General features: G+C 35.6%; 1 protein-coding gene across 3 annotated transcripts; it reads left to right on the forward strand.

The window, feature by feature from the left end:
- The first annotated feature begins 24,578 nt into the window (after positions 1–24,578).
- Positions 24,579–60,470, forward strand: LOC149534255 (uncharacterized). Of its 3 annotated transcripts, none has more exons than XM_089803797.1 (2): positions 24,579–26,000; positions 59,840–60,470. In XM_089803797.1, the coding sequence occupies exons 1-2, from the start codon at positions 24,697–24,699 to the stop codon at positions 59,844–59,846; spliced, it is 1,311 nt and encodes a 436-aa protein (XP_089659923.1). In that variant the 5' UTR covers positions 24,579–24,696; the 3' UTR covers positions 59,847–60,470. The 3 variants fall into 3 exon arrangements, with proteins under 3 accessions (XP_089659923.1, XP_089659925.1, XP_089659924.1); XM_089803799.1 differs by having other exon boundaries at positions 59,904–60,470; XM_089803798.1 differs by lacking the exon at positions 59,840–60,470 and having other exon boundaries at positions 24,579–26,004.
- The last annotated feature ends 8,972 nt before the right edge of the window (positions 60,471–69,442 follow it).

The following is a 69,442-nucleotide window of genomic DNA, read 5'->3' on the forward strand; positions in this document are numbered from 1 at the left end:
GAGAGAGAGAGAGATCAATTGAAGATGTTCATGGAAAAAAAATTTAGAGTTTATATCCAGACATCATTGAGAAGGTTTTTAAAGTGTCAAAAACTCTAGAATGAGTGAATCTGACAAAGAAAAAATCACACTATGGAATGAGGTAAAGCTTGGTTACATCAAGTTTTCAAATGAATATTGGAAAATCATTGAAGAGAATACAGTGGTGCAAAGTACAAGGACCTCCAATCCAATGAACTTCCATAATTGTTAAAAATATTTTCCTAACAAACTACAAGGTTGATTCAATAGTTTCAATATTATCTCTATGTTTCTTTGTAGTTGCAGAAGATGAATTACATGTAATTCAATTACATGTCCTTCATGACATGTAATTCATTACATGTCCTTCGTGACATGTAATACATTTGCATGTCCTTCGTGATATGTAATTTGATTGCATGTCCTTCATGACATGTAATCCAATCATTCTTCTTACCTAGTTTGACTAGGTCAAGGTGGTTGAGTTCCTTCTACCATTTTCTCCTTCTTTCTCTCACTTCTTTCTCCTATATAAGAAGTACCCCCCTCATTATAAAAAATTATCTTTTGTTGTACATAAGAAAGCTCTGCTAAACTTGTGCAAGCATAACTTTAATTGTTTAGTACCAATTTGGTAGAAAAGTGAATACAAATAAATAATTGGAACTAAAACTTTGATATAGCTTAAATTACAAGCTTTGATAGTTCTTATTGTATGTTAAATAATAGAGTGTAGTGAGTTAAGAAGAAATTGGAACCAAATCTTTATCTAGGAGTGATTGTGGTAATACATAGACTAGAAACTTTGACTCTAGCTTGTGTTATCATCTCAAATTCATGAAAATAGTTAGAATTTCCCTACTTATTGAAGCCTTTGTGCCCTAATGGTAGAGGTTTTTCTTATAGAATAGACTAAAAAAAGACTTAGATCCAAGTTGATATGCCTTTAATCAACATTTGAGTTTGTTGAGATAATGGGTGTTGCACACATTGCATAATATTGTTATATTTTATTATCATGTAATGTTCCACCTAGATGGACGTGCAACATGTAAAGATTCCCATAGAATATTCTTGATAAGTTGTATTGTAACATTGTGATAATATTTCATGTAATTATTTAATATTGGGGAAAAGAATTAAATGCCCAATATTAAATGTGGGGTTAGTGGGTTAGGTAGCACATGGTTTATGTAATACCACTTGGTGGTTTTGTGGGACTTGCTACTATATAAGCAGCCACAAGGGTAGTTGTTGTAGAGAGAGTAAGAGTGACAAAGAGAAGACAAAAGGCAAGAGTCGAGCGGGACAAGGCTTGACAGGTTAGCCAAGGGAGCATTTGTGAAGGTTGAAAGCATGGCATGGGATGTGTGGATTCATGCTTATTCACATAGTTTGCTCGGTTGTGGCTATGGCCATGAAGGCTTCCATGGTTGTATGGCAATGGTATTTTTTGTTGAATAATACATGGTGATGGATGCTTTTGGAGGTTGGGTTTTTCCCTCAATGAGGGTTTCCCAAGGTATATCTTGTGTCACATTTTGTGGGTATGTTGTCTATTCTCTTGCATGTGGATTTTAATTCTGTGTTTATTTCAGATCTATTATCGGTTATGTGAAAACAGTTATATTCTTTGTTGCCAAGTTTCCTTACAAGTGGTATCAGAGCTATGGTTTTATTATTGTAACCCTAGATTGAATCCATGAGAATGCATGAGAGGATAAAAGAAAGGGCAAGATATATGAATGATTTATTGCAGATCTGAGGGTTTTGGATTTCCTGTTATGATGGGATGTTAAAAGATTTGGGCATGTGAAATTGTTGGAGAAAAGGATTTTTTCGGATGTTTCATTTAAATGAGGGTTTTGAGGGGTAGCTTGCATAAATGACCTCCTGGGTAAAAACAGACCTCACCATTGGATTCGGGTCGACATTTCCATAAATTTTGATATATAATATGCCCTAGTTTGGCCATGTTCAGAGGAAATGAAAGAGTTTTTTGGTTTCAACCCATGATGGCCGTCAAATTTAATCCCTTCAGAATTTTCGTCACTGAAAAAATAAAAAATAAAAAATTGTACTGAAAATGGTAAAAAGATTGTCTTAGTAAAACGGCCATAACTTTCTCTCAGAATATCAGATTTCAGAGTTCTTATAGGTGTTGGAAAGCTAATTCAGAGCACTACAACATGGTGTAGGTTTGGCTCTATAATTTCAAATTTTTTTTAGGTTTTAAGAGCCCTAAAGTTAGATGTTGTTTATTTTTAGCATGAATTGGGGCATAACTTGGGCATACAGAGTCGGATTTTGGACTTCGAGTAGTCAACGAAAAGCTCTTGGAGAGCTCTACAAATTGGTTCAAATTCGGTGCAGGTTTGACATGATTTATTTGTTGATATATTGATCTGAACAGTTTATTGATATATTTTGACTATGGTAACATTGTGAGTTTATGGCATTGGAGATTTAAGATTTGATGTCATTGTATACTCAGTTCATATTGGTCTCATGATGATATGGTTATCAGTTTTTGGTTTGGATATGTATGATGACTTGTTGGGTCTACAAGTTGTGCAGTGTTGTAAGTGGTCTATACTTACAGGTTGCATTTATAGCTTGGTTATGTGTTGTCTTTGCCCATTGATATTTCATTATTGATGCATGTTCAGATTGGTGGCTTGGATTTGGGTTGTCTATGCCTTAAGTCACATGATTTACTATTTTCTTCATGTAGAAGGGATGAGATGTTGTTACCAAGGACAATCATGGTGGAGGATTGTGGTTGACTATTTTATACTGACAGGTTAGACATATTGAGAGCTAGATGCTCGATTCATGGATGTGATCATGGTGTCATGGATTTTGACATGACATGATTGGATATATAGGTACATCCTTGATGTTCATTAGCTTGGATTTTTGATTCAGTTATGGTGGTGTATCTTCTTGTTTGAGGATCATGGTTATTTGATTTCTTTTGAGGAGCTCATGATGTGCATTTTTGAGCTCTTTGATGGTTTGATGCCTTGGTTGATTCTCATGGTTAGAGGATGGTTTTTCATCATGATGTCATGGATAGCTTAGATACACAGTTTAGTGGGAGCTTGTGATAGTGATGGGGTGACAGTGCAAGATTAGTTCCTGGTTTAGTTTGGATCTTCATATAGGAGATGGATTTTATGATGCCATAGGTGACTTGGTACCACAGTTGAGTGGGAGTTGTTGGCATTGATATATTTATTGAGTATTTGCAGATGTTGGAGGTTTGTCTTAGATCCTATTGCTACATAAGCATCTTTGACATTTGCATGGTGCACTTGTTATCTTCATCGTGTGTGAAGATGGTTAGATCTTGAGGACTCATGGAGTTCTTGGTTATCTTCACGGTGTGTGGAGATGGTTCTTCCTGGTATGTGGAGATGGTTTTTCTTCATGGTGTGTGGAGATGGTTGCATCTTGAGGACTTACAGGGTTCTTGGAAAAGGTGTGGTCTATATTTTTTATTTGGCATGTTATCCTTGGTATGAGGATGGTTTCATTATTATGTCATGGTATACTCTTGATACGCGTTTAGAGTTGTGACATGTTATGGTGTGTTCATGTGGAGCATGTTATCTCTTTAGTTGAGATTGTAAGATCATGTTGTCATGTTTATGTTCCTAAGGCCATGGTTGGAACTTTTGACATTGATCTTGGTTTAGTTTCTTGGTATTGAGTACACTGATCATAAGCTAGATACTTCATGATATTGCTATGTTGCATTTGGAGTTGGCATGGATTGATTGGTTACAGGTGCTCATGGATACTTAGAGACGGTGGTGATGTTGTTTTCTCTTGGATTAGAGAAGTATTTGTTGGGATGATTGATGGTTTTAGCAGGAAGTCTGAGGGGCAGTCACCTGATATGGACTTGAGAGGAGATTATTCTTAGATGAGTCTTGGTTGGAGACTTGGGTATCTTGATGAGCATTCTCATTCCCCACTCTTGGTCTACTCGGCGGTTTGCTACTTGAGAGGTATAGTCCATTGTTTCTCTCAGTTGCATTATATTTATGCTTGTCTTTCATGGATATGGATCTTGAGCTATGGTACATGAGTTAGTTCTGGAGGGTTCATTTGAGAGATGGTTTAGCATTGGTTATCTCCATGTGCATATGTTGTTATGCTGGTTGAGTTTGGGAGATAGTTTTATATTGGGCATATTCCTTGGATTAGGAATGGTTATTTCTTGGTTTAGGAATGGTTTATTGAGTTTGATCTTCTTGTGAGAGGCTTACATCCATGATTAGTTATATGGTATGGTTTGGGTGTTGTTGAGGCTTCTTGTTGGGGTTTTATGGAGGAGATCATACTTGCACAGTTTACATCTAGAGGTGTGTGTAGAAGGACATGATAGAGGTTATGATTTGCATGGTTTCTCTGGTCTTGGTTATCTTCCTAGATGTTTAGTTTTTCTTACATTGGATTTGAGATTGGTTGGAGATTGTGATCACTGATTTGTGCTCATGCATGTCATGTGAAAGATGACATGGTTATTCCTTTATCTCTTTCCTCTGTTGGTTGTGGTGAACTTGGGAGAGCATTGGAGACTTGTTATGAGAGTTGTTCTTGTAGGATATCAATTTATGTATTGTGGATGTCCTTGATACTACATGGATTCACTTCTTTGAGATGTGTTGAGTGGATTGGTTATAGATTTGACATTATCTTTTGTAGTGGGAGCTTCTTGGTATATATGTGGCAGGTATTGCTCTTGAGGCTTGTGATTGCAGGTTATAGATTGGATATGTCAGTGATATGAGATTCACTTGTTATACCTTTGAGGTATGGATAGTTGGATGGGTTTGGCACTTTTTTGTGGGGTGCTATTTCAGCTATGGATATTTTTGACAACTACGGATACATGTGATTACCTTTGGATCAGGTTATTTGTGCTTGGAATTTTCAGTTGGTACAGGATTTTATGATCTTCTAATGTGACAGGTTGGGTGGCTTTCTCTTTGGATGGCTTCTATGTATGTCCAGTGGGAGTGGCATAATAGGAGGTGAGATCATTCATGTTCGAGATGCTAGATACTTTGATTTTGTTGCGAGTACCAGGATGGAGCACTTGGTGTATTTTTTGATCCATGATGGTGGATGTGCTGGGAGGGATTGTTCCCTTGTTCATTTATGTGACTACGGATTGACCCTATGCAATGTATACAACAAGTGGGAGATTGTTGAGATAATGGGTGTTACACACATTGCATAATATTGTTATATTTTATTATCATGTAATGTTCCACCTAGATGGATGTGCAACATGTAAAGATTCCCATAGAATATTCTTGATAAGTTGTATTGTAACATTGTGATAATATTTCATGTAATTATTTAATATTGGGGAAAAGAATTAAATGCCCAATATTAAATGTGGGGTTAGTGGGTTAGGTAGCACATGGTTTATGTAATACCACTTGGTGGTTTGTGGGACTTGTTACTATATAAGCAGCCACAAGGGTAGTTGTTGTAGAGAGAGTAAGAGTGACAAGGAGAAGACAAAAGGCAAGAGTCGAGCGGGACAAGGCTTGACAGGTTAGCCAAGGGAGCATTTGTGAAGGTTGAAAGCATGGCATGGGATAGCAAAGCAAAGAACAAAACTTTGAAGCAAATAAAATGAAAGTAAAAATCCTAATGGACATAAGCTACAGGAAACAACACATCTGCAAGTTAAGCTTTCAAAGAAATCGGTGGGTAACCAATGAAAATAGGAGCAACACTTCCTCGATTCCACTGATGCAATCGTCAATGGGAAACTTTAATAATCGTATCATATTTCACTCTTCGTAAAATCACAAGGCCACAAAAAGTGCGCTCATCCAAGACAAGGAGTTATGCAGACACAATTCAATGATTTCTTCTTGAACTAGATACGTCACCAGAATTCTTTAAAATTGTAGCAAACACCAAATTTAAAAGAGATCGCAGAACTAGAAACAAAGCAATAAACTTTTGGCTCAATCACAATTCTATGAACATACATTCACAAAAATATGACACACTTAGACAAGAATCACTACACTCCAAATGTGAGCACTAAAAGCATTATATTATTGCAAAATAACTGCAGCCTCAATTACATATTACAATGGAGTATTTATAAGAAATTGTCTCCTCAATTTGTGTTGAGAGTGAGAGATACCTTCATGCAATAATATGCTTTTAATTTAATAAAACAAACTAATTATATACAAACTAAGAATCTAACTGGTGCTTAGTAGGACTCCATCCATTTTATATTCATTAATTGGATGCATGAGCCTTTACATGTCATAGAACAAAGAATTTATGAGAGAAAAAGAATAAGAAAGCTTTCAGTCAAAGTAGAAGTGTTTGGAAGCATCAAAAATAGAAGTTGATCCTTCACTAGGTGTCTGTCAGAGTTAAACTGTTGTCAGAATACGTTTCCAATGCATGGAAAGCTCTATTTTTGGAACTAACAATTAATTGTTGGTGCACCTCTGGAAAAGCGTACTAGCTCACCTACACACATGTGTACTAGCACACCTGCTCACCTCAAAAGGTCCCAAATCACAAAATTTTACTAAGTGTCAAAACTAAAATTTTGGCTTCTAGGTTTTATTGCCCTTCATACCAGAGCTATGTCTAGATGTTTACCTTTGAATTTGTCAATAATCTTAATAATATTAGTCGTATTCGGTATATCTAAAGCATCATATTTATCTTTAACCTTTTGTCTGTAGTTGTCTACTTCAATATAGGTATTAGCAAAATCCTTGTGTTTTGTAGCCAACTCTAGCAAGGCTTCCTCTGTTATGAATGCCTACCAAATGTCATCATCACTAGAAGTTTCTTCAAAAATCTTCCAGAACTTCTCTACCACTACCTCTATGGGCATTAATTTCTTCCGCTCTTCATCCTCAAAAATGTCTAGACACGCATCACTATAATGCTTCTCTGCCTCCAAAATTTTCTCTCGGGCTTGGTCCTTGAGTCAATGGATCTCTGTGTGTAATGTTTCCATTACTTTATTACTATATACTATTTTCTCAATTCAATCATCAATTAAATCTAATTGTTCCACTGTGTATACATCTACCAAAATCTTGTACCTCTTCCCTTTAATAGCCTATAATACTTGTAAATCCTCACTCCAAGCACGTACTTCATCCATAATACTGAAATCTTGCTTCAAAATTCCTACCATCTTGTCTACATTTTCTTGGGTAGCATGTAATAGCTTAAGATTTCCTTAGATGATTAAGATGCCCTTTTCCTCAAAACTTTCTTGCCACTGTTGACAAGCGTTCAAAAATAGATTCAATTGCACTCCTCCCCCATCTCTTCTCTCTAATGCAATGTTAAGAGTCTCCTCAGGGTGTTTTGGATCTAAGGGACCAACAACTTTGGCTAGATATCCTTTTAGGATTTCATTTTACCTATGAAGTGTTCTAAGTTCTGCCCCTTCTTGCTCCAAGGTTCTGAAAACCTCTTTTATCCCCATCATGACCATCAACCTGGAAGTATCCAATGTGGCCTTCCCAAGCATAACCTCTCTGATCTAATAATCTTGTGGGCCTAAATCTTCTACATCTACATCAAGAGGAGGGATAGCCACTTGTGCAAATAAATCTTGATTCTGGTAATTGTTGATATAAGTCAATGGTCCTGCTGCTCTTGAAGGGGATTTGGGTTTGGTCAGAAATTCCATCAATTCAAACATGTCCTCTTCACTGGCAGTGAACTGTGACTTTTTACTTCTTATCATTTCCTTTTGCAACCACCTTGGGACTCGTTCCACCTAGGGCCTGCCTCTCAAGGATGAAGGAGTTTGTTCTGCCACTGCTTTCCCCTTATCACTCCTCTCTAGGGTTCTTTCTCTTTGTGAAGGCTCTCCTTCTGTGGTTTTTGTCTCAATGGAGCCTATAGTTTGTACCTCAGTGTCTTGGGAGGTTTGTTGAGGGTATTTAACCATACGTCTCTCTTCAAACACTTCATCGATTATTGTTTGTTGCGGCCCTTCCTCCTGTGAAGGCTCCTTTTGAACATGCTCTTCTTTAGTACTCAAAGGTAAGGGAGTAGTCGAGCCTTTGTCCACCACTGTGACTTGTAAAGAGGATGGTGGAGCAAGATCAAGACCCTATGATTCTGGTGGCATCTATGTCCAGTCCTCCTGTTGAGGCTCATTCATTGGGGCATCCTTGATCTTGTCCCTAATCAACTCCATTCCCATGGGCATGAAGTCAAAATCTAACATTTTGAATACATCATCACCCCCTACTTCCTACACATCAACCCATTCTTGTACTTCATCCTTCGAAGCAGTTATTCCCAAAGGTTCTTCCAAGGCTGATAGCGGTGTCACAGTGGAACTTCTCCTCCTTTCCTACTTTATGGCTCTTGCTAGCCATGTTCTTCTTTGCAATGGCACATCCTCCTCCTCATCTTCCTCTTCTTCTACTCCCTATTCTGGAATGGGTTCCGAGACAGATGGGAAATGAACCATCCTTCTGATCGCCCTTTGCCTTTTCTTAATGGGAGTCTTGATCTTTCTTCATTTCTTTGAGGTCGAAGGGGATGCTTTTTTTGCCTATGAAGGAGGAGAGACTCCCTGGATTTCACCCAGTGTCTTTACTTGGCTGGGTGCAGTTGGCAGCAATTGAGGGTCTATTTGGACTTGGGAAGCTCTAGTATCTTCCGATCCTTGCACGTTTTCTTCTTGCTACTGTGGAGGTGTTGGGATTTCACCCTCCTCCGATTCAACTCTTTGAGGAGAACTCCTTTTTCTTTTTCCCTTTCATTTCTTCTTTAGAGGGTGATAGTATCCAACCGATCAATCAAGTTGGTATACTAGTTCCAGCCGTATTGGTGACTGGGCTGCAAAGGTAGGAATAGTGACCTTCTTCCCTCTACCTTTAGTTGGGTAGGCTTGTGCATGAAAGACCACTGTCTTAGGTATTAAATCAAGTTTAAATGGTTTCCTGATCCAATCCTGTGTCATTTTGATGATGTGCCTTACCCAATGATTAATATCATCATTTTCTTCCCTATCAACTTTTGCATTTATTATAGGCCTTTCTCTAATTTTATCTGCACTAAAAAGAGGGTCAAGCAACTCCCTTGAGTCTTGTTACAGTATTTACAATGGAATCTAAACCTTCAGAGCCTTTTTTCCCAAATACAAAGTCATCCTACAATAATCCCTGATATGGACATTGTAGTCATTTGTTGCATTCATCTAGTGGTCTTTGATGGCTTCTTCATGCTAAAATTCCTTGCCTACCAAACTTTGGACTCTCCCAATGTTGTCAAAGCATAGCCTCGGGGAATTGTATTCTTCTGGGGGATATTGATCCCATTCTCATTCAAAGGAAGAAATATCCTGCTTCCTCTTTACTTGATAAGGCCTTATGATCTAAGGCCATGTCCAATACGGTCTACATTGTTTCCTCACTCTATCATATGCTGACTCGATTTGTCGAGCAATCTCCAACAAAACAAGTATGTCACTAGGATATCTTGGGAGCTTCTCCGAGTTGATAGTGGCACCAGCTACCCTAAGATATGTAAATGTTTTTAATTGAATATAATAAGCCCCAAGTGTTGTTATTTGCACCACTACATCATCAAATAATCTTTTTACATAATCTCGCTCTATGAATCAGATGATAGCATAAATGAATGCATCATTCATGATTCTATATTCCTTGCTTTGCTCCAAGAGCTTCTTCCCTACCAATTGGGGGTAGACAATATATGGCCAAGCATTTGGATCCTGCATGTTGCCTCTTTTATACATACCAAGATAGTCTGTCGCCCTTGTAGCTAATAGATAGACCAAATATGAAGTCATATAGAACTTCCTTTTATCCCTTACTACTCCCAATTTCTCACATAGAGTTTCACTTAACATAGTGGCCCAGTCAAGTGGTAGCTTTGCCATCTTAATAGCCTCGATGAAATGTATCATGAAGACATTTAGGTGTTTGGCTGCAGGCAGACCCATCACTCTACTCAAAAGTATGATTGAGTATCCAATATCTTTTTTCATGTATCCCCTTGTCATACCCACCTTACGAGTTACCTTACCCAAAGGAGTCTTCTCTATCAGATAAGAGGATCGAATGATCTCAAAAGCCTCTTTCAAGTGCTCGTTGTACCACCTTTCTGGCTGGTTCATAGGTCAACCTAATAAAATGATCCGCCCTTAGGAGATGGAATACTCTCTCGATGTTGTTAGGTCGGAGGTCAAGGACAATCTCTCCTGTAACACTCTTCACCACCCTTTCCTTCGGAGCAAAGTGTTGTGCAAGTGTCATTATGAGCTTTGAGGATTGCACTAACATCGGGTGTGAAGTTGTGCTTACTAGTCCTGATTAGATTAATGCGAAAACTATAGCTGACATCTTAGTGGGTCTATTACAAATCCTTAGGAACTCCCCCAAATCTATATCCTTAATCTCAGAGTAGTCATCTTGGAATCTTGATTTTGATGGCACGCCTTGGAATTTGAACACAATGGGTTTTGGTGCCATTTTCTTGCCTGATGAAGATGCCATTATATCTGCACAAAAAAGGAAGAACATCCATTAGTTTGGAATGAATTAAGTAAATCCTAAAGCTAATATGGAGAAAGTCCAAAAAAATTATATGCTCTAAAAATTAAAAATAAACTGTTTAGCCCCCTTAAAATCACCTCTTTCAAATCAAAACCCCTTTAAAAAAAAAATGGTGCACACTAGCGCACCAAATTAGGTGCGCTAGTGTGCACCATATTTTGGATTTTGGATTTGTTTTAGGTTGGTGCGCACCTGCGCACTATGTTAGGTGCGCAGATGTGCACCAAACTTTAGATGTTTTCTTTTAGTTTTTATATTTTTGCAGATGTGGGGGTGCAGAGTAGCACACCAAATCAGGTGCAAAGTTTAAGGGTTTTTTTGTGCTCGTCATGTGTTGAGGGTGCAGAGCAACACACCAAATAGGGTGGATTATTGCGCACCCTCACAGGGTTTTGTTTGTTTTAAGTTTTAATGTTTGCATTTGATAGATTCAGTGTGCACTAGTGCACCATGTTAGGTGCGTTAGTGCGCACCATGCAATGTGGTGTGTTTGCATTGGGTGACTAGGGAGGATATTACACCTCAGTTGGTGCAAAGCCACAGAAACGAAGAGGTGCGCAGTAGCAGATGTAGAGTGCAAGGTGTTGTGGAGAGAAGCAAGTGCAGAATGAGGGAAGGGAGGGGGGTGGTGGTTTATATAGCCTCACCCTTGGGGTGCTACGTTGTGAGCAGCTACACAGATGTGCATCTATGCATCAAAACTTTCTTTTACCCTCCACTTGGAGCATTGGCATACCTTATAAGGTGTGTTGGTGTGCACTTTTTTGTTTTTTTTGTAAGATTGACTTGTTTCTACTCCAACTTGATCTTTGATAACTGATTTTCCTAGTTAGGACCTGGGATGTGAACTAAGGGGTTAAGTAAGACCTTAAAATGACTTTGAGACCCTGGACTAGGGCCTCGAATAAAAGACCCAAAAAAGTAAGGGGGTCCCCATTTCTAACTAAAATGAGGCGTGTGTTGTGTAACCACGACACTTTTTACATTGTAGAATCTAATCAGGATACCATGAAAAGATCTTCTAATGCTAAAGGAAGGTGACAAATAGTTTGCTAGTATGTTGTTTGGTGTTGCAGAGGTCCAACATTGTTAGAGTGTGTTGAATGTTATAAGAGTACTATTGGTCAAATCTTTGTACCAACAATTTAAAATATTGGATGGGCAAGGTAAGTTGAGTGAACCACTCCATAGCCTAACCATTGAGACTTGAGGAAAGAGTCTCATCAAGCATGTTTGTTTGTGCATGAAATCCATACTAAGGGCACATAAATCTCTTGCATGATACTAAGGGTCCCTATCCTTGTCATACTTATCATATTTAGGCATTTCAACTTTTGAAGGAAATGGACGCATATTAAGATTTCTATAAAAAAGGAAACGACATATAGCCTCAAGTGAGTCTTCATTTTGGGTTGTTTGTTTTCCCTTTTTAGTTGCATTAATTGTTTACATATGTCTTCTAATTATTTTCTCAATATAGATAAGGAAGAGAGATCCTCTTTTTGAATCAGCCCATGTACATCAAAATTAGGCAGGAACTTAACTCTGATAGATGCGACATACATTAAACATTTCTCCTTTTCTTGGTTGAAAGTAATGTTCATTAGTTTTTCTTGTTGAAATCAATTTTTTTAATGTATAAATAGGTTCTTCATCACTATAAGAGGAAGAACCAACAAGTTGAGACATTTTTTGTTTAAGGCTCGTTCTTGTTCCTATCTTCTTTGATGTAGTTGATGTTGTCTCATCTTTGTGAAAAGGTCATTTATGGTGTTGTAAGTGTTAGGGTCTATTGATATACCAAAAGGCACAATTGAGTTTGAATTGGAGAGAGACTTAGTTAGGGATTCACTCTCCAAGATACATGGATACCAATAGAAAGATTCACTGTAGTTTTATATTTGTCTTCTTGGTTCTTATGACATATATTGTATTGGCATGAAAGTCTTCAATTACCAAAGGCTTACACACATTTAGCATTATGTGACTTCACTATCTGGAAGGTAAGTTACATATTTGTATTTGAAAAGAAAAATCAATATGACTCGCTATAAGATGTCAAAGTTGAGGCTTGAATGCTTGATATTAACACTTATGAACAAGCAAGAGGTTGATATATATTTGATGAAAAGAGATAAAAAGACAAGTGGTGCACGTCACTAAGAAAGACGAGCAATCAGTAGACAAAAATTTCTTTACAACAAAGGGAGACTTCACATCTTCTACAACAAACTAGAAGACAAATTGATATAAGAGTTAAGGTTGTTGTAATCAAGACTGAAAGATGTTGTTATAAGTTTTGGGACTTATTGACAATAGTTGACTGAGAGTTATGTCATGCAATACAACTTTGTGTTGGGTGTGGTAGAGTTTAATTAGTGTGATGATACTTAGAACAAAATGTGATGAAGTTATGTTAGACGATGAAATGTTAATACTAGGCATGATTAAACAACATATTAGGTGCAATAAAATGTTGGGTATGGGTGTGATACAACAAAGGAACTTATTGCATAGTACAATAAGATACCTCAAATGAGTGTGATGAGATGCAAATTACTTGTTGTATTGTATGATGAGATGCTTAAGTACGGTACATTTCATAAAATTCATCTAAAAGACCAAGTTTATTTGCTATTTAAAATGTTTTAGATCAGTGTTATATAGTTGTTAACAAGATTTGCAGAAATTAGAGGTAGTTTTGAAAACATACACCAAGAAAAATAGTTCATTCATTTCATTCTAGGATCATGCTTGCAAGTTTGGATATGTTTGTTGTACTCATTTTGTTTTGACTCTTAAACTATAGGCTAAAATACTCAAAGTAGATAGTAGTGAAAAAAAAAAAAAAAAAAAAAAATCCTACCAAGAACAAGGCAACTTGGCAAGATGAGTGTGACAAGGGTATATGAAAAAAGAAAATAAACATGCATGTTTTATCCTTAGGGAATGACTTGGTAGTTAAAATCCTTTCCCACACTAAGTATCTCATGAGAACTGACAAGTTTGGGGTTTCTTAGTGATGTCTTATGCTCAATCACATAGATCCACTGAAACCCCATTGATATTTGCATTCTATGGAGTACACACGGTGAGTGTAAAGTCTTCAAGTAATTCAAAAAACTTGTTGGATCGATCCCCACACAAATATTATGACATATTCAGAGGTGAAACAAGTGGTATACTATCTATCAAGATGTTTAGTAAGGATTTTCATTCAATGTGAACCCTCACGTAATCTCATAAATAAGATCAAAACCTCTCAACCCTACTCACATTTGAAAGCATGTAATCTCATAATGCAAGATTGGGGCATCTTTGTCCCACACATCAACCATCATTTTCATGGATCGATCATGTTAATGATAACATGAATAAAGCTTGCATGTCTTTTGAGACTTTAATTGCAAGGAAGAATATTGATTACAGTAAGGTGGAAAAGCTAGCATCTACTTGTTCTCGTGTGGGTCATTCCTGAGAGAATTTTTCCTTGGTCGACAGACCCGCTAAGGATTATAAAGCATAGAAGCAGGATAGACAAAAAAATTCTCTAGCTTTCTAATTCCCATGAGAAAGAGAAGAGCACACTCTCTTATCAAGTCGCTTCACCTCAAACACAAAATATTCTCATTAATCCAACTTCCTAGCAATACACTTGATCTGATCACCTTATAGGTTTTTGATTCTCTTGCTTGGAGAGAAAAGCCTAATCCCTCAAATCGCATATGCAAGATAATCACCTAAAACACCTAATTAATATAGGTTCCTAAAAAAGCTTAATGAAGACAAAAAATTTAGTTTAAAATATCAAGTCAACTTGTAAAACCACATTTATTAGTTTGATGTTTGTACCAAGGAAACCTTTAATTAGTAGTTCCAAAGAAAAGTCTGTGGTGAAGTTGTCTTGCAAGTGAGACATTAGATAAAAAACCAATCAAGAACTCTACACAAAATTGAGTTAGCTATTAGAAAGATAATATAGATGCCCAAGAATCACAATACAAATGAAAACTTTGAAAATATTGCATCTACAAGGTCAAATTCATGCATTATTTTTGGTGCAATAAAACATAGACACATATACCCTTCACCATATTATTTCATGACATATTGCAAAGAATGATATGATGAAATACTCTAGTGCAATACAAGTCTACAGTATAGTGCGATAAAATTTAACAAAGGGCACAATGAAGTAAAAAACATCAATATGAAGGAAGTTTATTGCATGCAATAGAATTTTATATATCACACATATGGTAAACATTGATTTAATAATTTGAAAGGTGAATCAAGAAACTTGTTGTGAGCGCCGTAGTGAGTACCGAAAATATGTTATGAAATGTGGTTATTAGTTTTTATCACCTAGACTTCTAAAGATTATTATGTTTAAGAGTAAATAGATTCTAGCAAGCTAATGATAAAACCATCAAAGCAAATCTATAGCTTCCTATCTAAAGCATGCAAGGTCTATGTAGTAATGCTCTTAGATTTGTAACAAAGAGACCTTACAATTACACTCTAGAACAAAAGGTTCAAGAGAAGATATGCAACAAGGATGCAAACTCTCCAGATCTTATTACAATATTAATACAAGGCTTGATTAAATTATAAAGATTAATATAAAGATGCATGCAAGAACAAAATCTAACAAAGGTTAGATAATAAACTATGAAAGTAAATGCTTAAGTTATAAATGTAAATTGACAAAATAATGATACACAAATTTGAAATCTTTTGAGCTAAAATAGAGGCTTCATTTTATAGATTCACAGAAGTTGAATGAGTGGTTGTGATGCAAAGTTGAGCAATGATGGAGATGTTTCCTTGTTTGATCCATATGCTTTGATTTTTAGAAACTTCCAAAATGACATGCACTTTCACTACAATTATTTCTTTCAATTTAATTATAGAAAATCATAAACTTTTAAAACAATGTGCACTTTCACTTTAGTTATTTCCTTTTATTTGATTTTAGAAAATTAGAAACTTCAAAAATGATGTACACTTTCACTTTAAATATTAGTCCTTGCCTTATATACAAGGCAAGCTACCTTGTTAGAGGGGAGGGACCCGATAGTTGTAGGGGGTTATAGCCATTTATCAAACAAGGTTCTACCCCCTATTCCTACTATTTATAAAGGATAAGGGCCCCAACACCCTACTATTCTAAGGGTAGGGAACTTATGTTTCTAGTTGCTCATATTAGTTAATTTGTTGAATGCTAAAATTCAAGAACTATAAGATTTGGGGTGTTTAGATTTAAGAAATAGTTTCTTTGCAAGAATTCTATTTTTCTTATTAGTCAATGATATTTTTGCTAGGTTTTAGGGAGTTAAAAAAATTGAAAAAATTGAAAAAAAATTAGAACAAAAGGATAAACACGTATTAAATGTATGATTGTTTTTTAATTCAAATATATTCTGGAAAGTTTCAATGAGTTTGACTATGGCACTCAAAAATAGTTGTTGAATTCTTGGCTAAGTAAAATTAGCAGGGAAACATGGCATTGCACAAGGTGGCGAGTGTAAGGCACACATAGGTAGTGGAAATTTTATTGCAACAAGAGATTGAGCTAGCAAGATTCACCAATAAAGTGATTGAAACAATGAAATTTAAAGCCTTCTTGTTAGGTCATTTGGGCACCATGAAAATGTTTAAAAATTTGTTAGGTGAGATGTTACTTGAGATGTACAAAAGAAAATGCGATGGTCAAATGCCTCTACACTTTTCCATCTTCAACAAACATATAGGTAACTATGAAAATCTCATATGCAAAAGGAATATTTCATTGAATTTAGTCAGGTAAAATCTCAAATTTGCAAGCAATCTTTTGTTGAATTCAACAAATGATCAAGCAATTTTGAAAATCTCAAATTCAAAAGCAATTGTATGTGAAATCCAACACATGATTTGATAACTTTGTTATCTCATTATCTATTGAATCCAACTAAGAACAAGGTATCTATGAACATCTCAAATATGAATGCAATCTTCAGTTGAATTGAACAAACATTCAACAACTGTAAGAATCTTCAATTTCAATATATTCGTCTATTGAATTCAACAAACAATTAGACAATTATGAAATGTCAAATTTCAAATCAATCTTCTATCAAATTTAATAAACACTTAGGTAATGGAATTTTTTTAAATTTGAAAACAATTGTTTGTTGAATTTAACAAACAAGCAGTTAACTCTCAATTCTGATATCAATCATGGAAAAAATAGTTGAAAGAAGATAAAAACAAGTTTTAATTACAAAATAATATTAGTGAGTCATAATTGTGTTCATTATTATTACAAATTTTCTATAACAAGCTAAATTGTGACATTGTTGTACTTTTTATTTCATTAACCTGGCAAAAATTTGCCCCCTCATTTCAATAATTGTATGCTCATAGTTTTAAAAGATCATCCACCTTCTCCATTTCTATTTTAATTTTCATATAATTTTGAAAACCTTTTGATCTTTGAAACTAAGTTAATTTTTTTTTTTTAGGAATGTTTTGAAATGTTTAAATAGTTAGTAAAATTGTATCTAGCAACTTTTATAATCTTTTGTAATTATTATTGAAACCTATCTTTTTAGTTAGAAGGAACTTTGAAATATTTAAAAATTCAACATACGAGACAAGACTCCTGCTCATTAGAGTTCTTGTTCTTTTAATTTGATCTGGAAAATGATTTTTTCTAGGTATATAAGAAGGATTTTTTTATTTAAATTAAAAGGTGAGTTTTCTTTTTCTTTAATGAGCTAGAAAATGTTGTAGACCTAAGAGGTCCAAACTTAGGATAACAAAAGATTTTTAGATTAAATGATGAAATAATTATAAAAAGTGGATTTTATGCATTAAAAAGTCTAAAATAAGATCAAAATTGCTTATCTAAGAGTCGAAGAACATAATTTGCCAGAGCAAAATTAGATTATCACACTTCTGCCAATTATGTACATCTTCTTCTTTCTCTATTCCCTCCTCCCCACTCTTTTATATTTCATTTAGCTATTTCTCCCCTCTCCATCTCTTCTCTATCTCCCTCCCCACTATTTTTGCCTTTACCTATATCCATCTATTTACCCGTGTCTTGTGCTCTCAATCTATTTCTAGCTTCTTCTCTCCCCTTTCCACTTGTTGGTAGAAACTTGACCAAACATGGGTGACATGTTGTGGTGTGGGGATCTTATAGTTCAAAATATAAAGTTTTTGGATAAAATGGTTGCATTGCATATTCAAAAGTATTCTATATTTTAGAATTATAATTTATTTTAAACAAACAATATTTATACCACTAAGATCTTATTTTAGAGTCTCTCCATAAAACAATTTCACCTTTATTAGTTCCTGCCATGGACAGAAATACTTATGCATTCATGTTAGTGCTAATATGACATTAACTTGACCGATCAAATCAAAGAACTTAAAAGTTTACACGCAACTTACAATGTGTATATCTATTTTTCATTTTTCCTTATTTTATAAATGACATTTTGTGCTCATTCTATTGGTCCATACTATTTTTGGTAGGAAGAAAAATCAATTTTTCTTAACAAAAATTCACATATTTTTTCCAACAACAATGATGTCATGCATTAATGATAGCTTTATCTTTTTCACAATTGTGACAAATTGATTAGAGTTTCCAAAAAGTAATTATTTTATCTTCCACCTCACTACCTAATACATAACAACAATAATAACTAAATAATTTTTCTTACCAAAGATTGTAAATATATCAATCTAGCTAGTTTTAACATCTTGTGAGTTTAAGTTTACTTAAAAACTAATTATCATATCATTTTAAAATACATTTATTTAAATTTTTCTTCACAATAATTTAAAATTATTTTTATTCTAATTTTAAAATTAATTTTTTATTCTAAATTATTATTAAATTAATAAATAACAAAAATATATTTCTAAGAATATGATTATTTGATAAATTTTTACTAAAAATATTTATAAATTTTGTTACAAAAAAAATTTAAATTTAGTTTTTAATGTTTTATATTTTCTATTTTAAATATATTTATTAGTTTTACATTGTCCCTTACTTTTTTCAATCGTAAAATGCTAACTTTTTTCACACTATGCTTAACTAGCTATTTTTTCCAATCTTGTTTTAATTCTTTTTTACATTTTAACTCTTTTGTTGGTTTTGATCAAGTAGTCAACAATTTATTTTTTAAAATTTAATATTTAAATTTATATTGGAAAAGGCAGAAATGAATACTTTATTGATTTAACTTAATTTTATAATTGTTATTTAAATATTTCTTAAAATAACATAATTTAAAAAAAAAAATTATCTTCCAACTATCTCTATTTAGTGTCCTTATAATAACATGTCATTCTCTCTTTTAAATCTCTTCATATCCTTTGTATCCTTCATTTCCATTTATAAATCTCTATTATCATTATTTCTCTTTTCAATCTGTCTTCATATATATATATATATATATATATATATATATATATATATATATATATATATATATATATATATATATATATATATATATATATATATATATATATATATATATATATATATATATATATATCTCCATTTTCCTTCTTTTCATTAGAACGAATATATCTCTTTTAACTCTCTTTTAATATATTTTACTCCATTTTCCTCAACGAATATATCTCTTTTAACTTTCTTTTCATATATTTGACCTCTCTTCATATATTTAACTTTCTAATTTCCTTCTTTCCTAACTATTGACAGGAAATGTCTCTTGTTGTTTTACACAACTATTACTAAATAGTAAATTTTATGTGACTCATTTCACTTCATCTTAATTGTAGATCAATTTTTTTGAATTTATTATATGATTATTACGCTGAGAGGCGTTCTATACAGCCATAGCACGACAGTTACAATGTCAATAAAAAAAAAAATGCCAGCTGTGGGCTGCGGAGTAAGGCAGCAAGACCGCCTGTCAGCGGAAGTTACTGCCGCCCCGGACATGCATGTCAGAGGTGGCAGTAACTGCCGTTGACAGGCAGTCTTGCAGCCACATAAAACAATGCCACATGGGGTGGCGGAGGTGATGGCCTGTCACCCCATTTTATTTTATTTTATTTTATTTTATTTTCAACGAAACAGATAACGTGGCGGGTTAATGTATTTTTTTTTTAATTTTAATTTTTTGAAAAAAATAGATAACGACATGTAGACACACTTTTTTTTAAAATTTCGTTGTGTAATATTGTCTTATTGGCATTTTTTAGTAATTAATTTGAATTTTGTAGAGGAGTGGAGGAGTGGAGATGTGGAATTTGAAGAGTTCCTTTAGTGAAAATTGAATAGTTTTTTCTTGGGAGATGAAGAGTTTTTTCTCTGATTATAAAACACTCATATCCTCTCATTTTTGCTCTTCATTCGTAGAAGAACATATTTGCAGAAGACAGGGTTTGAGTAAAGCTTTCATTGCTCTTGAGAGGTAGAGCAAACTTTTTTGGGAAGAAGAAAGGGAGATACATCATTTAGAAAAACATTTTACATTTGAAGATCAACAAGGAGATCCAAAAAGCAAAGTAAGCTTTTTGTTAAATTTTTTTTCCCTATTAAGTTTTATTTTGCATTTTGATTATTATCTCCATTTAGAATAGTAGTTACACTATTTACATTTAGATGTAATTTGTTATATGACATTTCTTAATTTTTACATTGTTCTATACAAAATTACATTTGCATGTTTCATGCATTATTGTTTTTCATATTTTTCAATGTATTTTTTAGATTAATCTTGTATTTATTTTTCATAATATTTCATATGGATGGCAATGCCGCCATATCAATATATTTTATTTTTAAAAAAAGTGATTATAAATTTAATGATTACTATTTTCATTTGCAAAAGTAGTTTGATTTATAATAGTTTTTTTATTAAGATTAGTATATTAATATTCTGAATTAGATTACTATTTTGCTTAAAATAGTTTTGTACTTTACATTTAGATTATAATTAATCATAACATATTAATATTTGAAAAGTGAATGGCAATGTCGCCATTTTATAAATATTTTATTAAAATGCCAGTTTATTTATTTTTAAATATAAAAACTTAATTTTATAATTTTAATTTTGTTACTTGAAAATTAGAGTAGCCATATATTTTATTTTAATTTATGCTTATTTTTTTCATGCAATTTTTAAATAATAAATATTAACTTTTAGGCATCAATCTTTAAAGAATGGAAGGCAATGCCGCCATTTTTTAAATATTATAATAGTAAGCAATTTATTATAATGTTAACTATATCTCAACATATTTCTAATGTTTTCATTAAGAGTAGTATATTGATTTAGAGTATCATTCTAAATTAGATTACTATTTCAATTATAACAGTTTTGTAATTTACATTTAGATTAAAATTAATCTTTACATATTAACATTTGAAAAGTGGATGGCAATGCCGCCATTTTCCAAATATTTTATTAAAATACCAATTTATTTATTTTTAAATAAGAAAAACGAGACTTATACTTTTAATTTTGTTGCATAACCATATATTTATTTTAATTTATGTTTCTTTTTTATATGCAATTTTAAAAGAACAAATATTAAATTTTCCATCATTTTTTCAGGCATGGAAGCCTCTAATACACAATCAAGCATTGTCGACACTAGCCCAACTTCTTCTGTACAGTCAAATGATTTTTTTGAGACAGAGTTTCAGAAGTGTGCACGCATAATTAAACAGTGTTGTACAACTATGGTAGAAGCACTTTAGAATGCAACTTTATCTATTGATCATGTACAAGAGATAGAGATAATGGAGATGGAAGATGTTGCCAAATATGTACGCAACACATCTACAAAAGTAGATGCGTTTCCATCCATGATGAAAGAGGTCTATGATGATCATATTACAAACAAAGGTCGTAATACAATTTTAATATCTGAAGAATATGTGATGTACTTACATCATTATGGAGAGTTATACACATGGTCCATATGATGATTTCACATTTTTCAAATCTTCACTTATTACTTTATCCAGATAATTGTACTAGGAGATATTATTCTCCTTCCATCTATGTATCGAAATAATAAATAAACGATTTAACTTTTTATCTCAAATTCTTCTCAACTATACTTCCAAATATTTGAAATGCTTTTTGTTGACCTTTGTTTTTGTATTATTAAAGATTTTACATGAGATATATCATTAATATGTTGATCATTAAATTATGTATAAAATTGATGTGTTATTTCTAACTATTAATCCACTCTAAAGCATAATATTCATTTTATACTCATTTTAAGTGTAATCATTACCTCAATAATGTTTAGTACTCCTTCATTGTACACTATTCATGCTAAGCATAATTAACATTAATTAATTGTATATTTATAAATGTAACTAATAAAGTTATAAAACTACATAAGGAACATTTTAATCCTTATATTGTTCTATTATGCTAATAGGCATGTGTAAGGAGAACGAGCTACCCTCCTAAATGTAATTATAAACACAACAATAACTGTAACTTTGACCGTGGTCCTACTTCTCCCCTAACTCTAATCCTAACCATAATTCTAATGCTTTGTCTACCCCTAACTCAAACTATAACCCTAACTCAGATTCTAACCATAAACCTAATCCTAACCCTAACCCCTACCCTAACCTTTTATGTACCCTTATCTCTAACCCTAATTGTAATGCTAAACTTAACCTTGACCCTATCTCTAACCCTAACCCTAACCCTAACCCCAATCCTAACCCTAACCTTAACCCTAACTCTAATCCTAACACTAACACTAACCCTACCCCTACCCCTAACTCTAACTCTAAATATAACTCTACCATAATTATAATATAACCCTAACCCTAACCCTAACTTTAATGCTGACTGAAACCCTAACCCTAACCCTAACCTTAATTCTAAACTTAACCTTGACTCAAACTCGTATCTTAACCTCAACCCTGACGTAACTCTATACATATCCCTAACTCAATATGTAAAACTAACACTAACCATAACCCTAAATCTAATCCTTTCTCTACCCCTTTCTCTAACTCCAACCATAATCATAACCATAACCGAAACCCTACCATACCCCAAACTCTAACCGCGAATCTAACTCTACCATGATTGTACTTTAATATTAGCCCTAGCCCTAACCCTAAATCTATCCTTAAAGTTGACTCAAAACTCTAACGTTAACCCTAACTTTAACATTAACCCTAATCATAATATTTAATCTTTTTGAAACTCTAACCCTAACCCTAACCCTGACTGTAACCCTCCCCCTACCTCTAATTGTAGCCCTAAATCTAACTCTACCATAATTGGACTTTAATTCTAACCCTAGCAATTATTTTAACCCTAATCATAATATTAAATGTCTTTGTAACTCCAACCCTAACCCTAACCCTAACTATAAGCCTACCTCTACCTCTAATTGTGGTCCTAAATCTAACTCTACCATAATTGGACTTTAACTCTACCCCTAAAAAATATTTTAACCCTAAAGCTAACTCTAACCCTAACCCTTTCTATACACCTATCTCCAACCTTGACCCTAACTCTAATTCCAACCCTAACACTAACACTGACCCTAATCCTTAACCCAATCATACCCCTAACTCTAATTCTAACTATAAATCTAACTCTACCATAATTAGACTCTAATCCTAACCGTATCCCTTTGTTTAATCTTCACTAAAACCCTAACTCTAACCTTAACCCTGACTCAAAACTCTAACTCTAACCTTAACCCTAACTCAAAACTCTAGCTTTAACCTTAACGCTTACTTTAATCTTGACAAAAATCCTAACCCTAACTCTAACCTTAACCCTAATTCAAAACTCTAATTCTAAACCTAACCCTAACTCTAACCCTAACAATAGTCATAATCCTAAAATAACCCTAACCACAACTCTAACTCTATTTGTAACTCTAATCTTGACCCTAACTCTGGCTCTAATTGTAACCCTAACCCTAATTCTAATTAAAATCCTAACCCTAACCCTAATTTAAATATTAATGCTAACCCTAACCTTTACTTTAGTCTTCATTAAAACCTTAACCCTAACTCTAACCTTAACCCTGATTCAAAACTCTAATTCTAAACCTAACCCTAACTCTAACCCTAAAAATAGTCATAATCCTAAAATAGCCCTTGCCCTAGCCCTAACCATAACTCTAACTCTAATTGTAACTCTAATCCTGACCCTAACTCTAGCTCTAATTATAAACCTAACCCTAATTTAAATCTTAATGCTAACCCTAACCCTATTTCTAACCCTAACCATAACCATAACTCTACTCTTAAATATAACAATTTATCTAATAATATCCTTAAAATAAGATTGAATCAAAGTGATGCAAATAAACAATATATATAGAATTAAAAAAAAAAATGTTGAAGAATGATTTTATACTAAGTTTATATGACTACAATTTTATAGTAAGTTTATACAACTAAATTTAAAAAGAAAAAAATAAATCAATACTAACCAGATCAAAAAAAGAAAAATTAAAAAATAATTTATCTGTTGCGCTGCGACTGCTACTAGCTTATATATACCTATATATATATATTACGCCGAGAGTAATCGTTCTTGAGGCGCCTATTTTTTTTCATAAATCTCAATTATAAAATAACTTTAAGATTAAATAAAAATAAGCGCCTCGAGAACGATTACTCTCGGCCTAATATATATATATATATATATATATATATATATATATATATATATATATATATATATATATATAAAAGCTAGTTTTTATATCAACTCTCTTTCTCTTATTCCAATGATAGATCACAGAATCGAAAACCCAAAAAATTGATGGAAACATAATGACAATCGAATTCACGGCTATAAAATAGATAGTTTTATATGAGTTGTGAAAAATAACTCTCCATGCTCTACACTATAAATACATACATGCCACTCTTTGCCAAGTGCTGTGCTGATACTCTGTTCCGAAGAGCCTTCGCTGACATTCAGACATTAAAGCCAACCAAGCTCTGTCGTAAACATTGTAAGATTCTCTGGTATTGGGACCAGCCACGCAGTGAAAAATGGACTTTAGGCCTACAGATCATACTCCAACCCAAGATCAAATGTCTCCCGCAGCAAATCCGGAGGAATCAACAGTAGAAGCAGAAGCAAAATCGTCCCCAATACCGAAGCCAGAAAAAGAAGACGAGCATATATCATCATCCGAATCGAAAAAATCTAATTCAGAACCCCCGACATTTCAATCCCCTCCCACGAAACGTTCTGAGGACACCTGCAATCTCCCATATCAATCACATTCACTCTGTGCCTGTGGAGGCACGCATAGCGGCCCAAACAAGATCACGTTGGGATTCTCCCCACCCGCAAATTATAGGCCCATTAGAGCGCCCGCCCTCTTGACACCCCCCAATACGCAGGCTGTTATATCTGCCCCAGTTCCGCAAGCCGTAAAAGTTCCACCCTTATCATCTCCCTATGCCTTTAAAGTCCCGGTTAAAAGAATCTCAAGTCCTGCAGACATAGAACACTTCAATACTTCTGATTCTGGGAAAACCTTCCTAGGGTTTGTAGTTTTGCTCAGTGAAGCGATACGTGGGCACAAAATCTCAGATTACTGCTCGGAATCCCAGGCCGTGAAGACCATCGTCGGAATACTGGATGAAATGTCGGGTTGGGTCGACGAAATACCGCCCGTTCAGCAGCCTGTTCGGTATGGGAACCCTGCATATAGGGCATGGCATGACAAACTGGAACGAGAAGGGTTTTCTTTCATGGTTAGGGTTTTGGGTCAAGATCTCCGCGAGGCATCTGTTGAAATTTTTCCTTATTTTGCCGACAGCTTTGGAAATTCATTGCGAATTGATTACGGCACAGGCCATGAAACGAATTTTGCCGCCTGGCTGTTTTGTCTGGCTAGGTTGGGAATTTTGAAAGAAAACGATTATCAAGCTGTCGTTGCTAGGGTATTTGTGAAGTATTTGGATCTTATGAGGAAGTTGCAGACGACTTATCTTTTGGAGCCTGCAGGATCCCATGGGGTTTGGGGGCTGGATGATTATCATTTTTTGCCCTTTATTTTTGGGTCGTCTCAGCTGGTGGATCATAAGTATATGAAACCCAAGTCCATACACAATGAGGATATTTTGGAGAGTTATTCGAAAGAGTATCTTTATCTTTCGTGTGTGGCTTTTGTGAAAAAGATGAAGAAGGGTCCCTTGGCTGAACATTCGCCCATGATTGATGATATTAGCGGGGTGCCGAATTGGGGCAAAGTGAATAGTGGGATGCTGAAGATGTACAAGGCCGAGGTGCTGGAGAAGCTGCCTATCATGCAGCACTTCTTGTTTGGATCAATTATTAAATGGTAAGTTCACAATCTAGTGCAACTCAATCATTGTTTTTTCAGGATTCACAGTAACAAAGCCTTTATAAGGTCCATGATATGTGTCAAAGAGGTATTCTGGGATAGAACTCCTTATCACATGTCGCGATCCGTCGTTGTGATCGGTATAAATAGCTTAGGACAAAACCCCTAGAAATTTACTCGTTCTTATTCTACCACTTTATATTTTGTAATCGTTAGTTGATTTTTTGGGATTAACAGTTAATAATATGAGAAGAAATAGCTCCCTTAAAGATGCTGTGGCCTCATTGCTCAAGTCGTTTGACTCCAATATATGTTACAGTAATTCTTAAAAGGCATTTTGGCTTTACTCTGGCTCGACTTTTGGTCTTTGAATAAATCAATCCGGAAGAAGACAGGAGCATGAAGATGCATATTGTTTAGAGCGTTCCGATGCAATTATGTGCACATGTACAATTCTTATCTACTACGATTATATATTATTTTGTAACTACCAGTCTATAAACCTTTACACGTGGTGGGGAAAAACTTGAGCGAAGATTAAATTCAACATCATAATTATTATATCAAAAACTGCGTCTCCAGACATTTTCCCACTTTGAGTTTGCACTCATCGCCTTCCATGAGACCATGCCTGGATTATGCATTTTGTCAAATAATTTCTAGTCTTCTTCTTGTTCCCTCATCTTGAATAAATGACGATTAGGGTGGTTACAACTTATAACCTCATCAAAAAATTACTTATTCAACAATTATATTTGATCATATCTCCACGCTATGCACAATAGGAGCGTGTTACTGACATTATGATGACACAGCAAGGTAGGACTTTACATCCAGTTTATGACATGACAACATGTAACTGTAATTTGTATGGTTACTCATCCAATCAAATGATACGAGTTTCTAGTAGCAAATTGTAGACCTTCAGCAAAGCCAACCAAATAATAGTTGTTATGAGTTTATCATTAGAATAATGGATAGATTGTTTAGTAACTCTGCATACTGAGTTGGCATATTGGAACGATGTTCATGAAGATTCGACAATGGGTGAGATTTGGGTCTACATTCAGGACAGGCATAGTTAGACCTATCAAAAAGCTAGTTCAAAAACAAGTGGGGGTTGGGGGAAAGATGAAGAGGTAATTTTTAAAAAAAGCAAAGGTTAATTTTCAAAATTTTCTGTGTCAAAAAGTAAAAGTTTAAAGGTTAACATTTGTGGAAACTTTGACCTTTTATTTGTGAAGAAATAGTAAATTCAATATTTATATTTTGAAAAACCTTTCTTTGAAAATTTACAGTATCCATGTCTAGTTTCTTATATGCAATTTGCCATATCATTCAGGTGCATATTTTTCGCTTTTTTGAATGTTATATTGATTTTGAGAAACTCTTTGTTTTAAGATTTACTAAATCTGTCTAAAGGAGGTAAGAATTGGGGAGTGCATCCTTGTTTTTTTGATTAGTATATAGGGAGTCCTAGTGAGCCCCAACTCTTTGATCATACTGAGGATACATATATCTAAACACACAAAGCAATTGCAAAATCAGACAAAAGGCCAGAACCAAGCTTATGCAGTAGGGGCTACTCATCCAACCAAAAGAGAATAGGTCCTCCTAAATGTTTAACCCAAACCATATTGTTCATTGAGCCACCACCATCCATGTTACCCAATCTAGGAGCATCAAGCCAACCTTTCCCTGTGTTAGGATCAACCACGGACAGAAAAAACAATTACATGCAATATAACCAATATCAGAAAATAATAAATTGCATAGAAGAGAACACAAAACAGAAAGATTTAACGTGGCTCACCCAATCCTTGTGCTACGTCCACCAACAAGAAGTCCAATATTATTATTATCCAGTGATTACAATCCACAATCCCTTACAGCTCAATACCGCCGCAAGAAGCTACAATCTCATCATACATTATGAAATCCCTAACCCTAAGCCATTTTATACAAGTTTTTGCTATTTACAAAATTAGGGTTAGAATAAGTTGTCCAATAGAAAAATAGCAGCTGACATCTTTTACAATAATAGAGTCATTTTTGGCTTCGGGGGCGCTGCCCTCGAAAATTTCCACAGCGGCATTGCCCCTTGACCCCACCTTGTACTGCGACAGGGAGCGCACCTGGGGTGCTGCCCTAGGACCCTGCAAGGGGCGTTGCCCCTTGAACCCATCTTGATCACTGTAGAAATAATCTGAGGGGAAATTGCGCCGAATAAACCTCCAAGTTTGATTAGGCTCCACATCACAACACCCTACAATTACCACAGATTTTGGCAATGCAAGTGCAAGCCTATCACTGTGTTAGGTCCCCACTTTGCAACACTAATCAGAGCAATAAAACAATCGAAGCTTCACATGATTGCAGCAATTAATGCAAATAACATAAGCAGAGCAGTGAATTAGTAAATAACAATCCAAGGGAATATTTTATATGTTAATCTCAAATGCTAGCCAACGTCATTTGCCTAGGGCTGACCCTCCTTGTCTTATTTATCACCCGTTATAGAGAAACTAAAATAAATTATTACTAGGGCTGTCCTCCTAGATATAGGTGTCTTGCTGAAGAATGTAAATAAAAAGGAAAATATATAATTAAACATTTGTTCATATTGCTGGCTGACCTTGTTGTGACCCTTGATAATGAGTTTAAAAGCAAATTAAGTATTGTATGTGTGAGCTGACCTGAGTTGATAAGCTATGTTGTTTGGTCAAGTGTTACCTCTTGTAAGGTATAAATAGAGGTATGCTGAGACCTATTTGGGCATCAACTCATTGCAATATGATTCTAATTGTAAAAGCAGACCATGAAGATAAACAGCAGCAGATATAAAGATATGTTGAATCACAGATTTGAAAGGAGAAGAATATCAATTCGTTCAGAGCAGGAAAAGAGCAGGAGATACAACTGAAAAATGTGTTAAGGGGTTTGCACACAAATTAATAAGAAGCCATGGTTCATAAATTTCCTAAGGCAGCGAGTAACATTGTTAATGGCAGTGACAGAGTAAAGAGACGTAATTATGTCTCTAATAAAGCAGTTTAGAAGATAGCAATTACTAAAGTAAGGGCGCTTCTCTTGGAAAGCTCGTAATCCTTTGTGAAGTACCACATCTTTTCATAGGAAGATATAAAAGCATCAGACACATCAAACTAGGTGAGAACAAGGATAAACATCAGCTGTTGCAAGCATCAAGGAAATCGATATGAGGGCTAATTTGCTGGTTTAGGTAAGGGCACACATATGCGAATCATACTTGGGGTTCAGGTACATGCATGCGTGTGTGTACACAATTTTTTTAAACAAAAATATACAGAATTGTAAAACTAAATCATTTGATAGTATGGATCATTGCTCAATACCAAATGCCAAAGATAGTTATTAAATGTCAATTGATAGTTCATAATTTCAATATTTAAGTCATATGCCATAGTATTACGATTCAAACGAAAATCATTAGAGAATAGTAATTGTCTTCTATCTCCATTTTAGCTCATCAATCATCAAAAGGATTTTCAAAAGAATTCTCATCTGCTGCATTTGCCATTTTTAGCTGCTGCAAGTTCAAGATCATTTTAACCCAAAGCAATATCACTTCTACTAGATGCACCATATGTAGGTATGTCATCATCATCACTCGTAGTGACCTTAGCAAGATCTTCAATGGTTGCATCTAAGTTAGCTTTGTTGCCCCATGGTTGTATTGGAGATTCTTAGGCGATAGAAGATGCAAATTGAAATGAATGAAAACCAAGTCTTTTGCTCTTTTTGCAGCTAATTAGTTATGGCTCATTGAATGGATAAATGGATATGTACTCCAATTCCATTGAGAGGTAGAAGATCTTACAACCTTTTGGAATTCGAGAGAAAATCAACAAAATATAAAAAATATAAATGCAAAATAAATTATAGAATGATAAGTGCTAAATTTTGTGATACAAATGAAAAAATAAATCTTTCTCTTGAGAGGATCTTGATTGGAAGAGGTTAGAGATACATATAATCTTAACAATGGAAGTAATGCCATTTAGTAGCATCCGTTTAAGATTGGTCTTTTACCACATAACTAGTATCATTTCTTCATGAAAAATACAAGCCAAATTCTCTCCTAACACTTTACTTCTAGATCTTGGAAGTGTCTTCTAAATGCTTGCTTGTACCCGATAGTAACTTCAGAATCTCTAATGGTGGTAATCTCCCTGACAAAGAAAAGACCTCATTGTTACAGTATGTTGGAGATTGTGCATTGGAAGGAGGTGCAATGGTGTGATCATCTTTTGTTAATAATGAAGATCGATTGATTCATTCTTTTGAAAAAGCTTGCTTCAAGTTTATTCTCTCATTTTGTATTACCACTTTTATTGTCTCTAGCATTGTGTTTATGCCATCATAGATAGGCAGCGTCTATGCAGCCGACTGAATTCCCCTGAATAAATCATTTTTAACAATTTAATAATTAGTTTTAAAATTATTTGAAAAGGATTTGTTATTTTTTATTTATTAAACATATTACAATAAAGGTAAATCCGTTGGCTAGTTAGCCACATGATGTATTTGTATCAACAAATCGAAGCATAGTCATAATAGGCACAATGAAATCCAATACATATTCCACATGAGCCCAACAGTTGTCATCCAAGATCAATGACAACCTTTTGCTGCCCCTCTAAATTTGACTACCAAAAACCCCATTGATTTTCTAATAACTGATGCTCGTCACACATTCAAAAGTTGTTATCCCATTGGTTTGCTAATAACTGCGTGACTCAATGCCTCTTACACCTTCAAAAGTTGTTACATAACAATTGTGTGAGATGCAAATTAGGTCTTTGTAGCCTAGGATCATGTTCATAAGTTAATAACACATTAAAAATATTTAAATAACATATAAAAAATATCATTAATTTATAAACATGTTGAATATGACATAAAATAAAATAAAATAAAATAAAATAAAATAAAATAAAATAAATAGATTAAATTTACCTTCAACAATTCCAATCTTGAAAAAGTTATGAAAATTACTTGACGTTTGGTGGTTTGTCATAAACATCTAGATCTCTTCACCTTTTTGATATATTTCTTTCACCCACCCTATTTGAGTGCGAATTGCTTGCATCACCAAGTTGAAGGTGGTGCACGATGCAAGTTGTCAAAAAACTGTGCTCATATCTTTGCTCAACCGAAACACTGACAACCCTACAAATTTTCGCAGTAACGACTTGAGCCCTATTCTCATAACCCACCATGTCTATGAACTTTATGAGAATTGTGGAAATGAACTTTGCATCTTTGGCTTGCCCTTGACATTCAATTGCCTTAAAAAACAATGCTCCTTTGGGGGACACCGAAAATATGTATCAATGGACAATTTTCAAAATCTTCCATCCATTTGAAACAATAGAAACTCTTTATATAATCCAAGAATTTCTAATTGCTTTTAGTGAGTTTTTTATAGAACTCTTCTCTTTTGGCAATAAGGTGGTACACGCTTTTTCATATCCAAGACTCGTGAATCAAGAAGTTGCACTTTTGATTGTCGGTATGTTTCCTTGCTATGGTGATCACACCAAGTTGAAAGGAAGACTATTGGCATGGATGCAATATGCAATATTTTGTTAATCAATAGCTCTTGGTTTTATTTTAATTGCCTTGTCAAATGGAACTCTTTTGTGGGTGGGAATTTCTACTTCAGCTTTGGTAGAGGGTATTTGAAAGAAGCGATGTTGGGAGTGATGGAAATATGGCAAACACAATTTGTGTGGGGGGGGGGGGGGCTGATTAGCCATCTTAAAAAATCCTCAACTAAAACAAAACGTTAACTTCAGATTTGATAAATAAATAATCCACAACAAATCAAGAACACGTAACACCAAATTTTTTTCGCTGAACCCATTTAGGGGGAAAAACACAGTGGGGATGAACCCACAAGATATACTCTGTTAAAAGTATGTATGCCCTATTAGGAGTAGTACAATGGGAATGCACATGCATTCAGGAACACTGCTTAGAGCTCACTGCTCAAAAGGAAAACAAGGCTTATTGCTTAGGGAAGGCTCACTGCCTTAAATTTTTTTTGGATTGCATCCACATATCATGAACTGTACAATAACATCTTCAATATGCCTGGATTAGTCCCATACAATTCCAACTTTATTTTCTACTTTGCCTCTATTCGCACATCTCATGAACATGATCCACACACTCTAATACAAAATAAATACATTAATTTATACAATTCATTAACCTTGGAAATATTAACAAGGTCAGCTCAACTCTCATCACCTAATTACAAAAAAATAACCATACACAATGCAATATTTACTGTGAACCAAATATGACATAACACAAACCAAAATCATACATCTTAAACATGAAACACCTCCAAGAATTATGCCTCGATCATCCACAACACGCTGCAACCACCAAGTTGGCCAAGAACATGAACTCACCATTTGAATTCATCAATTGTGAGCACCACGACCAATGTGAACCAACGACAAATAGGAACATGATCTAAAAACATCCACAAGCGTCATGAAATACCACTGAAACATGCACATCAGTTCAAATCATTGGAATCATTAGCATCATCATAATGGACCTCGAGAACACCAACAATAATTGTCAATCAAGAAAAATTGCTTGCGGATCTCCAAATCATAAACCAATTGAGCTGAGAACACACATCAATGTCCCAAACATAGATCAACAATAAGATATTGCAATGCAAAGCAATAGTGTTCCAAATGCTGTCATAGTGTCACCTTTGAACAATTGAAAATATCAGTCTTAATAAAGAAACCATAGCTCACTCGATTCTTCATGTGGACTGCTGCAAGTTGAACTGGATCAACTACACACAATGCTCTATCAAACATGCATGTTTGTAGATTCTGGTCTTCAATATACCTGCTACACCGGACAATGAACTCACTGAACATTACAGCAACACTATCCCAACCAGAGAAATATATTTACACCTATGACAACACTTCTCTTGAATATGTGACAATACATCTCTGAGGCACGAATTTGCATCTTATTCCAATAATATTTCCCTTTGGCATCGATGGCAAAATATGATGTGAAAAACAATTAATGTCAAAGAAATCAAATTAACAATATCCTCTTGTTGAAACTTTCTCCCTTTAGTTTTTCACATGATTCTCCCCCTGTTGACATCAATGGCAAAGGCACATATTTGTAACATCATTTGAACTAAATATTTTCAAAAAGTGAACATCTAACCTACAAAAGACTGACTACTCACCCTGAGTAGTAGCCACCAATACACCAATCTGAGTCATAAGATATATCTAAGAATTTCTTTAGACTGAAGCATACTGATGCATCTTAGTTCTGATCAAGAGGGGGATATCACCCCTAGCTTCCCTTTGAGATGCTCAAAAGTATCTTTGGGCAAAGTCTTTGTGAAATTATATTCAATCTGTTTCTTAGTAGGAACATATTCCAATATGACTGCCTTCTCAAAAAGTGAAACTGATTGATATATGTTTAGTCTTTGAATCGAGCACTAGATTCTTAGAAATGTTAATAGTACTTGAATTGTCAAGGTAGATAGCAATAGGTGCATCATACTCATTTTTGACATCCTTCAACATCTGCTTCATCTATACCACTTGTGTACAAATGATTGTAGCAATAACATATTCTGCTTCTACAATAGACTGTAAAGTACAATTCTGCTTTTTTCTAAACCATGAAATCAATCTCTTTCCTAAGAAAAATGCACCACCACTAGTACTATTCTTGCGATCTACACAATGCACTCAAAGTAAAATCACCATCTTTAGGATATTGTAGGCCATAATCAGCTAATTTTCGGGACAATGACAAGGGGAGGATGAGGCAAGGAGGAGTGTTGTATAATATACATATAGAATTTGAAATGCTTGTTATTATGAAATTATGTTTCTATAGAACATACCAAATTAAAATACTTGAACATAGCAAAATTGCAACATGAACTAGAACCATTGAACATTGAACATAGTAACATATTACATACCCAATAGTAACATTCGAAAATCAAAAGTCAAATAGAAATCCAAGTCCTCATTCCAGCGTCAACATGGTTGCGGAATAGCAGAGGTAGGGGTATTTGGGTTCGTGAGTACCCGATGCGGGGACGTGGACGGGTACTCCAAGGTTTGGGAGGGGGTGCGAGTCCCTGTGTGACACTGAATTATATTTCAAAATCCTCCTAGCAATAATAACATGAGATTCCTTAGGATCTGCTTGAAATCTAGAAACAATACAAACTGCATTGATGATATCGGGTCTGGTTTGAGCGAAATATAGTAATCCACCAATCATAGACATGTATCTACTTTGATTTTAGGTGAGTCTTCATCTTTTATCAACTTGCATCCAATCACCATAAGAGTACCAATTGGCTTTGAATCTTCCTTACCAAATTTCTTCAACAACTCTATAACATACTTGAATTGTGATATAAAAATTCCATTCTGATTTTGTGATTTGCAGACTAAGAAATATTTTCTTCTCTCTAATCATAGGCATCTCAAATTCATTTTGCATTTCAGTAGCAAACTCTTTACTAAACTTGTGTAATGTCCCCATTGGTAGCCAGCATCAGAATTTCAGGGATTAGCCTAATATTGGATCTTCGTAGGCTAATGAGGATGGTTAGAGGATCTTCTGAGGATTGATTCATCTCCAACATTCATCGATTTATGGATTTGGCCTTCGCTTGATGTCATTTGGACTCCATTTGCCATACTATGTATAGTAAGTCAAGGGTAATAGAGATGAACTCTTTCTATTTTTAGAAAGTGTATTTGGTCACATGGGGAATTATGAGGAGGGATTCCTATTTTAGACGGCATGGCAGTCAAACAAGTATTTCAAGAGACTAAGTCACAAGGTTTGAATTCGAATTCGAGTTCGGCAACTATAAAATTCGAATGAAGTTCGGGAAAGAGTAAAAATTTGGGGAAAAATTCAAATTAAATTCGCCTTATACAATTTTAATTATTTTCTAGATGTATGTAATATATCTTATCAATTATCAAAATAGTAAAAAGAAGCTTGATGAGACATTTATTAAGTACAAAACATAAGAAACATGTGAAATCACAATAGCAAAGATTTTTTTTGTTGTGAAGGTACAATCAAAAGTCAAAACTTCATAGCTTCAAGAAAGCTCGAAGTCATCAAGAGCACTTGGCTCAGATGGTGTAGAATCATCATCAGTATCACTACCCAATTCTTCCTCAAAAGTCAGGCTCATCTGCATCTGGTACTGCTATGTCGTCCAAAGTCTGTTGTTGTGAAGATGACTCATTTGTTGATTTGTTCAAGCAATTTTAAATTGCTGTGAACATAGACAAGATCTCCCAACTTTCCAGACAACAACTTGTTCCTCTTTTTGGAATGGATGTGGTCAAAACAACTCCAATTTCTCTCACAAGCTGATGATCTTGCTCCTTGACTCAAAATTCGAATGGCAAATCGCTGAAGTTTAGGAGTTTTTGCCCCATAGCTCATCCACCATCTATAACTAGGTACCTCATCTCGTATCATATCATATTTGGCTGCTGCTATTCCAAACATCCCTTTCGCTTTTCTGTATTTCCGACATTGTTCTCTAATTAGAGATGCAATTGTTGGATCTGGTTTAGATCTACTAATGGCTTCATAAAACCCTGCCATAATTTCAGCATCACCTTGTCTATCAATGTGAAACAGTTTAAGCTCCAAGTAGCAAGCTGCTGCATATAAAGGAGTGTGCATCATTTTCCATCTTGAATCAACAGTCTCCCATATCTCTATATACTCTGCTTCCACATTATTTAGTGCTCTTTGAATAGCTTCCTTGCAATGGTCCATGCTTTCATAAAGCATTCCAAGGCAAGGAGTGTCACCATCAACCATGCGGAGCACGTCAACAATTGGACCGCATATATTTAAAACCTTTGCCTCACTTTCCCAAAAGCTACTATTTAAAACAATTTGCTCTATCATCTTCCCCTTACCACTTTTTGAGAGAGTTGAATTTTCCCACTCATTGGAACAAATTACAGATCTTAAAGCCACTTTCTCTTCAACCACTCTTCTCAAAGTGATATAAAATGAAGCAAATCTTGTATCACAAGGCCTCAACAACTCTCTAGATGCATGTTGCCTATAAAGGCTCAATGTGAGACGATGATTTCGTATGAAATTTGCAACTTCTCTTCCTCTATAAATTTCTTCATGTATCCAAGGGAATTTTGCCAAATCGTGAAGCAACAAATCCAAACAATGAGTTGCGCATGGACTCCAATAAATTTCTGGGTACTTATCTATAATCAGCTTGCCAGCTCCCACACAATTTGCTGCACTATTAGTAACCACTTAAACCACATTTGCAACCCGTACTTCAAGAATTGCTTCCTCTAATATTTGAAATATATATTCAGAAGTTTTTTTATGATTCATAGTGTCAATAACTTTCAAGAATACAACACCTTCAGGACAAGCCACTAAAACATTAATCAATGGTCTTTGACAGATATCCGACCATCCATCACTCAATATAATGCACCTTGTTGCCTTCCAAGAGGCTTTGACCACAACTAATTTATTAGTCACTCTATCTTTTGACCTCTCTAAGAGAGTTGTTCTCAAAGTTTCAGAGGAAGGAGGTATGTACCCTTTGCCAAACTCTCCAGCCTTTTGAAATACAACACGATAAAGTGGATTTCTAGCTACATTGAAAGGAATTGCACTAGTATAGAATAAATCAGCTAGTAAATCATCAACTACTTGTTTCTCACATGGTTTCCATAAGCTATTCAGAGTTCTGCTTGAGGTAGACATGAAGATGACGGTATAGTTGATGTGAACCTAGAGACGTCTTCAATTCTTTGTTTCTTTTGTGCCTTCTTCATCTTTTGTGCAATAGAAGAGGAATGCTCTTTCTCTAAAATCGCTCTAAGCTCTTGGGTCACACTTGGACATGCAGTAACACCTCCACCTTTACCTGTCGTAATACCAAGCAAGTGATTCATGACCCTTGTTAAACTTCCAGTAATAACTTTTGGACACAAGTTACACTGAGCTTTATTAGGACTAGTTTGAGTCACATGTTTCCATGCCTCCAAAGTTGATTTGTGGGGAGCCATATTACAATCTATAGAATTAAAAACAAAATAACATATTATTATTTCAAACTTTAAAACAAAATAATTCAATAAATAATTTTAAAATGTTAATTTAAAATTAAACATGTTAAAGTTCAACTTTTTACACTAATAATTGTATTATTTGAAAATTGAAATATACATTTATTAAATATAATATAATATATCTATTTATTTATTAAATTATAATAAAAATTATAAACTTACAAAGCAAAATAAAGTAAACATATTAATATATATCTAATCGACTCTAAACTCTAATATTTTAAAAGTTTTCCAAACTATGTTAATTAAAAATTAATATATCACTATTTTAAGTCAAATTTAAAAAATAAATCAAATATTGAATTAACTATTACAATTCTGATTACAAAGAATTAAAAAAATTAAATTGATTACAAAAGCTATATAAAATGAAATAATTTTTTTATACAAATTATATTGGTTAAAAACTATATACAAATAATATGCCCACAAATTATATACAAATTATATTGGTTAAAAACTATATACAAATTATATTGGTTAAAAACCATATTTTCTAATGGATCTTCCATATCTTTCATGTCTACTCATTACCTACTTGCTATTATAAATAAAAATGTAAAAACAACCTCAAACATATAAATTTACACATGCATATTAGATTACTATTAGAAATTATTTGAATTGATTAAATATTCAAATATTATAAGAAAATAAATTAAACTAAGATAATATGCATGTATCCATATTGATATTATTACAACAAAGTTACAACTACACAAATAAAAATTCAAATTATTACTAAGTCACGACACAACTATACAAATCGAAACAAGTAACAACTATAGAAATCGCAAGAAATAAATTTATCACAGACAGGCGTTGGGCGGGCACAGGCAGGCACGACAGAGCTGAGAGAACAAATGGGCATTTTTGCGTTGACCCAGGCGGGCACAGGCGGGCACGAGAAAGCCGAGAGAACAGAGCCGAGAGAGGATTTAAGAAAAATGCCACCTCAACTCAGGACGAACTTATGCTGATTTGCACATTTGCGTTGGATTTTATAGACATTTCTGCTCGATAAAACCCTAGAAACTCTGTCGGCAATTTCTAAATTTATTTGACTCATAAAAGGAACTGCGTTTTTTGGTAGCCGAATGTACAACGAATTTGAATGAATTTTTTTGGCAAGTTTCAGATTCGGCAATATTCGAATATCAAGCTTGATATTCGCCGAACCTTGTGACATAGTCAAGAGATATTAAAGTTCGAGTAACTTAAGTGACTAGAAGACGAAATTGGCTTTTAATCCCACATTGCCTAGTTGGTTGTGTCTTCCCTCATATCGAGGTTATAAAATCGTCGAGCTACATTGGGATTGAGACCATGAATATATGATATTATTTAAATACAAGGTTGCTTTGAGGACGAAACCTCTTAAAGGCAAGTGTGAGAGTTGGACGTAGGCCCAGCCTCTCATTGGTAACTTTTCATTTTCAGGGTATAACTGTATGGTGGACTTAATTACTGATTGAATTAGCCTCCAAGAAGTAAGTACAGTAATCGGTGCTAGAAGTTTTAAATTCTGATTATAAGGAGATTAGTAAATGTTAGGATAGACCTAGCTGAAGTAAGTCTACTCGCAAGGTCTCAGTCAAGGGATGACTACTAAACGAGTGTGATTGGAGTATTAAGTGCGAGCGGTAACAACAGGTGTCTTTTCCAGCCTCGCGGCAAGAGGCAACCACAGGTAACATTGCGTGGAGGATAGACAAGGAGGCTCGACTATTGTGGATGCTCCGCTTAAACACAACAAACCAGGCATCGCGTGGCAGAATCAGGCAATCACAGGCCTAGTAGGGATTGTGAAGAACTGCAGAGAAACATTGTGAGGCCACAGTCAGTGTGCAACTGTCAGCAACTACTTCATTAGACAAACCTCTCATTGCAATCAGTATTCCACTTGTACGTGCATTCTCAGCAGCGGTAGTCTATATAGAAAATGAGACCATCTCTGCTCCAGCATAGTGGTAGCATCAATCCATTACAGGTGCCGGGTATTAGCACGGTAACATAGATTATTACCGGCCACTACAAGTGCACCATTATCAAACCATTAATTTGTTATGCAAAGTGTTGAGACTATAATACCTAGAGTTTATTGGTTATCATCGTGTATGTGTTATTTAATAAGCATAGTATGACAAACAAATTAATGATGTTATTTGTTAGCGTAACCACTCCTTGAACATCTAGTGTATTCTTATTTTGTAAGCATTATTATATATGCTGTTAAAGGATAGTATAAATTTGAGACTGTTATTTTTGATACTTTCACATTATTTGCAAATTCCGTTTGCCATATTTCTGCATTTTCTAGAGTTGGATTTACTGGCAATAGTATCAAAGTTCCAGACCTGGGTTACATGCCAACTGTTTGACAAAATACCCCTAGTGGAGATTTAACTAATTTTGATTATTTTAAGCCCAGATCATTATAGTGGTATCAGAGCTGGTCTTCTTGCCAGCCTGTGGATTTATAATAGAGGCAAAATTTTATAAGGATTTATCAGAAACAGTTTAAGTTAAGAGATGGAGATTGTGGAGTGAATTTGTAAGGAGTATTTATGCATGCAGATGTCTGTTTGTGAATGCAGTAGTGCAAAACCGTAGTTTTGGGAGATAGTCGTATTGTGATTTTTGCTATCATTATAGAGGTAATAAAAGCCAAGAGCCAATAGTGCTATGAAATGGAGCATTGTTCAGTAGCAGGTATAGGAAAGAGGAAGTGAAACAAGTACAAGACACTCAAATGGCTCATAATGAGAATGAACAAGGATGGGAAGTGAGGGAAACTTTGAGGGCTATTAGAGATGGGTAGAACAATATAGCCACTGCACTTCAGCAGCTTATAGGTGCTATGCAACAGTTAGCTCCACCTCACAAGGCAGCCCCGAGTCATCACAGTGCAGTTAGCTCCGCTTGACAGGGTAGCCCCAAGTCATCACAATGGAGGTGGTAGTGTGGCAGGATCACCTTGAGCTGCTAGGACCCTCACATGGTACATTGACAGGCCTTTGATGCCCGTGTTTACTGCAGAGGAAGAGGTAGCACCACCCACGGCACCAAACTTACTACCAGATAACGTTATGGCAATGTATGATGAATGGGATTTATTCCCTGATCCGGTTAAGCAGAATTTGTCCTTTGTTCAATACTTAAATCAAAAAATGGAGAGCTTGTCAGATCCAAAGATAGTTGAGAGGACAACGAGGTATACGGTTTCTACCTTTAGAAGGCCGACATCGAGATTGCAGGGAAGGATACTTGAGTTTTCTCCGATAGGTATCTATGATGTAGATGCACCTGTATTTAGTACAACACCTGCTAGTCCTATCTGCCGTGTTGATGATGGACCCAGTTCACAGAGATCAGTAGATGTGTCAGTACCCTTGGTGGATAGTGGCACTAAACTTCAGCAAGTTGAGGCCCCTAGAGTTGTTGCGGCTAGTGTAGATAGAGTTGATGCAGTTGTTACTACTGATACTTCAGGCTCTCTTGAGGAGGGAATTATTATTTTAGATTTGTATAGGAGTTGTCATAGTGTTGCTCCATTGTAGGAGGCAGTTGCTTCCTCAGGTGGGACCGATGCATGTATGGAGTCTCCCATTTATGATGTCGGGGATTTGGCTGTTACAGTGGAGTTAGTAGATGTGGGTTCATGCTCTAGTGTTATTGATTCACAGCCTAGCATAGAGTCATGTGTGTAGAGTCAGGTGACGACAGTTGAGACTCTATTAGGTGATGGGGATGTAGACAATGTGGACATCTCTGGCAATTTGTTGGATGATGCTATGATTTGCACTGGGTATGATACCCGTTGTCAGATATTGGGTGATGACTCTTATGAGATTTTGGATGAGTCTTAGGATTAATCTCTACAGGATCTTACTATTGAGGTGGAAGCTGAGACATGTGGGGAGATTGAGATTGCAAGGGCTTCTATTTCTTTAGAAGCAGAGTTGTGCAAGGATGGTAGGACATGTATGAGTGATCTTGTGGTGGACAGTTCAGATTCAGTTTCCTATCATAGTGCTATTAGTGAGACACAAAGCTTGCATACGAGTCAGGGGTTACAAAGGCATCATGTGACTTATCAGCTAAAGGTGAGTGATAGTGACATTTATTCATCTCTTGATCATTATGATGCTATTTGCTAGCTACATATGGTTGGGGTGCCCCAGTGTCAGAGGAGCATGGTGATAGTAGTCTTTCCCTAGCAGAGGTTCATGCACTTCAAGAGGTTGTTAGGATCTTGAAGCATAGTTACTCTTGGTTAGTTGATGACAGAGATTACCTTTTGGAGTGGGGTAGCACTTGCTATGAGGCGTTGTTAGGGAAAGAGGAGGAGGTGGTTGAGCTCACTCGAGAGCTTGAGGTTACGACGGACTCTCTTCAGTATACTCAGTTGGCTCTTCAAAGGAGTCATAGTCACAGTTGGGTGAGGTTACTGTGGAGTTAGAACGGGTACAGTCAACACCAGCCCCAGACCTTGTTTAGTTACATATTATGGTTGTGGTGAGTTTGCTTCTACAGTTGAGGATGAGGGACATGATGATGTGGTGAACACATTTGTCCAGGATATGAGTGTAGTATGTACAGAGGAGGCGAGAGCATCAGTGGAGACAGATTCTCATGGTGATTTATTTCTTTCTACTGGAAGTGAATATATTTCTTTTTTTCATATAGCTGGTAGCGTTGGACAGTTGGCATTGTCACATTTTCAGAGAGATCATCTGTGGGTTGCGGGGGAGCAAATTGATGCTTCCACATATAATTTCTATTGTACAAAGTCATTCATGGAGTATTCGCGTGAGAGCTCGGATTTGCGGGAGGTTTCATACAATATACCTGAGGGTGCTCTAATTTCGGGCTCTCGTGCTATTCGACAATTTGTGAGGAAAATTGTAGAGACCTTGGCTACAATGCTTCCCAATAGAGATTTTGTGATTGGGCTTGTTGGGAGGGTTGACCAGGCTCTTGCCCGACCGATAGTTCAGATTCAGAGATTAGAGCCATCTTCTGATTTCCAATTTGATGACGATGAGCCCTTGATAGAGATTAAGAGTTTTTATTGGCATTACACTGTGAGGAGTGCTCATCACTTTTCTTTTGACCCACAGGTGGAGGACTTGGTTTTCAGTGTTATGGATATTGACAAAAGGTTTGGTATTCATTACACCCGCAGAGGGTGTACTTCTCCACTAATGGAGGGAGATTTTGAGATATATGGTATTGTGAAACAGCTGTTGCGGCCTATATTTTAAGGTTGCCTATTATTCTATTATTGTTGGAGATAGATGCAAGCATACTACGATTATTATTGTAGCATTTGGATGTGCTAGTGAATGAGATGAATCAAAATTACAAACGGATGACCCAGTTGATTTCAAAGCTGAGATTTGAGCAGAGAATGATATCACTTTTTCTAGGAGTGGAAGGTGATGATATAGTTGCGACTTCAGATTTGCAGGACATTTCTTATGAGAGACTGCATGAGCTGGGCACAATTGAGGTGGAATGTGATGAGGATTTATGTTAGTTAAGTCAGATGATGTAGTTGTTGGCATGAGTTCCCCAGATCATGTATTTGATGGCGATGCAACGATAGTGGGAGTAGGAGCATGCGAGGATACTTTCATATCAATAGTTACTTCTGTGTTGGTTTAGCCATCCAATGAGGACTTTAGCAGTGTGCAAGCGGTTGTATATGTGTGCTTTGATGGTAGTACACTTGTTATTGTTGATGAGGTGAGCAATGTAATGATAGAGTCATGTTATACTATCGATCAACAAAAGTTGATGTTCACTTCATGAATAGTCCTACGTTTGACACGGATGCAACATTGTCTTATGACAATTCGTTGTTTGAGGTTGATGCTGATCACTCACTTGAGTGGAGTTGGGCTCAGTTTTCACCATCTGTAAAGATTCAGTTTTGTGTTGCAGCAGTTAGTAACGTTCTTGTGTCCACAGATGTTGACGTGGCTACACCTATGATTGATACAATTGGCATGAGTGCATGTGGTTCTCCTGTAGCTACGTCTCTTCTAAGGATTGTTGATTTGAAATCCAGTCCAGTTTATATTATATGGTTTTAATCCCATATTGCCTAGTTGTTTGTGTCTTCCCTCATATTGAGGTTATAAAAGCATGGAGCTACATTGGGATTAAGACCACGAATATATGATATTATTCAAATACAAGGTTGCTTAGTTGTGATTGGTTGCTTTGAGGACGAAACCCCTTAAAGGCAAGTGTGAGAGTTGAATGTAGCTCCTAGCCTCCCATTGGTAACTTTTCATTTTCAGGGTATAGCTGTATGGCGGACTCAATTACTAATTGAATTAGCCTCCAAGAAGTAAGTATAGTAACCAGTGACAAAAGTTTTAAATTTTGATTATAAGGAGATCAGTAAATGTGAGGACAAACCCAGCTGAAGTAAGTCTACTCGCAAGGTCTCAATCAAGGGATGACTACTAAATGAGTGTGATTTGAGTATTAAGTGCAGACGGTAACAACAAGTGTCTTTTCCAGCCTCACGGAAAAGGTCTTCTTCAATTTTGAGTTTGCAATTGTTTCTTAAGTTCAAGGAAGCTTTGAGGCCGTGGGGTTTTCAATAACTTTATGATAGTTTATTATTATTAAAGTTGGCTTGAGTTTTAGTGAGATTATCAAGTTTTATGACCATGCATTATATTTTGGGCTTCATATTTTCTCATTGTTTTGGGTTTATTTGTAGTAGAAATACCTTGTTTGTGTGTCTCTATTGTTCGCTATCATGTTAAGTTGCGTAAAGTATTAGGTTGATTTGACAATCAAGTCTATAAATTGAGTGCATGGTTTGAAAGGTTTATTGCTTAATCTTTGTGGGTATTTCAGTTTGTTTGGAAAATTATTTGTATAAGGGTTTGGAATGAGAAAGATTACAAAGACTAAAAATCCATAACAAATAAAGATAAGATTCAAAACAACTTTGAGATAAACAAGGAGAAAGAACATAAATATTGCTTACTGTTAATTTTAGAGGTTTGTTGCAAATGTATTTGCACTGCCTATAATTTTATGTACTTTCCAAAGGCAACAATCTCTTGCATTTATTGGAAACTTACAATTGAAACAATTGTTGTTTTGTCATTGATGTCAAATCTATTGATGAGACATATTGCTACCTAGTCTAAATGTCATATATATTTGATTGATGAAGAGGATTTGAGAAGTTGCTCATAACAATAGCACCTAGATGAAAGGTTGAGTTATGAAAAAGAAGTTACAATGGACATTTGATTAGATAGACTTTGATAAAGAAAAGTGATTGTTTATGTCAAGAAAGATAAGCTAAGCCGAGTAGAAGTATAAAATATAATTAGTGCCAAGTAATGATAGTGTCAACCAAGCTACAATTAGTGCCAAGCAAATCTAGTGTTGACTGAGCATTAGCATTGACTGAGCAAGACAGTTGATGCTGAGCCAGAAAGCTTTACAATGAATGAGTATTTTTGTGATGACCGAGTGCCATACTTTAGAGATTGTCGAGTGACAGTATATGAATGAATTCAAGGAAATCATGAGATCAAGCCAAGTCAGTTGATTTCTTTGGAGATGTAAACTGCGTTGAAGATAAGATTGATGAGTTGGATCATTGAATTCAAGGTAAGGATTAGGTATTCCACTTGTATGTGCATTCTCAGCAGTGGTAGTCTATACAAGAAATCAGAACATCTCCACTCCAGCATAGTGGTAGCATCAATCCATTACAAGTGCCGGGTATTAGCACGGGAACATAGATTATTACCGGCCACTACAGGTGCACCATTATCAAACCATTAATTTGTTATGCAAAGTGTTGAGACTATAATATTTGAACTGTATTGGTTATCATCATGTATATGTTATTTAATAAGCATAGTATGACAAACAGATTAATGATGTTATTTGTTAGCGTAACCACTCCTTGAACATCTAGTGCATTCTTATTTTGTAAGCATTATTATATCTGCTGTTGAACGATAGTATAAATTCGGGACTGTTATTTCCAATACTTTCACATTATTTGCAAATTCCTTTTGCCATATTTCTGCATTTTCTAGAGTTGGATTTACTGGCAGCAGTATCAAAGTTTCAGACCTGTTTTACATGCCAACTATTTGACAAAATACCCCAAGTGGAGATTTAACTAATTTTGATCATTTTAAGCCCAGATCATTACAACTTGTCATTTACCCAAAATTATATCATCAATAAATACTTCAACAATCAATATGTTATTATGATCAACTTTGAAGTATAAGTTGCTATCATTAGTACCTTTGTTGAATCCAAGCTTGAGCAGATACTTATCTAATCTTACATGCCATTCTGCAGGGGCTTGCTTGAGTTCGTGTTAAGTTTTTTTTCAATCAGTAAGCCAAGTTGCTCTGATTAGTTAAATGTAAAATCATTCAGTTGCTCTATGTACACTTCTTCTAGTCCACCATTAAAAAACAGACTTGACATCCATCAGATACACTTTGAAATCTTTGTAAGTAGCATAAGCAAGAAGTAATCTCACAATATCAATTCTAGCCATAGGGGCAAAAGTCTTCTCAAAATTAATGCCTTCCATTTGTGGATAACTTTTACAAACAAGTCTTGCTTTATTTCTAACCACTTCACCTTCCTCGTTCAATTTGTTTTTGAAAACTCATTTAGTACATATCACATTATTGGCCTTAGGTTTGGGAACAAGAATGCATGTATTGTTCTTTTCAATTTGATTTGATTCTTCTTCCATTTGTGTATAGCCATTGTTGATCTATGCATGCTTCATTTACATCCTTAGGTTCAATCTTTGAAATCAAGCAATACTCAACTCTATCATCATTATTTGTATTGGCTTCTTCATCTTGATTTCCTTGAATAATTTAAACTTGATTCCAAGTTTGCATTCCTTTGTTTGTACTATCATTGTGATTATTTGAATCATGTCTACAAGATCTAGATTGTCTTTGATTGCTTTCATCAACCTTGACATTTGCATTCTCTATTATGATAATAGATCGCTTTTATTATTAGTTAATGGTTTTCTATTTGTAAATATTAAGTTGTTTCTAATACTTAGTTAGGTTGTAGATAATTTTTTGTTTTCTATTAGCTAGAATACAAAGTTTCTGTTTTTTATGATACTTTCCTAAGGAAACATTGTTTCATTCTTTTGTATATATTGACCTCTTGATCTCTGTTAATAACAAACAAATTATCAATTACTTCGTAATATGGTATCATACCCAATTCCTCGATTTTTTTGGAAAATATTATAATTACTTGTTCGAAATTATTGGAGCAATATTATTCGAAATTATTTTCTGTGATATCTGCTTCGAGCTAGGTTTTTTCTTTGTACCTTAGGCCATTTTTCTACAATTACTGTCTGTAATTTTTTGGAAAAATTGTGCCTTTTTTTTTGGTCTTTTTTCTTTGTTCGGGTCTGTTGGGCAGCATTTTTTTGGGTGCTATGACCTCTACAAATTGTGACCGTACTTGTGGTTTACTACCTTTGCAAAATGTGACATTTTTTTTTTTGCTCAAATCATCATCTTTTGAGCCTGTATAATTTGCGAGCCATTTTTTCCTTTTTTGAGGTTTTTTGTAGCTTCCAATTGCGCCATTGCTAGAGGTGTCTAGGGTTTTCCAATCTTCTGCTGTTCACTCATGCCTCAAATCCGACTCAGAAAACATGATTTTCTGCATCTCTGCCATTTATTTTGGGGTTTTCTGCAGCTAAGGCTGTTTTTGGTTGAAACCCTAATTTTTAGTATCGGGTAAATTTTTTTATTTTATAGATTATTGGGAGGTATTTTGAAAACTCAACTGGGTTGTTCGTTTTTTCTGGGTGCCTTGATTTTTGTGCTCAATTTTCGAGCCAACAAATCTAGAATTCGACAACATATTATTTTTGGATTTTTCAAGCTCTCTTATGGGCGCTTCATTTTTTCTAAATCTTCCATTTTTTGCCTCGAAGTATGTGCATTCACAAATTTTTATTGAAAAACGTGCTATATTGCATCTTTGACTAATATTTTGCTTGAGCAATCAGGCTCATAGCCCAAGACGAACAATGCAGAGTACACTGAGTAGGCAAAATTTGCCTTTTACACCTTCATGGCTAAACGACTCACAAATCATGTGAAGTCGTCTTCCTAGTATATTGATTCAGGTGCCTCCTGTCATTTCACCCACCGTAGAGATTGGTTCACTGACTACTAGCCTTATTTAGAGTGTGTTATTTTTGGTTTTTGAGAAGAGTACACTGTTGTCGGCAAAGGCAACATTCATATTCATTTTGCTCGGAGGAATCTCATTTTCCTTGATGTGTGCTATGTTCAAGGGATGAAACTAAATCTACTCTTAGTCAGTCAGTTGCTGCGATACTCTCCATAGTTGGATGTCACCTTTAGTTCACAGGAGTGCACTAACACTGATAGGGCATTTCAGTCTATTGTTGCAGTGGGTCTTGAGGATCATGGTCTTTTCCAACTTACTGATTGTGGTGGTTCTTGGGACTTAGCTATGGTTGCTCAACGGTCTTCTGTTAGCACACTTTGGCATTAGAGGTATGGGCACTTAAATGTGCATTATCTCTCTCAGCTTGCTCAGGAAGAGCTTGTCCTTAGATTGCCAGAGATTTAGATTCAGCAGTTTGGAGTTTATGATGCATGCCAGGTTGGGAAGCAGCATTTGCACACCGTTCATCAGTGGCGATTCATGGCGAGCTTCTTAGGGACTTTAGCTTGTTTATGCCGATATCTGCGGCCCTATGACCAGTTCTATTCTTTTCTCTAGGTACTTTTTGTTGTTTGTTAATGATTTCAGTAGAAAAATGTGGGTATATTTTCTTTAAAAGAAATTAGTGCATTTACTGTATTTCAAAAGTTTAAACCTTTAGTTGAAAAAGAGTCTAGGAAATCTATTATTACTCTTAGGTTAGACAATGTGGGGGAATTTTGTTCTAATGAATTCTCTAGCTTCTTGGATACTCATGGCATCAAATGCCAGTTAATCACACCCCACACACCACAGTAGAACAACGTAGTTGAATGTCAGAACAAAATAATCACTGAGATGGATCGATCCATGCGCGAACACAGGCATGTTTCAAAGAAGTTTTGTGTAGAAGCAGTTAACAGTGCAGTTTATCTTTGAACCGGTCACCCACAGTGGCGGTCAAAGGTAAGACTCCGAAAGAGGCTTGGTATGGTCGCAAGCTAAGAATCAGTTACTTGAAGGTTTTTGGCTCTCTTGATTTTGTTTGGACCTTTGATGCGTCATGCACCAAGTTGGATGCCAAGAGTCAGAAACTTATGCTTGCTGGATACAGTAGTCTTATTCATGCCAATTTCTCCTGTTCTTGATCCAGCATACCAGCCTAAGAAGGCTCATGATTTGAGAGTTGGGCTTCCATTAGGTCCACTTGATGGGAGAGTTCTAGTAGCTCTTGTAGCTCTAGCTATATCGGTGATCCCTGTATAGACACCTTCAACTTCTTTTGTAGGATCACCCAAATCTGTAGATGCTTCACCTAAGTTTGATCCATATTCTTTTGATGAAGAACTTGATCATGGATCATCTCTCGATACTAATGTTGGTCATTCTCCTTTCCAGCCTAAGTGGTGGGCTAAGACACTTGCTGATCTTTGTCATGATGAGCTCATTGATGGGAGAACTGCGTGGAAAAAGAGTAAATTGACAGAGTCTATTAGGTCAACATTCACAGTGTGTTTGAACCTCAAATAGATTTCGAGGCTAAAGGAATTCTAGAGTGGGAACATGCCATGACATCTGAACACCAGAGCCTGTTGAAGAATAACACTTGGGTCCTTTCTATCTTCAACCAAGAAAGAAACCTATTGGCTGCAAGCGAGTTTACAAAAATCAAATACAAATCTGATGGTACTTTGGATAAGTACAAAGCTCGTTTAGTCACAAAGGGCTTTTCTCAGCGTCAGGGCATTGGTTATGAGAAGACCTTTGCTCCTATTCCAAAGATGAACACAATCAAATTAGTTCTAGCCATGGTAACACAGTTTGGTTGGAAGGTCCATCAGATGGACGTCAAGAGTGCTTTCCCGAATGGTGATCTCCACGAAGAGGTCTACATGACGCAAAATCCTAGTTTCAAGGTTGCTGATAAAGAACATCAGGTTCTTAGATTAGTGAAAGCTTCTATGGCTTGAAGTAGGCCCCTTGGGCATGGTACATGAAAATTGATAAGTACCTTAGTGATCAAGGCTTCTAAAGGAGTTCTTCAGACTCAAATTTGTATATCAAGACTATTGACAATGACATCATCCCTCTAGTTATTTATGTGGAAGATTTGATCATCACTAGTAGTTCAACATCTTTGATTTAGGGAATCAAACATAATTTATGCCAGTGTTTTGATATGATTGACCTTGGGCTCATGCATTATTGCTTAGGTGTTGAGGTTTGGCAACAATCTTTTAGTATATTCATCTCTTAGTCCAAATATGCCAAGGCTCTAATAGAAAAACTTTGTATGTAGGATTGTAGGTGTTGAGGTTTGGCAACAATCTTTTGGTGTATTCATTTCTCAGTCCAAATATGCCAAGGCTTTGATAGACAAACTCCGTGTGTAGGATTGCAAGCTTGCATCTACACCCATGGAGAAAGGTCTCAAGTTATTAGCCAAGTCTGATTCTCCTTCCGTTGATGATAATACATACATGCAACTAGTAGACAACATCATCTACCTCTGTGCTACTAGGATTGATATCAGCTTTGTAGTTAGCTGCATCTCACGCTTTATGACGGCTCCCAAGCTTGATCATTGGATGGCAGCAAAGCGTATGCTTTGTTATGTGAAGGGCACTATAGATTATGGACTTCTTTACTCTTGGAGTTCTAATCCTAGACTTAGTGGGTTCATAGATTCAGATTGGGTAGGCTCTGTTGACGATAAAATGTCAACTTTTGTATATGTGTTCAGCTTGGGATCCGGTGTTATCACAAGAACTAGTAAGAAGCAACAGGCTATTTCTCTCTCCTCCACAAAGGCTGAATACAGAGAGATAGTTAAGGCAGGTTGTGAAGCTGTTTGGCTTCATCAAATGCTTGAGGATATGCAGATGTCACCAATAGGACCAACCACTTTGTTTGTTGATAATGGAGGCGTTATCAAATTAGCACCAAGCATGTGGATGTTCACTGTCACTACATACGACAGCTGATTGAAGACAGGACAATAGACTTGCACAATATGTTCCTACAACGGATTAGACTGCAAACATTCTCACCAAGCCTCTTTGTCTTGATAAGTTTGTCAAATTTAGAGGACAACTTTGTGTTGTGGGTAGATTAACCATTAAGGGAGGGTATTATGATAATAGATAGCTTCTATGATTAGTTAATAACTATCTATTTTGTAATTTATTGTAAATGTTAGAATGTTTCTAATATTTAGTTAGAATGTAGATAGCTATTTGTTTTCTATCAGCTAGAATATAAAGTTTCTATTCTTTACGATCGTTTCTTAAGGAAACATCATTTCATTCTTTTGTATATATATACTTCTTGGTTTCTATTAATAACAAGCAATATTTACCAATTACTTCGTAATACTCTCAACTATCTTTTTCAATATGTGATTGTAACATCTATATGGCTTGCTCTTTGTACAACAACCGAGAAATAATTAATCATCACATCTAGCATCAAAATTTCTTATATCTTCATCTCTTTTGATATAACATTTGCTTCCAATTTTTTTGAAATATTAAAGAGTAAGAACATGACCATACCGCAATTCATAAGGAGTCTAACTAGTGTTTCCATTGATTTTGCACTTGATTAAGTGTGTAAATTGTAGTGCTCACAACTTCGCTCTTATAAACATGTGGAACATTTCCCTAAATCATCACTGCCCTTGCAGTGTCTAGAATAGTTTTGTTCTTCCTTTCTACTACACCATTTTGTTGTGGGCTCCACAAAGGAGACAACTATCTCTTTATTCCATGCTCTTTACAAAATGCATTGAACTAACCAAATGTGAATTCACCACCTCTATAAGATTTCAGACATTTTTGATTCAAATTTGTCTCTATCTCAACCATAGCTTTAAAGATTTTGAATTTTTCAAAAGCTTCCGATTTCTCCCTTAAGAAAGTAGCCCACATCATTCTTGTGTAATCATCAATCAGTAACATGAAATATTTGTCTCCTTGAAAACTTCTAACTATAGATGGACCACATAAATCAATGCGCACAAGATCTAACAATCCATTTGAAGAATAAGTCTTACTTTTGAAAGTAGATCTAGTTTGTTTACCCATTCGACTTTCCTTGAACATAGCATTAGCAAGTTTCATTCACTTAGGAATATCTCTCATAGCTTGAATATAACTTATCTCCCCAATATTAGCAAAATTCACTGGATGCTTCTCCTTGTGCTTGAACAGAGAAATATGTTGATACCAATGACAACACATCTCTCAAATATGTGACAGTTTATCTCCAAGGCACATATTTGCATCTAATGCTGGCAGGGAGGCCATTACTATGCCGGTGGGTAAATTCATTGTCTTTTTCTTTGTTGAAGGATGAGCTATTTGTTTTCCTCTTGCAGCTATTCTATCAACATCTTCTTGTTCTCTAATGAATGCTTCTATTTGTTTGATAGACAAACCCTTCCCAGTTGGGCCTTTCCATATTCGAATCCCTTTCCTAGAAGGTTCCATAAAGTGAAGTTTCATTGGATAATACAAGCTACTAAATTGTGTATTACACAAATTATACTTGCAAATATATCCCCCATCTCTCGCAAGTTGTTCAATCCTTCTAGCATTTCTCCATAAAGGAGATCCTTTATCAATTAGAATCTTTGGTTTCCTCTACACCATTTGGACTTCGACTATTTTTTTCAAAAGAGTTAGAAAAAAAAGTTGAGAAAACTTATCAAATTCTTAAAATAAATTTGGTAAAAGACTAAAAAATAGTTTTGAATGCCTACCTTAGATGTTTAAGTCCCTTTTGTGGAAGCTATCTGGCACTCCTTAAAACAGTCCCTTTTGGAAAAAGCCCGACACCCTTCGAAATGTCAAAATGGAGGCAACATGAATTGAGAGCAAACAGAGAACAAAATGAATTGGTTTTAGGTTTGAATGGCCTCATAAAAGACCATTTCAGGGTTTTGTCAAAGAAACAAAAAAAGAAGTCTACTAATTATGTTTTAAATTGTTTTTTGTTGGACTCTTCATGGGTTCCTTGTGGGTTTGTACCAAATGTGCTCCCTATTTGCACCCAAATGCACTGATGCATACACACTTAGACATGACCATACTTGAACTCAGTTTGTGGGTCCAAGGTGCGGACCCTGTAATGCAGTCTAAAGGAATGATTTGATCAAATTTTAGATGTATATAATTGAGACACTGTATTCATAAGTCATTATTCCCTGATTAAATCAAGCAGACAATCAATGGACAAGACCAAGCAAACAATCAATCTACAACTATCATCAAATATACATCAATCATCATCTTATTGGGATCAAGAAAACATATAATTTGAGGTGACTGTAAGGTTCTTGTCTTACCACATAGTGAGGAGGAACATACCCTCAAGGTTGAAGCTCTTTTGGATCTTGTCACACAAATTATCACAGGGTTGGACATATAGGAGCCTTGGAGTCTGTAAAAGGGTTCTAGGAAGTGATTGTCATCTGGTTTAGCTTGAAGAGAAGTCAAGGTTTGGGTTATCATATCAGGGGATATAAACCAAAGTGTCTAATTATGCATGTTTTCATTGTTTTGGGGCCCATTGTCTAGGTGCACCTAATCCAGTCTATTTTCTCCTCATCAAGCTGCCCCTCAAAAACACAGAGAAAGATTGGTGGTCTGCAATGTCTCCAACTGTTGTAAACATTCATTACTGCTTGGAGGGAAATTATCACACTGACAAATCTGTTTGCTAACAAATACATATAATAAATACAAATCCAAGTACAAGAAAAGCTTAAGCAAACGTTCGATAAGTATAAACGTAGCATTTCTACAATCAGACAATTCATTCTTCAACAACTAACTTTCAATTTGAGACAGACTGCTTGATATAGGGTGGCATAGTAACATGACTCTGTGGATTTTTCGATTGGGAGTTGATAAGCCTGGAAAGTTCATGGAATATATATAGCAAGTACATATCGAATTGCAAGAAATACTTATGGAATCCTTTGAGAGTATAAATGGGGACAGGAGCAACATCACATCAAGCACAAGTTTAAGGCAAGAATAGGCTCCAAAGAGCAGCAGGAAAGATGAAATCATTGAGGTATGGTGTTGTGTAGTTCTTGAACAGGTTGGTGACACTGCATTTTTCCTTGCTCTGCCACCACACATAAATGTTTATTCAACAGTGAAAGTAGAGAATTTGAGATAGATTGAGGCTGCAATGATTGATGAAGAAGAGCAATTGTTGCTGCCATTCATCAAAGTTCTTAGTCCATTCCCTTTGAAAGAGCTTGAAAAAGATGTGGTCCTGCAGAAGATGGAAAGGCAGACTTGCAGGGGATCACATGAAGTGCACTTCAGTTTGGTTGAAAGAGCAGCTCCCTACCAAGGCAAAAAGGTAACCTAAAGAGGAGGTTGGAAAGAAAATTCTACATCTTACGGATTGAGATTTCGGGAATGAAAAGCCTTCTGATGTGGAGTTATGATCCAAAAATGGTATCTTGATTATAATTGGAAGGTCATTCTTTTGCCTTTTCAATCAAGGAAGAGTTGTCAGGGAGTTCCTTCATGAGAGCGAGTTGGTTTTGGAGCATTAAGGAGTTGTATGTAACGATGATGAAGACTGAGGATGCTCTATAAAATCTTGGGGAAGAAGACAGGGTTGGTCACAGGTTTGAGAACTATGTGTTTTTCCAATTTTGGTGGGTTCACAACTTATGTAGGCTATGAACATTTATTCACCTTGACAATTTCGTAAACTGCTGTGATAAGTAACAGTTTATTGGTTTTGTTTGTTTATTTCCATTAATAAGCATGAGAATGTATGTCTCGACCCTTGGAAGTTGTATAGGAGTCAACATATACCCATTTGGATTAACTGCATCTTGTTTGGCCTCATGGCTATCTTAAAGCAAGTAGTTTTTGCACGCGAGGCACTATTAGCTTATGGCTTTGCAACAGAGTAGCTGAATGAAGGTTGTGCAAGCCTTTGTAATGTTTTGAAGAGCTTTATAGGTTATATTCAGACTGCACTTCATTTTATTTAACTCTACTAAACTGTCACACCTTGTAGACGAGGAGTGATTTGCCTCTCAACTGGAGCAATTTGCGATTTGTTTGGGTGTAACTATATGTGTGTAGAGGACTCTCCGGTCTAACAATTGTTCATTATAAGGGTATTTGATTAGAGTCACTTGGTAGAAATTTGTAATTGGTGAGCTGATTAGGAGTATCTTAATCTTTTTATGTACAAGATTCCATAAGATTGATGAAAAGTTGGATTCTTATCTCCTTAGAAAAATAAACTGTGTTAAATTATCAATAACTCCAGTAGCATGCATTTCTCACATGATGAATGGGTGGAGTGGCTTATAACCTCAAGATCAAGTTGGTCAGTTGGACCTTACATCTAAATGTTCCATAGCTCTAGTAAAACACAAATATTGGAACCTACTGTTTACTATGAATATAATTTCAAGATCAAGATAGTTAAGTGGACCTTACATCAGCTATAATGGGTTGGACCTTATATCTAATTTTTCTTTTGTAAATCTAAGTTACTGATTCAGGTGCGGATGTGGGTTCGAGAATTGGGTGTGCTGCTGCGTGGAATGTTTTTGGGAGGTTTTGGATGCGTTTGGGTGTATTTGTACACACACACACACACACATACAAAGAAATGCAAGAAATAGATCATTTGATGGTATAGTACATAAATTAGAAATATTAATTGATGCCAATATTAATTACTTAAAGGTTAAATATTTAATATTAATTAAATCATTTGATAGTATTTACTATTAATTAAAGGTAAAATATAAAGATTAATTTAATAGTTCTTTATTAATATAGAATATTAATTGAGAGTAATATTAATTAATTGATTTAATTAATATACATATAAATAATAATTTAGTATTTATTGAATATTTGGAAAATGTTGTATAGAATTAAATTTTGATTAAAGATGCTTTGTAATATCATTGTTTTTGATGGGTAATGGGCCGAAGCCAAGATTAATTGTTATTATTTGTTGAGATTAATTATTATTATTTGTTAAGCTTGAGTAGACTTGGACTTAAGACCTCCTAGATGAGAAGCTCACAACTTACTGTTGTGTTATAGGCAGTTGCCTAAACTTTGTAGACCCATATTAATTAATATATATTTAAATAAAACAATAATGACTAAAATAAAAAATAAAGTATTGAGATGACCAAGTCTGTGGGTCGCATTTGCTAAACAAAGAGAATTGACTTTCCTTGCAACTAATAAGAGACAAATTGCATTTAACTGAGTCCATATTATTAATTTGCTCAAATATTACTAATATGATGCAAGCCAGCACATTTAACAGATGTGCATATAATATCCGTTTTGAGCATATTAAACCTTGACAACAATATTAATATGATTTGCAAATATTATAATTATTAAAATGATGTAAACGGATGCATTTAACTGAATTGTGTACATCCTCTGCGTATCAACATCCGCCTTCACTTTCACCTGCAACTAAATCCTCCTCCTGCCTTTCATTGAGCGGACAGGCAACTTAGTTCTAAATATATATATTTTCCTGAATTTGAGAGGGATAGTTTACTGGTTGATGTGATTTCCTTTACTGAATTTGTACTCTCTTGTAGTATTGTCATATTGTGACCTGTGATGCTCCTGCCATGAGATCACTGCTTAAAGTGTTTGACTAGATTTGTTGATGATTTTCATGCTATGTTCCTCACCTACAGAAAATGGTTCATTGCTATACTGTTGGATTGGCTTTCTGCCAAAGTGATGCAGTCTTAGTTATCTTGATCCCACATTTGAAGCCAGACCATTCACTAGTCCTCAGATTAATTATTGATAGTATTGACTTATATCCTTTGTGATAGCTTGATTGTGTGCATCCGAATCTATGCTCAATGATTACCATGTGCCACAATATTTCCTCATTGTGTTTGCAGCTATCACCTCTCAACAAATGCTCCTTTAAAACTGGTCATTATGAACTGTAACCACACCCAACAACTTATAGTGAGTGTTTACTCTTTATTAATTGGTCTTTCAATGATTTTACTTAAGGCAAGATTGCTCCTCACTGGCCTACTGCACCATATATTCGCCTTAGTATGTTGGCTGGTGTGAGGTGAGCACAGTCAAATTGATATTTTACTTGCGACACCAAACCACCTTCTCCAACTGTCTCTATGGTCTGTGTCAGCAAGTTTGGAGTTAATGCCTCAAAAACCTGAAGCACACAAATGCCATGTGTTTCTGAAAATCTTTCCAGCGTCTGTGTAAGGACAATAGCGAATATCCGTGCTTGTCTTGAGCAATAAGTAGGGATGGGCATGTGTATGTTTGAGCTGATAATAACTGGCATGGTGACCTAGGTCTTCCAGTGCGGTGGAGTCATTAATGGGGATATCGATCTTTCTTTCCACCAAGCAAGGCCGTTCATTTCCAAACTCCTCCTACACCTAGGTAACACAGTGCATCTAGTTTAGAGATTTAATGAGCCTTTCTGCCTGCACTTGCAGAAAACTCATATTATCTTTCCATGTAGTTCCGTTGTAGATGCCTTTTAATCGAAATACTCGATGATGTTTCTTTGTCACTGCATACTTACAATGGGATTTCTTGAGTTCTTAATGTACACAGTGAATGCTGAGAGATATGAACTTATTTTTACATTGGACTTTTGTTGCTCTTGCTGTTGGCTCCTCAGATCCAGAATAGACATTCCACTAGTGCAACAAAGATTCCATTCTATCAGAGCTCCAAATTCATTCCTTGACTGAGCTAGATCTCTACACTCTGAGCTAATAAACTTTTGTCCGTTGAGCTTTCACCGAAGCACACAACCAAAACTATCTTCAAAGATATTATGCTCACAGAAGGCAGAGACCGAGGCTTCCGAACCCACACATTCTGTACATACGCACAGTTTGACAGTTTCCACCTTGATAGTTTCATAGTGGAAGACTTCAACATCACAGTGACATTATTGTCAGTGTGGCAACTAATTAGCATGTCATTTTCATTTCAAACTTCTTGATCGCACTTGTTGACAACCACCAACTGCAACAAATGCAAGAACAACGTAGAGTTCAAAGAAAGGCACTGCTGATGAATGCATAGACACAATGGAGAAGCCCATGAGCTTAGATTAGTTTTTGTGTTGACCAAGCTGCAATGCCAAACACCAGTAATATGCCGCCTAAAATTGGACAAGGATTTTAATTTGGGCTCCAATCTATGAGCATCGGTTTGCAAGAAATTGCGAGGACACTATTTCTGATTAGAAGTTTATAAATAATAAATGTAGCAAGGTACGTAGTGGGCAGAGTAATGGTTATAGATGTAATCATTATATCAGTGTTTAACCGCAATTAATAAGAAAGGTTACAGTCCACAACAAGCTTAGGTAGACAAGAAACAGAGCAAGTTACATCTGGGGATTTTGGCATGTTATTGTTGATTGCAGAAAATGCAGTACTATAAGCATTAGTTTGCATGGATTTTTTCTAAAGAAAACATATTAATCTGTAAAGCAACGGTGCATAAGATTGGGCACACATGCAAGTTAAACAAAAGATAATGGATCCATCCCTGTTCATTATTTTCCTTCACTATTTGGTTCATTTGCAGGCACACAACTACGTTTCTTTTCAACATAAGTTACCCCAGATGGATTCCTTTCACTCAATAAGAGTTCACAACAGCTGACCCAGGATCCCAACTTCGCTACTCTCCAACTGTCAACAAAACATAAACCGAGACCCATTGACCCCAGTAAGACAGATCCAAAATCATAGAAACTGAGGAAAGGAAGAAAAGGGTTAATCAAGAAAGTGGAGACAAGAAAATGGTTATATTAATCTAAATCGTTTAATCATATCTTGGAATACAACTATTATGTTTAGCTTTTAATGTTTTGTGGAGTATCTAGATAAAATAATCTGGAGTGTTTTCCCTTTACTAACACTGTGTTGTGGGTAGTAGTAAGGTGGGTTCTGTTGTTTTTGTATCCATTTCTCCTCTTTTCATTAACTGTGTTTGTGTTGTTAAAACCAAATCCATTGTTTGATGTGTGCTTGCTCTGTATTTAGGTAAACAATGTAAATCTGGTAGTTATTATAGGTTTTTATTTATGTTTATTTTTGTAATGTTTACTTAAAACACACATTTGTTTCATTTGCTTTGTGTGAAGCGCCTCATTAAACATTTTACAAATCGTAAAAAGCAAGAATATATTGTTCAGACTAGGTAAGATGCCATTGTTCCATGGAGTTCTGTCATTCCAGCAAATATTACACCCTTCCATATGAGGGCTTCATTGAAAAATGAATAGGAAAGTCTTAGCTTTCAGCCATGACCAAACAGCTCAAAAGAAGAATGGAGCTCTGAGCTGATGTAACAGTGGGACTGTTGGGGTTGGCAACATAGTTTGAAAGAAATTGGGAGTGTACAACTGGCGGAGCAATTTATTATCCCATTACAAGACAGATTTTCTAGGATGCAGAGGCGAAAGAAGAAGCACAGATGATCTTTAGGGTCAAAGTAAGAGCTTGACAATAAAAAATGACCAACCTGCTTATTTTCTATCCTCCTAACTCAAAACAAAAATGTTTGGCCATTTCACAGAAGAGAATTGCCCATTACTCAATCTATGTCACCACTAGACAACAGAATTAACAGATAATAAAAACTATGGTGATTTATGAAAAGTGAAAGCTTCAAAGCTTTGATTTGGTTATAGTTACTTTACAAATTTTAACTGCAGATAACATCCTGAACATGGCACTCTGGCCTACTGTAATTGTCAAAGCACTCAAACTTATTGTCAGTAACGGCCCTGTGCTGCAAAACTGCATCCTGCACATGGCTGCTAGCAGAAAAACTTTGGCGGTCTGCAATTGAACTCAGCAGCCTCATGTCTCTTGTATATAAGATCTTCTATGCAGAGATCCAACAATGAAGATATGCAGAGCCCATGCTTGAGTGAGGATACTATTGCTCTTCCAACAAATATCAGAACATTCTTCCTTCACATCAACCAGCGTATTACACTCTTGATCCTATTCATCCTGGGTTACTGGATTCCTGTTTGGTGTATCAATGCTTGTTGCGCTTTTGATCTTTCTGTTGCTGCCCTTAGTGACCTGTGGCTTAGTGATTTTTTTATCTTCGCTATTTCAATATTATTTTTGTTAAATATAATCTGGGCATTGGCTGCACTTGAAATCAGAGAAAAGGGAACAAATTAAAGTTTTTGTAGGGACTGATATTCTGTCTGTGATTGCATTTTTATCTGCATAATTTTTCCCTTCATTTGATAATTTGTATTGTAATGATGAGATGTAAGTTGGTTCTTTTTTGCCAGGGACTGAGCATGTAAATTACAAGATCAAAGCAATTCTGACATAGAAGATTCTTAAATTTTGCAGACTGAAGCTCCCCTGGAGGGGAGCTCTGCTGTTCCTTTATGAATGAAGAGAAATGTGGGAACAATTTTTCTTGCTTGGTGTCTTTCATCTGCTATAAATTTTCTCAAATGGGTCACTAAATGTTTGTAGTGTCATGAGTGTTACAATTTTTAATATGGAAAGTAAATGTATTGGGATACATGCCACACTTAGCAGGTTGGAACAAGCGTTGGAAAGCTCCTGTGTATGTAAATATCTGCCTTTTGGAACTTTTTTGCAGCTAAGCAGATATGGACCAAGCTGCAGTTTGATGGTTAGCTAAAAAGGTTCACACCAAATCCTTGTATATGAATTTTTGTTAGATTCTTTTGCACCACTTTTAACTATAAAGGACCAAACCAGTTTACCTGTTTGTGAAACTTCACTTTAAGATGAGGTTCGTGGCTTTGAGACACATTGTTTGATAACCTGATGTATTTGGCAGCTCTTTTCCTTCTGTTTGTAAATAGCTTATGGGTAGCATGAGTCCCGTGGCTGCCTAGCCCACTGCTATGCTATATTATTTATAATAAATAAATTTCCTGTAAATCTTGAGTTGAAGTACTTAATTTTTATGACATAATTGAAGTACTCGTTTATTCTTTTGGCATATTTAGATTATGTAATAGTTTGATGTAAAAGTTTCACACATTTTTTGTTTTTGTTTTTGTTACATTTTCTCAAGATATTGTAATGGGTCTCATCTGATTCTGAAGATATTAATCGAAGTTCAGAAAGCCCTTTCCCCCTTTATTCAAGTTAATAGGTGGCATAAATCAATCTGAGGAAACCAAGCAAATAATTGTTAATGGGCAACATAAATCTCAACCCAAGAGTACACTTAGTTGTAGTAAGGCATAAGTAGAAGGCAATGATTGGATTTTTGTTTGGCTCATTAGTCATTTTGATCACTATTGTGTCTCAAAGTTACTCTTAGATCATGTCCTTGGACAAGTTGGCCGTAGTGACAATTGCGACTTCAACAAATTGTTTGAGAACCTGATGGATAATATATGTTAGTGTCTTAATTTGTTAGATGTAGGCTAGGGGCATTGTGCAAATAAGATCAATGATTAGGTGAGGAGTTTGATTTGGCACAAGTAGGGTAATCTTCAATGCCTTTTTCCATGATCACAGATTGCTCGAGCGTTTCTAGTTGTGGGGAATATTTTTGATGTATGAATTTGGTACATGTGAACAAGGAGTCTCTTGCAAATAAGATTGATGATTAGGTGAAAGAGTTTGATTTAGTCAAGGGCCATGTTTGATTCTTTCTCCATGTGAAATATTGCTCTAGCATTTGTAAGCAATGGGGTAGAATTTGTGGGAGCTTCTAGTTGCTCTTAATTCTTTTGAACTCAGCATGTAATCTTGTGCTGATGGAAGCAATAATTATCACAAATGTGAGTTCATTGATATCTCAAATATGTGGAAGGTCGAGAAAGATATGGATCAAAAGCTTGGTTTATTGATGAGCTTTGTGTCAAGTTAGGTGAAATGGCAACAGACATGCATGCAAGTGCATTGAAAGAATTAAGTAACAAAAAAGGGTTTTATAAGCAACTCATTCTACTAATATATTGAGTGCAAAACGTGAGAGTGAAAAAGTAGCATTTTTAGTCTAGGAATGGATCTAGGATTTACAAGGAAACATTGCTTTATGATTTTAAGGAAACTTAGGGAGTCTCGAATCAAACTAGGACTTCAGTCTTTTTTACCTTTAGGCTTGTACTCGGTCTAGGCCAATTGAGTCCTAGGTTGATTTGTTGAGTTGACAAAGTTCGATTGACTCATAGGGCTGTGGGTAGGACTTTGTTGTCTATGTCAAAGCTAAAAGCAAAAAAAAAAAAAAAAACAAACATTTTTTAAATGATTTTTTTGGCCTTTTTTTAGTAGCCTTCACTAAGACCAAAAAAGGTCAATTCTTTCATTCACAAACATAAAGAAGAGAGAAAAAAGACTTGAGAAAAGAATTTTAGGGTTCTAGAAAATGGATCACCATATGCAACATTCCATTACTTGACATTGTCTCTGTGCAGGAGACTTCAAGTCCACTTTGCTTATCAAAAATAATGGGTGGTCTTGAGGATTATACAAATAGTATGGTGGTCTTGTGTTAATTTATTTTCAAATCAGACCTGGTTGACATTGAACTTATGTGTCCTTTTTGTTCTCTTGGTCCAACCATAGGAAGTACGTGGACCTCATTTAGGTGAGACATGATGGATTGCCCTTCTCTTCAAATTGGGGTACAAATTTTAATTCCTTCCTCATTGCTCTTCACCAAACTATGTTTGATCAATAGCCTATTCTTTTGGGATTAAAAAAATATGTTGCTAAAAGACATTCCTTTTGCTATGGAATCATGTAGGTTACTCTGATTTCCATTCTTGTGTTAAAGCAGGGTGGGACTCATGCAGTGACATGAATTGTTATGTTCTGGGTGATTCAAAAACTAAATATTATTAAGAATTGTGAAGGGATGGAACAAGCTTACATTTGAGAATATCTTTGAGTACAAAAAAGAAATTAGTGCGAGGTTGGCTTCTATACAAGAATAGATGGCTAGGGGTGACCTATCCATATAGGGATGACCTATACAAGAAGAGGCTCTGAGGATTGATTTAGGGAGAAAATTCTCTTGGTGCAAAGATGCGAAGTGCAATGTTTTAAGGACGAGAATGAAAATTTGGCCTTCTTTCACTGCTCAACTTTTACTTATAGAAAAGAGATGCCATCTTCAGTCTTATGGAGAATGCATAGTTGGGTATCTTGGCCTCTAATTTCTTTTGCAAAGCCTTTAGGGATGATTGTTGTGATATTTATTGATGGTGTTTTAGAAGCACAAAGGTTGGACCACCTCTCGAGAGCTATTTCTCAGATTGATAATGAAAAGAAATGCCATCCTTAGTCTTATAATGCACATGATGGAGTCCTTACTAAGAATGCACAACAGTCTTAGAAATGCACATGATGGAGTCCTTATGGAGAATGCACAACAAGATTTCTTGGTCTCTAATTTCTTTTGCAAAGCCTTTAGGGCTGATTGTTGTGCTACTGATGATGTTTTAGAAGCATAAAAGCTACTCCCTCTCGAGAACTATTTCTTAGATTGACAATGAGCTTCTTATGGTCTCTATAACAACTGTGGAAGTGCAAAGTGACACCTTCTCTATGGATGCCTTAAAGGCCTTGGGTTTGGATGGTTTGTTTCATTTTTTTCAAGATTTCTAGGATATAATGGGGCTTGATGTAATTGTGGTGCAAGTGGCTTATTTAGAAAGGCCAAACTTCTTAAAGAATTAAATTGTTCTTTTATTGTCTTGATTTCTAAAATTAAGGAAGCACTCCTCTCCATGACATCAAGCCAATAAACCTATATAATATAATCTATAAAATCTTTTCCAAAGTCATGGTCAATATCTAATCAAGCCATTGCTTGACAATCTTACTAACTACAACCAGGATGGGTTTTCTCCCCAGGTGACAAATCCTTGATGCAACTGTTACTACCCATGAAGTCTTCCATTCTATGGAGAAGTGGAGGCTTTTGATGATGGATCTTGAATGTGACATATCCAAAGCTTATGGCAGAGTCAAATGGGATCTCCTTTTCAAAGTGTTTAAAAGATTTAGTTTTCATAAGAAGGTGATTACTCTAACCATTGTTTGTTATTCTGCCCTACTTAATGGTATTTCCAAGGTTATTTATCAGCACTGCTAGAGGTATCAAGAAGGGAGACCCTTTGTCCCCTTACCTATTTATTATGTCAGCAAAGGTTTTGGGAAGAAGCCTTGTATGCATGAAAAGTGAGAACAAACATCTTCCCATGTGCTTTGCTTCTACTCTGTCCCATGTGGTCTTATAACAATTTGTAGATGATACAATCCTTTTTGGTATAGTGTCAATGCACTAAACTAGATGTTGGAAAGACCTCAACCAATATGCCTTGATTTCAGGGCAGAGTATCAATCATGTTGAAAGAAGTCTCTTCTTTTAATGCTCAATACTTCGTACAGAACAAAGTTAGGAATATTCTAAGATGCGAGTATGTCGAGTATTCTAAGTTGGGACACAAAATTGCCTTCTCGATTTGAGTACCTTTCCAAGATTTTGAGCCTTATGGAGTGCTTTTAATGCAAGTGTACTTGGCTATCCTTTTGAGGCCTAAGAAGTGTTTAATGTTTCTGACACCTTGCATTCAGTATATTCATGCATCTTGTATAGATAAATTGCCATTCTGAGTCATTCTGTGAAGTTCCGTTTTGAGCAATGTTTAAAACTGCATTTTTGCTTTAGTGTCAAAAGTGATAGTAGCCTAGTTTGCAATTGAATATTTTGCATCCGGTAATGTTTCATGACTCACCACTTTGGGAATGTTTAGTATGCATATTAGAGAACCTATGTTTTAGATTTCAATTTGTTTCAACATGTTTTGACTAGGTTTTGAATCCCTCAAAATTAGTTGTTTATTGTTGTCATGCTGATGTAAATTGTTCAGAATTCTAGGAGGCATTGTTTGACCATTTATAACTTTGACATAGTTGAATGGAATAAGAAAATTCCTTTTGCATTGCATTCTAGAGGTCAGAAACTTATTTTGTTTCAGATTTGAGCTTATGACAAATCCATTGGATCAGTTTTCGAATGCAATTCCGTATGCAATTTCCAAAGTTTTACTAGTGTCATAAGGTGCAGCTTGACCAGGACCCCTGTTCGGGATGTCATATCTCTGAATCCGTGAATGCCTAAACCAAATGGATTGTATCACTGTGTTCTACTCTAAAAATTCTTTAAGTGTGCTAGTTTGCAAATATTGACGAATCTGTTTGCACACTTTCCCAGGTCTATTCCGTTTGCAAAGATTTTTTTTTTTGCCACTATTCCCAGTTCTGCAAATCTAAGTAGCCCACTTTGATTGTTCACCAAATTTTCTTAGTTATTCGTCATGAGCCCAAATCATAGATTTATACTCTCCTCGTGATAGTGAACCAATGCCTTGGTTTTCGTGCCCACAAGTGTCAGTTTGACCTATTTTCGAAGCCAATACCAAATGTGATTTATAATTTTTTGACATGTTCGCTTGCAGGTAGTTCTGAGAAGGCAACTTTGACGACCAATATCTTTTGATCCAGATGTTGTCATGAGACAAAATCTGACAAGGTAATAGAATGCGGAACAAAGAATCAGTATGTCTGATTTTAGAGCTTAGTTAGGTGTTTTGGTCAGCTTTTGAAGCCAGTCAAAGGACCCCTTTGCACGTTCAGCAAGTTGCAGAAGGAGGTGAAATGAGTTTTAAAGTTGTATCCAATGGTCGAATTTGATTATAATCAGTGCCATATGTTCAGTAGGCCAGTTTGAGATGTCAATTGTTTCAAAATGATTTTTTTTTAGCTGAACCCACTTTGGGGCCAGACTGAGTTCATCAGATTGTTGAAGATTTGGATTTGGGAAATAGAAGATGTTCGAGTGATACTAAGATATTTTAATTGCCACATTATTCTAGTACGAACGTCAAGCTTTGTAGAACATACAAATCCCTCTAATCTGGCGATATTTAGAGGGAGTAAAAGAAATGTTGTTGAAGATTCATTCTTAGTTTTATGAATGTTAACCTTCTTCTTAAGTGTAGATGACTCCGACCAAGGTGTACAAGCAGATTGATAATGTTTTAAATAATTTGAATGAGGAATTTTAATATCTCAGTCCAAAATAACAAATGAGAATGTCTTTTTAGGAGGCAACAATGTGGTTATGTTGTGAAATAAGAGTGTGAACTCCTTTATTTAGAAGACATAAAATCAAGCACCATCCTCAGAGTTGAAACATAAACCCTTTGTTTTCTGCATATGGGGATTATGCACGCACGAAGCTGGCATTTAAACCACCCAATATGCTTTCCATGACCACATGTCCATATCGTCCTGGGACTTATCTCAACCTCCATTGACTTTGTGAGTGTGAAGGGGAGCTTGCCTTCAATTTCTTTTGTGAAATTTGAGGTATGCACTTCTTAGAAGCCAGCCATCTATCAACCCTGCTCATCCTTTGTTCCAGCTTACACATTAAGCACAAAATGTGAAGGAGCTGCTCTGGGTGTGGAGATGATAACCATAATGTTAGTGTTGTGTAAGTGATTTGCTTACTAGTCTTGGCAGACCATTTTAGAAACGACGTTGTAAAGCAACAAATGATTGAAGAGGATACCATGGCTCACCATTTCAAAGGACGTAATTTCATGGAATACATTTCAACTAACATCAAATGCAAAACACTAGTTGAAGCAGTCAACGCAAAGGGAGACAAGACATTCATGTTTTTCACTATGCAATCGAATCATTCTTGATTTTGCCTATGACAATTGGCGACACTATGTGGCAATGTTTTACATTCAACAAACTTAGCTTCGAGCCCTCCATCGAACATATTGCAGCCATCAACACACATAATATGTGTGGAAGGAGTTCCCAGCTTGGAATGCCATGTTTCACGAAAGCCATCTTCGGCGCTACAGAAGGACGACATAAGGAGGAATCGACAACACCTTTCAAAGCTGGTAAATAACGCTGATGCCACTGCTAAAGAGTTGGAAGGATGGAGAGTTGAATGTGTGGCCCTTTCCTTTTGCACTCACGCTGCATTGTATGAATATGTAGTCCCACACAACTCTTTTAAACTCAACATTTGCTGTTGCATGAACAATGACAAAGGAAATAGAAATAGGCATTGAAGATGTTAATCCCACATCGACGGGGTAGAAGATCATTTAGTTATTTTTATACTTGAACACACTTTACTTAAAATGTTGAAAAGGCTCACGCCTTTTGAGACACAAGGGAAACTCGCGCGGGGCCACTCATCTGGTTGGAGGATGTAAGGAAATTTTGAACAAACTTGCCAATGTGCATAGCTGATGTGGAATTCTGGACCAACTAGGAGGTGACAAGTGGCAGTATGTGGATGAGTCATAAAGTGACATATGGCAAGAGGCTTCTGGACCTGGCACACTTCCCAAGGTGGTGACATGGCAAGCAGTGACATGTGGCGCAATGTTGCTATGACACTAGTGACGTGGTGGTCACTGACGAGGATAAAGACATAGTGACAAGCCGCCATGTGGCATGGATGATGAGGTGGAAATGATGTGGCGACAGATGACAAGGTGGTGATGTAGATGTAGGTGCCACGTGTATGTCGCTAGTGACGTGGCGAGGTGTTGAGGTGTCATGCGATGTAGTGACACATGGTGCCTGGGTGGAAGACCTTACCAGAGGATGCTAATGAGGTGGTACAGATCAATAGCAACATGACACGTGGCAGTAAATGTTGAGGTGGCAATTATAGGACAGATTGCACCAGATTACACCACATGACATAAAATCAATGATTGTCGCTATGTCGTGAAGAGGAGGATGCAAGGAGGTTAACATGGCGACATGGCGACACAATCAGAGGCCACCACGTGGTAGCGGGTCAAATAGATGTGTCAGATTAAGGACCAATCCGATGGTGCCACGTGGTGCCCGAGTGGCAAAGGTACTAACATAACGGGTGACAAGGTAGGAGATAGATGAATTAGACTGTGACACGTGTCACAGCATGGTCAAACCCAGTTTGGGCCGGATGAGAATTTCGAGAGAAAATTCAAAAGTGCAAAATTAAAAATTTTATTATTTTCTCCTTTTGAAAACACATGCAAGTTTTTAAATCAAAAGTGTTATAACAAGAAATCCATAAATATTTGCAATCAAATGCAGTTCAGAAAGCCATGCCAGGAGCTTGATTTTCAAATTGAAATTCTGGGCGTTTCTGGTAAGCGCATATATGACTATCATATACAGTTGGAACCGGGAGAAAGTAAATTTTCCATATTTGTGGTTTATTTTTGCAGAGGAGGACTTTGTTTCAAGTTATTCAAGGTTTTTTACCAAGTGCCTTTTTTTCAACCTCATTTAGGTATAACAGTTCATATTTGATTTTTAGCAAGATGGTGAATTGGGTGAACACCAGAGGCAGTAGGGATATAGTTAGGGACAAATTTTCTCACCTCCAAGTTAGTTTAATGAAGGTTTATCAACATTTCAGATGCATATGTGATGATTTTGTCAAAGATAGGGTTTCTCATTAGTTAGAGGAGATATTTTGATTTTGTTGACACATTGATGAGATTTCTTTTTGATTTCAGCTATAGAGAGAAGATAGATGTTTTGCAACAATAGGGAATGGAGCTTAAAGTGGACACATGTCACTTCCAAATTAGATCCGATTTCTTCTTCTTTCCTATATCTTACTCTTTCTCTCTCATTGAAAGAGGTTCCAGTTTTGGACATCTTTACTACTGTGATACCACAAGGATGGTTCCAGTTAGGTTGAAATCTCTATCATGATTGTAATTCCACCATTCAACATTTTCTCTCATGTAGTGAACAACAAGCTAACATAGATAGTTCTGGTCTATTTAGTGGTCTTATGAGTTATTTACATGCATCTTGAATGTATGGTTTTAAAGAAATGAATACAATGAGCAAGAAAGTTTTTAGTTTTATTCTGATTCTCGTCTCCTATCTTTGTAATTTATAATGTTTTGTGGTTTAGGGACAAAGAAGTTAGACCCGTTTGCATCCCCTTAAGGTTGTATGTCTCATATGTTTTGCTGTTGGAACAAAGTGCCAAGTAAATGCTTGATGTATTTGACAAGGTTGCTGGTTATTTGAGAAGGATATTTCATGAGAATGAGGTCATTATGAACAGTAATGTCTAATTCACAAAATGATAGGATAGATTTGATATCTTAATGTACATATATGTCACTGGTATCATAGATGTATGTGTGTGATTTATGGAACTGCCCAATAGATAAGGCATCGATTAGCTGCAGGATAAATTTGTTCTTAATATTACATATTTGGGGATTGCTGAAATCAAAATTATAATCATCAATTTCCCTTTTTGTTTAGGAGCTGAAAGGATGCCCTCACTCAACTTGTGGATCTCATAGGATTTGCAATTTGCTACTGCATATCTTTGTCATTGCATGAGTATAGGAGAAATAATGGTTTTATCTACTTTGTTTAGATTTAGTGTATGCTTTTGAACAACTGGTACCATATTAATGAATTTGAGGTACACCCGCCTAGGTTTTGTGGAGCTTGAAGTAGAAGGGTCTAGCCTTATATTTGGTCTAGTGTCTGAAAGGGTATGTTGAAGATGGGAAGTAGCTTCCCCTAGATGTATTTTGTTCTCATCGGGATAATTTGAAGCGTAACGTTTTAAAACACCAACAAGATGTTTGGATGGAAAATAAAATCCTGAGTAGCACGAGTAAGTTGCCACTCCTCAAAAAATCCTTGCAATGGATCCTTGTCTACTTTTGGTGACTTAAAAATATATAGCAATTGGGTTGACAAACAAGACATAATCTAGGCCTTTGGTTTGGAATGGAAGAGAAGAGGCAATTAACTTTGGTTAAATGAGATTTTGTTTGCTGACCTAAATCTGTGTTGTTGAAATATCTCGAACT

Source organism: Cupressus sempervirens, chromosome 10 (assembly GCF_028749045.1).
Source record: "Cupressus sempervirens isolate cs-2001-9-10 chromosome 10, ASM2874904v1, whole genome shotgun sequence".
Taxonomy (NCBI): Eukaryota; Viridiplantae; Streptophyta; class Pinopsida; order Cupressales; family Cupressaceae; genus Cupressus; species Cupressus sempervirens.

Excerpts from the sequence above, each read along its gene's own strand:
- LOC149534255 (XM_089803797.1), top strand. The coding sequence starts at position 24,697 with ATGGACTTTAGGCCTACAGATCATACTCCAACCCAAGATCAAATGTCT.